The 72,089-nt window shown below is 45.0% G+C and overlaps 2 protein-coding genes and 1 non-coding gene across 4 annotated transcripts; 2 read left to right on the forward strand and 1 right to left on the reverse strand.

Moving 5' to 3' along the window:
• The first annotated feature begins 12,371 nt into the window (after positions 1 to 12,371).
• On the forward strand, positions 12,372 to 43,184 carry LOC137348867 (patched domain-containing protein 3-like). Of its 2 annotated transcripts, XM_068014111.1 has the most exons (6): positions 12,372 to 12,520; positions 19,675 to 19,723; positions 19,892 to 20,679; positions 27,151 to 27,272; positions 27,379 to 27,524; positions 33,978 to 43,184. In XM_068014111.1, the coding sequence occupies exons 3-6, from the start codon at positions 19,951 to 19,953 to the stop codon at positions 35,636 to 35,638; spliced, it is 2,658 nt and encodes an 885-aa protein (XP_067870212.1). In that variant the 5' UTR covers positions 12,372 to 12,520; positions 19,675 to 19,723; positions 19,892 to 19,950; the 3' UTR covers positions 35,639 to 43,184. The 2 variants fall into 2 exon arrangements, with proteins under 2 accessions (XP_067870212.1, XP_067870204.1); XM_068014103.1 differs by lacking the exon at positions 19,675 to 19,723.
• Positions 43,185 to 48,415: 5,231 nt separating this feature from the next.
• LOC137351984 (U6 spliceosomal RNA) lies at positions 48,416 to 48,522 on the forward strand. The gene has a single exon (XR_010969613.1). It is a non-coding gene; the product is annotated as a U6 spliceosomal RNA (small nuclear RNA).
• A 12,738-nt stretch (positions 48,523 to 61,260) lies between these two features.
• Positions 61,261 to 64,881, reverse strand: LOC137380960 (putative nuclease HARBI1). The gene is made up of 4 exons (XM_068053380.1): positions 64,867 to 64,881; positions 64,269 to 64,402; positions 62,545 to 62,637; positions 61,261 to 62,008 (listed from the first exon to the last, which is right to left on the reverse strand). Exons 1-4 carry the CDS (start codon positions 64,879 to 64,881, stop codon positions 61,261 to 61,263), a joined length of 990 nt encoding a protein of 329 aa, XP_067909481.1.
• Between the last annotated feature and the right edge of the window lie 7,208 nt (positions 64,882 to 72,089).

Raw genomic sequence — 72,089 nt, forward strand, 5'->3', positions numbered from 1 at the left:
GGGCAATAAATACTGGCCTGGCCAGCATTGCCCACATCCCATGAATGAATAAAAAAAAAAGTTAGCGTTTCAAGTTTAGAAATATCACTCAATGATAAATGGCATGAAGTAGTTTAACTAGTTCAGCTATAAATTTAATAAAATACTTATATCTCCTTGGTACTCATTCAAACTTCTGCCCTCGTTTGGAGAAAATAAAAGAAACTTTAAAACTTACCAACCAATCTAATTAATTACCTAATTAATGCCTGTGGACTTCAGCTTTCAGGTCTTGCTGGGTCCTACTCCCTCTTTCAGACCACTCCTTGCTCTGTAAAAGACTAGAACAGAACCTTAAAATAAAAGCAAAATACTGCGGATGCTGGAAATCTGAAACAAAAACAAGAAATGCTGGATTCACTCAGCAGGTCTGGCAGCATCTGTGGAAAGAGAAGCAGAGTTAACGTTTCGGGTCAGTGACCCTTCTTCAGAACCTTGTTCCTCACTGTGCTGAATTCCCACACTCATCAAATTCCCGACTTAAGCTCCCTGTCGAAGCAGGACGCCATTGAACTGGACTTTGTGCTACTTACTTCATGTGTTAGCAAAAGGAAATTCTCTTGCTCTGTTGCGGTCACGATCAATACATCATTCTGATTACACAAGCAATATGGCACTCCTTGCAAAATCTTCTCCATTGTACCTTGGAACATTATTGGAGAAGTCTTCAAACCATAGGGCAGCTTCATGTAGGAGTATAACCCCATTTGTATGTCTATTGTGAGAAATTGCTGACTCTGTCGATCCACATTGAGCTGTGCTTAAACATAGACCAAATCCAACTAGGTGAATGGCTTGGATCCCGCAAATTCTGCAGACAAATCTTTAAGGTTGTTGGTGGATACTGCTCAACATAGAACCATAGAAAGATTACAGCACAGAAGAAGGCCTTTCAGCCCGTCGCATCCGTGCCGGCAGAAAGAAAACTAGCCGCCCAATCTAATCCCACCTTCCAGCACCTGGCCCATAGCCTTGCAGGTTACAGCACTTCAGGTGCATGTCTAAGTACCTTTTAAAAGAATTGAGGGTTTCTGCCTCCACCACCATTCCTGGCAGTGAATTCCAGACACCGACCACCCTCTGGGTGAAAAAGTTTTCCCCCATGTCCCCTCTAATCCTTCTATCAATCATCTTAAAACTGTGTCCCCTAAGAATTGGCCTATCTGCTAGGGGAAACAGGTCCTTTCTGTCTGCTCTATCGAGGCCCCTCATAATTTTGTATACCTCAATTAAGTCACCCCTCAGCCTCTTCTGTTCTAAGGAAAACAACCCTAGCCTATCCAATCCTTCCCCATAGCTGTAATTTTCAAGCCCTGGCAACATTCTTGTAAATCTCCTCTGTACACTCTCCAGAGCAATTGTGTTCTTCCTAAAATGTGGTGACCAGAACTGTACACAATGCTCCAACTGTGGCCTAACCAGCATTTTATATAGTTCCAGCATTACATCCCTGCTTTTGTATTCTATACCTCGGCCAATAAAGGAAAGCATTCCATATGCCTCCTTCACCACTCTATGTACCTGTCCTGCCACCTTCAGGGACCTGTGGACATACACTCCAAGGTCTCTCACTTCTTCTACCCCTCTCAGTATCCTCCTGTTTATTGTGTATTCCCTCGCATTATTTGCCTTCCCCAAATGCATTCCCTCACATTTCTGTGGATTGAATTCCATTTGCCACGTTTCTGACCACTCCACCAAACCATTGTGCCATGCAGGCCCCCACCTGCCAAGAATGAGGCATATTAATTTTGTAATATGAACATTGATTTTAAACTTGTTGGGAAGAAGAGAAGGCTTGTTACAAGGGATGCCAGCCACTTTGCTGAAAAACATTTGCATACTAACAGACAGTGCATGTGCAGACAAAAGGACCATTCCCTGGCACATTCAAGCCACAATGGATTTAGAGCACCAGACATTGAAAGTGTAAGGAAGAGTATTCCAGAGACTGCTATGGTGATGCAATCCATAAAAGCCATGACTGGTTAAATCTTCTGGTCACATGACTAACTGGCTGGCCCAGGGTTTTTTGAACCAGTCACAGAGTTTATAAACTGAGAAAGACTGTTTGCTCCTGGAGTGAGAAGACCTCTCCTGTCTGCCCCCATCTCTTTCTCACAAGTCTCTGGACCAAATGAGGACACATGAACTTCAAGAGAGAAAAGTCTCCTACATCGAACAAGTTTTAAGAAGAATATCGGGCCCCAACAAAAAGCAAGACCTACCAACAATCAAGGACTATACGGTGAGCTCGAAGAACAGTAACTAAAACCATCTTTGGAAATCGCCTCAAACTTTTCCACTTTATTTCTTCTGCTCTTTTCTGTCTGTATCTGCATGTGTGTATCACATATTCATGCTCGCGTGGGCGCGTCGCGTATCCGTAAGCGTTAACCGAATTAGAGTTTAAATTTAATAAAGTTCAACCATTTTTCTTTAAACCTAAGAAAACCTGTTTGGCTAGTTCCTTTGTCTTATAATTAGAAGTTAGTGAACAATGATTCACTAAGGGGGAGCTAAAAACCGGTGTGTTTAATATTAAACCCTGTTACGGTAAGACCAGCTGAAGGCTGAGAGGGAACCCTAGACCTTTTTCTCACCGCTTCGTAACAATTGATAACATTCTGGAGTCTACAGCTATCCTCTTCACTATCAACTACACAGCCAATTTTTGTGTCATCGGCAAAATTCCCAATCACGCCCCCACATTTAAGTCCAATTCATTAACATATACCACAAACAGCAAAGGACCCAACACTGAGCTCTGTGGAACGCCACTGGAAACTGTTTTCCATTTGCAAAAACATCCGTCGACCATTACCCTTTGTTTCCTGTCACTGAGCCAATTCTGGATCTAACCTGCCACATTCCCCTGTATCCCATAGGCTTTCAATTTACTGACCAGTCTGCCATGAGGGACCTTGTCAAATGCCTTACTAAAATCCATGTAGACCACATCCACTGCACTACCCTCATCAATCCTTCTTGTTACTTCCTCAAAAAGCTCCATTAAGTTAGTAAGACATGACCTTCCCCTAGCAAATCCATGCTGACTATCCCTAATTAATCCATGCCTTTCTAAGTGGCAGTTTATCCTGTCCCTCAGAATTGATTCTAACAGTTTCCCCACCACCGAGGTCAGACTGACCGGTCTATAATTATTTGGCCTATCCCTCGCACTCTTTTTAAACAGTGGTACAATGTTCGCAGACCTCCAACCGTCTAGTGCCTTGCCTGTATCTAGTGAGGATTTGATAATGACCCTCAGTGCATCTGCTATTTCCTCTCTGGCTTCCTTTAACAACCTGGGATGCAATCCATCTGGCCCTGGTGATTTATCCACTTTCAAGGATGTCAGACCCTCTAGTACTTCCTCTCTCATTATGCTTATCGTATCCAATATTCCACACTCCTCCTCTTTAACTACAATGTCTGCATCAACCCTCTCCTTTGTGAAGACAGAGACAAAAAGCTCATGAAGAACCCTGCCCACATTTTCTGCATCCACGCATAAGTTCCCTTGTACATCTCCGTCAGGCCCTGCCCTTTCCTTAGTTATCCTTTTGCTCTTAATGTACTGATAAAACATCTTTGGGTTTTCCTTGATTTTACCTGTCAATAATTTTTCATGTCCTCTCTTTGCTTTTCTAATTTCCTTTTTTACTTCACCCCTGCACTTCCAATACTCCTCCAGGCTTTCTAAATTATTAAGATTTTTGTGATCGTCATAAGCTTCTTTTCTGCTTTAACTTATCCTGTAAGCTTCTAGATAACCAGGGGCTCTGGAGTTCGCAGTACCACCCTTTTTCTTTGTGGGGACATGTCTACACTGTGCCTATAGTATCTCGCTTCTGAATGCCTCCCACTAGTTTGCCACTGATTTTCCTTCAAGTAGCTGTATTTAGTCCACTTTTGCCAGGTCACCTCTCAGTTTCGTAAAATTATCCTTCCCCCAATTTAAAACTTTTACTCCCGTTTTATCTTTGTCCTTTTCCATGATTATGCTAAAACTAACTGTATTATGGTCACTATCTCCAAAATGTTCACCCGCTGTTACTTCATCCACTTGTCCATGTTCATTACCAAAGACTAAATCTAGAATTGTGCCCCCTCTTGTTGTTAGCTGAAAAGGTTCTTGAGCACAGTTCAAGAATTTTGTCCCCTTTGTGTCCTTCACACTGTATCACAGTTGATAACGGGGTAATTGAAATCCCCAACTATTATTGCCGTAGAGTTTGTGCACTCATACATTTGCCTATATATTTGTTCTTCTACCTCCCTCTCACTATTTGGGGGTCTATGCTACACTCCCAATAGTGTGGCTGCCCCTTTTTTATTTCTGAGCTCCACCAATATGGCCTCGTTCGATGATTCATTTAGCATATCATCCCTCCTCAAAGCTGTTATTGATTCCTTAACTAATAATGCTACACCCCCTCCTTTTTTTATCTCCCTCTCTATCCCGCCTGAAAACTCTATATCCAGGGATGTTGAGCTGCCATTTTTGCCCCTCCTTCAGCCAAGTTTCCATTACAGCAACGATATCGTGTTGCCATTTTTCTATCTGTGCCCTCAGCTCATTGGCTTTATTTACTATACTCCTTGCATTTAAATAAATACCCTTTAACACTGCCAAATTCATGTGCTGCACACTTTTTAACCTTTGCTTCTTCTGTCTTTCAGAGTCACTCGCTAATTTTCTGCCCCCAATTTCCTGCGCTGAAATTGTCCTATCTGAGACTGTGGTCAGTTTCCCATCCCCCTGCCAAACTAGTTTAAACCATCCCCTACAGCACTAGCAAACCTTCCTGCAAGGATATTTGTCCCAGTCTTGTTCAGGTGCAGACTTGCTGGCTTATACAGGTCCCACCTTCCATGGAACCGGTCCCACTGCCCCAGAAATCTGAAGCCCTCTCTCCTGCACCATCTCTCCAGCCACACATTAATCTGGTGTATTTTCCTATTTCTATACTCACTAGCACATGGCCTTGGGAGTAATCCATAGATTACTATCTTTGAGATCCTGCTTGCTAATCTCGTTGCTAACTTCCTAAACTCAGTCTGCAGGACGTCATCCCTCTTTCTTCGTATATCGTTGGTACCAATGTGGACCATGACCTTTGGCTGTGCACCCTCACCCTCCAGAATGCTCTGTAGCCGCTCGGTGATATTCATGACCCTTGCAGCAGGGAGACAACATACCATCCTGGAATCAAGTCTGTGAATGCAGAAAGGCCCATCTGTTCCCCTAAATATAGAATCCCCTATCATTATTGCTCTCTTGTCCTTTCTCCTCCCTCCCTGCGCAGCTGAGCCACCCATGCTACTTTGGTCATGACTCCCGCTGCACTCTCCAGAGAAACCCTCTCTCCCATCGGTACTCAGAACTGAATATCGATTAGAAAGTGGGGTGCCCTCTGGGGACTCCTGCGCTACCTGCCTTTACCTCCTTGTCTGTCTGGCAGCCACCCAGCCCCTCTCTGCCTGTGCTCTCTTAATCTCCGGGGTGACTACCACCTGAAACGTGCTGTCCATGAGTTCTCTGCCTTGTGGATGCACCACAGTGACTCCAGCTGCCGCTCGAGTTCCGAATGTGTTTGTCAAGGACACATGGTGTGTCCACGACTTCCCACAGGCCACAGGAGGCACATTCCGCTTGACTGAGCTGCCCTGCCATTACATAGCTTTACAAACTAATTATTGCTAGCGTAATAAATAGAATCCTCTTCTTCTTCTTCTTTGGCCTCCTTGTCTCGAGAGACAATGGGGTAAGCGCCTGGAGGTGGTCAGTGGTTTGTGAAGCAGCGCCTGGAGTGGCTATAAAGGCCAATTCCAGAGTGACAGACTCTTCCACAGACGCTGCAGATAAAATTGGTTGTCGGGACTGTTACACAGTTGGCTCTCGCCTTGCGCTTCTGTCTTTATTCCTGCCAACTGCTAACTCTCTTCGACTCGCCACACTTTAGCCCCGCCTTTATGGCTGTCCGTCAGCTCTGGTGACTGACTCCCACGACTTGTGATCAATGTCACAGAACCTCATGTCGCGTTTGCAGCCGTCTTTAAAGCGGAGACATGGATGGCCGGTGGGTCTGATACCAGTGAGGAGCTCGCTGTACAATGTGTCCTTGGGGATCCTGCCATCTTCCATGCGGCTCACAAGGCCAAGCCATCTCAAGCGCGGCTGGCTCAGTAGGGTGTATATGCTGGGGACGTTGGCCGTCTCGAGGACTTCTGTGTTGGAGATATGGTCCTGCCACCTGATGCCATGGATACTCCGGAGGCAGCGAAGATGGAATGAATTGAGACGTCACTCTTGGCTGACATACGTTGTCCAGGCCTCGCTGCCGTAGAGCAAGGTACTGAGGACACAGGGTTGATACACTCGGACTTTTGTGTTCCGTGTCAGTGCGCCATTTTCCCACACTCTCTTGGCCAGTCTGGACATAGCAGTGGAAGCCTTTCCCACGCGCTTGTTGATTTCTGCATCGAAAGACAGGTTACTGGTGATAGTTGAGCCTAGATAGGTGAAGTCTTGAACCACTTCCAGTGCGTGGTCGCCGATATTGATGGATGGAGCATTTCTGACGTCCTGTCCCATGATGTTCATTTTCTTGAGGCTGATGGTTAGGCCAAATTCGTTGCAGGCAGCCGCAATCCTGTCGCTGAGTCTCTGCAGACACTCTTCAGTGTGGGATTTTAATGCAGCATCGTCAGCAAAGAGGAGTTCCCTGATGAGGACTTTCCGTACTTTGGTCTTCGCTCTTAGACGGGCAAGGTTGAACAACCTGCCATCTGATCTTGTGTGGAGGAAAATTCCTTCTTCTGAAGACTTGAACGCATATGAGAGCAGCTGTGAGAAGAAGATCCCAAACAGTGTAGGTGCGAGAACACAGCCCTGTTTCACGCCTCTCAGGATAGGAAAGGGGTCTGATGAGGCACCGCTATGTTGAATTGTGCCTTTCATATTGTCATGGAATGAGGTGATGATACTTAGTGGCTTTGGTGGACATCCAATCTTTGCTAGTAGTCTGAAGAGACCACGTCTGCTGAAGAGGTCAAAGGCTTTGGTGAGATCAATGAAGGCAACGTAGAGGGGCATCTGTTGTTCTCGGCATTTCTCCTGTAGCTGGCGAAGGGACAACAGCATGTGGATCTCTCTGCCTGAAAGCCACACTGTGCCTCAGGGTAGACACGCTCAGCCAGTTTCTGGAGCCTGTTTAAAGCGACTCGAGCGAAGACTTTCCCCACTATGCTGAGCAGTGAGATTCCACGGTAGTTGTTGCAGTCACCGCGGTCACCCTTGTTCTTCTAGAGGGTGATGATATTGCCATCGCACATGTCCTGTGGTACTGCTCCCTCATCCCTGCACAGGCAAAGCGGTTTGTAGAGTGCTGAAAGTATAGCAGGTTTGGCACTGTTGATTATTTCACGGGTAATGCCATCCTTCCCAGGGGCTTTTCCACTGGCTGGAGAATCAATGGCATCACTGAGTTCCGATTTTGTTGGCTGTTAGCCCAGCTCATCCATGACAGGCAGGGACTGGGCTGCATGGAGGGTGGTCTCAGTGACAACATTTTCCCTGGAGTACAGTTCTAGGTCGTGCTCCACCCAGCAATTCATTTGCTTGTGTTGGTCAGTGATCGTGTCCCCTGATTTAGACTTGAGGGGGGCGATCTTCCTGATGGTTGGCTCAAAAACTCTCTTAATGCCGTCATACATTCCTCTGATGTTTCCAGTGTCAGAGGCCAGCTGAATATGACTGCATTGGTGTTGCCAATAGTCATTGGCGCAGCGCCTGGCTGTTCTTTGTGCAGCGCTTCTGGATGCTTTAAGTGCTACGGATGTTAACTCGCTGGGGGCTTTCTTGTAGTTCAACAGTGCAATGCAGTTAGCGGCTATGACAGGTTTCAGCTCTTCAAAGTGAGATTGAAATCAATCCGCGTTCTGCTTCACGCGTTTGCCATAGGTGGTCATTGCTAGTCATAGATGGCGCCTCTGATGTGGGCCCACTTAGTCTCTGCAGCCCCTGTAGGAGTGTTTTGAAGGGCTTTTTCAAGTGAATTTAGAAACTTATGTAACAGCTGTGGATAAGAAATTCTGCTCGTGTTGATGCGTGGGCGGCCCTTCTGCTTGGAGTGATGCAGCTTCTCTGGTTTGAGTCTAACCTTGCTGCACACCAGGGAGTGGTCTGTGTCACAGTCCGCACTGTGGAAGCTGCGTGTGATTTGAACACTGTTTAAAGAGGTCCTTGTGACAATGAGGTCTAGCTAGTGCCAACAACGTGATCTTGGGTGCCTCCAAGAAACCTGGTGACAGGGTTTAGTATGAAAGAACGAGTTGGTGATGCAGAGGTTATGATAGGTACACAATTCCAGCAGTCTCTGTCCATTCTCAGTCATCCTTCCAATGCCATAGCACCCAAGGCAGGAGGGCCATGAGTCATGGTCGGCCCCAACCCTGGCATTAAAGTCCCCCAGCAGGAACAGATGTTCGGTATTGGGGATGCTACTATTGATATTATTATTTTTTTTTTATAGAGATACAGCACTGAAACAGGCCCTTCGGCCCACTGAGACTGTGCCGACCATCAACCACCCATTATACTAATCCTACACTAATTTCATATTCCTACCAAATCTCCACCTGTTCCTATATTTCCCTACCACCTACCTATACTAGGGGCAATTTATAATGGCCAATTAACCTATCAACCAGCAAGTCTTTTGGCATGTGGGAGGAAACCGGAGCACCCGGAGGAAACCCACGCAGACACAGGGAGAACTTGCAAACTCCACACAGGCAGTACCCGGAATTGAACCCGGGTCCCTGGAGCTGTCAGGCTGTAGTGCTAACCACTGCGCCACTGTGCCGCCCAGTTCCTCGTAGAACTGGTCTTTAACTTCAGGTGGGGAGCAGAGTGTTGGAGCATAAATGCTGAGTAGGTGTACTGGACCAGAGGGGGTGAGCAGTTGGATGGACAGTATGCGTTCCGAACCATTTGAAGGTGGCTCTATCATGCTGAGCAAGGATGCTGTCTTGGTTCTTCAGGATCCCTACCCTGCCAGAAGAAGGTGTTGTCTTGCTCTCTTAGATATCCGCTCGCAGGGAGGCTGCCTCCTGAAGTGCTGCAATGTCCACATTGAGTCTACTGAGTTCGTTGTTAATGATGGCAGTCTTCCAAGAATCGTTGATTTGTGTAAGGTCTTCCGACAGGCCAAGACACATAGTTCTGACGTTCCAGCTTGCAAAACGAAGGGCTGGTACCTTCTTTCCTTTTTTTGTTGTGCTGTTTGGTGCAGTGTTACAGTCCACTTTTCGGGCAGTGTCCCTGAGCTCCCAGCACCCATTGAAGCAGGTGGATTGTGGCGGGACTGCGCCTCAAATAAGTAGCATAACTTACCACTTATTTGCCAATCAGCTTCTTCCCCTGTACCATGGAGGCTGAAAAGGCAGAAGAGAAGTCAGTGAAATCCTTCACACACAACTCATAGCTTGACTCTGTCCAAACAGCACTATTTTAATGAGTAATTATAATAAATTACACTAATTAAAAAACTTTAGTAGTACTAACCTTCTCACTTACAAGGTAGCTATTTGAGGGTTTTTTTAAAAAAACTTTTTCTCTCTCTGATTTTTGTAAGGTATTTACAGACAATAACAGCTGTTACTTACCAACCAATCAGCTTCCAGATTTCCCGTGACGTCACAGTTATTTTTTTCACTTTTCAAACCCAGCGCGCGCCAACACAGAGACAGAGAGTTTGCTGACTGTCGCTCCGCTCCTCAGGTAAGTAAGGGCCTCGAGCCCCACTCTTTATTTATCCAGGTCCCGCTCCGGATCCGCCTCCTTCCAGGTCCACCACCAACAGCTGCTGCTTCACTGCTCTGCCTGGTTGATTGTGACTTTGTAGTCCCACATAGTCTTACGGTTACAGTACTACAATTGGGGTTTCCCAATCACTGTGATCAGTTTTCACTCGCACACCATTCCTCTTTAACTTCTTTAGTTCATCTTCAATCTGTCTTTTGAGAGCATAAGGAACCAGCCTATATGCTGATTTTGCATCAGGCCTAATTCAGGTGTGCACTTTCACACCAATTATATCTTAATAGTTTTCCTCAAAAATGTTGCTATAGCTATTGAATAGCTGATCAAACTTCCTGGTTGTGTCAACTTGGAAAACATGCTTCCAATCTAACTTGAGCTTACGAAGCCAGTTTTTGTCCATTATGTTGGTTTGTTGACATTTCTTGCTACAACAATGGGTAACTTGTGGGACTTGCCCCTATATTGGACATTGCACTGCATTTGCCCACATGCTTCTAACACCTCACCAGAGTAGGTTTTCAACTGAACTGTGCTCTCAGTTAGAGGTAAGTTGCTGAATTTATTCATATGCGTGTCTACTCATAATGGAGCAATCTGCAGCTGTATCAATGCACATGTTGATGCACTGTTGATTTACCAACACCTTTGTACAAAAGTCTCTGTCATTTGAGTGATGACTAGTGGCAGAAATGCTGTACAGCCCTAGCTTTTCTCTGCTTAGGCACTCTGGATTCACTTCAAGATTGTGAACTCCACCCTTGTGACTTTGCTGCTTTCCATTATTACTAGAAATTAGTTCTTTCCTGCTTTGGTCTTCACTTGATAAGCAGTTGCAATATGGCATATCTTTTGGCAATTAAAACATTTGGCATTTCTGTACTGACATGCCTGTGCCTTGTGTTGCCATTAGTGATAACAAGTCACTAAACTAAAATTAAGAGCACTTTTCTGATCAGGTCTCCCCACTTTAGACTTGGCAAAATCTTTCTGACAGTGGACAGAAGCTGTACTTGCATAGGATAAAATTTCCCAGCATTCTTTGATGCCATCTCTATCGTAGGAAGCAATCTTACATGCTAGCTAAAATGTCAGATTTTGTGTGTTTAGTAACTTTGACTGCATTCTTTCATCCACCAAACCACACACAAATCGGTTTCGTAATGCACGGTCTAAGAATGTAGCAAATTTGCAATGTAATGAGAAATTCTTCAGTGCCACAATGTACTCTTCAGCTGTTTCGGTACTTCTCTCTGGTTTCTGGTTCCAAATTTGTTGCTTTCCACTATCTAGTGCCTTTGGATTAAAATAATCCTTCTGCTTGGTGTTAATTATTTTGAATGGCACATCTTTTGCCTTGTTGGGGGAAAAATGGTTTGTCGGTGTGCCATACATTTCCGGGCCAGTCTCTGTTCACAAAATTCCTTTCTTGTGCTCAAGAATTGCCTGATTCTGAGTCTGGACCTTTTCACTGTCACCTTCAAGTTCTAATATTATTAACTCTGAAGAACATGTCTTTCAATGTATGAACTGAATGGTTCTCGAGCTCTGTCATACATTCCTAGCTTTCCGATATATCCCGTGGGTGCTGCCATTTTGTCCCATTTTCAAATGTGGCAGTGACCCAGTGACTTTACTATGGCTGTCCTTAACAGTGATACAGAAGCTAAGTCAGCCTAATCAGTAAAAACTCACCAAAGCGTAGTTGGTCATTCAATCAGATGGACACTAGGACCCTGCAGAATCCATTCAACTGAGTGCAGCCACACGTTTTCAGAAACAATGAAGCTCAACACAACTGAGTCGAAAATCTTCATCATCCCAGCAGGTAGGTCACTAGGAGCTAGTATATTTTGTTCATCACAGTCTGTATTACTGTTTACTGCAAATATTTTTGCACTTTAATCTTATTTTGTCACCAAAATCTGTTATATATTGAGAGGAACTTGTAAAGAAAGACTGACACCAAGATGGCCAGATCACACACTGTGCGTGCTCATAACATAGGAATACATTACATACCCCTCCACATCACATGCCTTCCTGACTTGAAACTATATTGTTGTTCCTTCACTGTCGCTAAGTCAAAATCCTGGAACTCTCTCCCTAACAGCACTGTGGGTGTACCCACACAACAAGGACTGCAGCGATTCAAGAAGGTGGTTCACCACCATCTTCTCAAGGACAATTACGGATGGGTAGCAAGGCTTACATCCCATGAACGAATTTTTAAAAAAGGCCAGAGGGAAAATGGCCATGGGACCAATGTTCTCTCTAACTCCTAATTTTTTCAGCATCACATCCTGAAGTGTGGGCGATTTCCATGCTAATCAAAACTTTATAAAATTGTGACCCATTGAAGGAACATCAGATTTTCAAACATGTTGATTCAATTGCATGACTAAACACTACAGAGAAGCAAAGCGGATTCATCTCTTGTACTAATGCTTATGAGTTCCGCCCTTTCCTGGAGTTTACTTCCCTTGTGGCCAGTCACATGTCACTGATGCTACATTTTACCTCAGCAAAACCAGAAACAGCTTGTGCCTCTTAAGAGGAGGAAAGGTGTTCCAGATTACAGCATGAAAAAGACTTAGCGTAAATTGATCTTAATCATATATATCTACAATTGGAAAGATCAGTATTTATCAGGTAGGTTCTTTTGATCCTTTACCAACATGCTTAGTCACTGTAATGCTGACACAACACTTGTTAATCTGTACACTCCCCCTATATGACTGTAGAATATCTGTAGCAAACTGCAGCCATAACAATTAGACCATTTTTGTCATTAAATTTGTTGAGTTTTGAGTTTTCTTGTATGTTTGTAATTTGTTATGGTAATTTAATTGAGAATACAATTTCTATGTCAGTTGCAAGTTGCAACTGTTCTGCTTTTTGCCTCAGCTGCTGTGGTGTAGTTAAATTGACAAGCACTAGACGCACAAAGTGGAAACCACAACCTCAATCAGACATCACGAGTAAATCTGCCACAAACTGTACAGAATTCTAATTTTAAAAAAAGATTACCGAATAATATGTATCAAATCTATCGTATAATTATCCTGATAGTTGCACATTATGTGCATGAGGATAGGTTTATTTCTTTATAGTTTTGTCAGTGCTTTCCTCTTCTCCCCACCCCCACCCCCGCCTGCCCCTTAGATGATTTTGTCACTTTTTGGGTGAATATGGAAACAAACATAGATTTTGTAAATGGTTGAACATTTCTAACCCACCCAGAAGGGTTAAAATTGAATTAAATTTCTGGCAGTATTTTAATGCCTGAAAATGATCAAGACCCGGTTTTCGTTTCTGGGATATATATATTTATCCTGATATATCCATGATTGCGTAACATTTCCCAACTAATTGCATTTACACAATTTTAATATGTTATTTTTCATTTAAGAAACATATAAAATTATTGCAAAAGTATGCCTATGCACCACATAACAGAAGCAGGAATTATATCAGCGCCTCCAACTTCTTCTCCACACCTATCTCTGAACCTGGACAATAGTTCATTGATGTTCCATGTTGATTCAACCCTACTAATGTAAACTTTATCCCACTTTGTAATTCCTCCTATTGCTTCCTCTCTATTCTCCATTTATTACTCGTAATTATCTATCCTAATCTTGATATTTAACCATGCCTCTGTAACTTGAGTTTGCCTGTGTCCATTTGTATGCATGTTTTGGCCCCTGCTCCGGATCCAAGTCCATCAGTTCCATTTTCCTTTTTGTCGTCTTTTCCCTTTACTGTTCCTAGGCCCCTTTCTTCTGTCACCATGCCCTCTTTCATTTCTCTCCTCTTGAGTACTCTGCTCCCCCAAATCCCTACCCCAACCCTGCGCCACTCCTTGACTTTCCTACTCTCCTGCCGCCATCCCAGACTTGAATCACTCTTAGATAAGTGCACAACTTCCCTCTATGCCTCTCTTGGGGGCACTTGCCACTGCCTCCTTATGAGCAGCAGCCCAAACTTCCACAATCTATTCTCTCATTGACTTTCCCACCAAGCACACCTGCTGGGCTAATCTTACCAACCCCCTTCCCAGCCCATTCACTGCTCCCAACTCTGACCCTGTGGACTCTGTCCGTGGATTAGCTATCACCACTCTTCCCTGCATCTCACCCCAGAATGTCTACTTGCTTGTGAACTTTGTTGCCATCCATGAGCTTGTTGTGGATGATTGCATAGGCATCATGGTCTTGATGGAAGCTTGGCTGTATTGAAATAAAAGCAAAATACTGCGGATGCTGGAAATCTGAAATAAAAACAAAAAATGCTGGAGATACTAAGCAGGTATGGCAGCATCTGTGGAAAGAGAAGCAGAGTTAACGTTTCGGGTCAGTGACCCTTCTTCGGAACTGACAAATATTAGAAATGTCAAAGGTTATAAGCAAATGAGACGGGGGTGGGGCAAGAGATAACAAAGGAGAAGGTGTAGATTGGACAAGGCAACATAGCTGACCAAAAGGTCATGGAGCAAAGGCAAACAATATGTTAATGGTGTGTTGAAAGACAAAGCATTAGTACAGATAGGGTGTTAATGGACTGAAGATTGAACAGCAGCAAGTACAAACATGAAAAAAAACAGTGGGTAAGCAAACTGAACAAACTAAGATTAAATGAAATAAACATACAAAAAAAAGTTGTAAAAAATGTAAAAAAGCAAAAATAACTGAAAATAAAAGTAAAATGGGGGGCCCGTCATGCTCTGAAATTATTGAACTCAATATTCAGTCCGGCAGGCTGTAGTGTGCCTAATCGGTAAATGAGATACTGTTCCTCGAGCTTGCGTTGATGTTCACTGGAACACTGCAGCAAGCCCAGGATAGAGATGTGAGCATGAGAGCAGGGGGGAGTGTTGAAATGGCAAGCAACCGGAAGCTCAGGGTCCTGCTTGCGGACTGAGTGGAGGTGTTCCGCAAAGCAATCACCCAGTCTGCGTTTGGTCTCCCCAATGTAGAGGAGACCACATTGTGAGCAGCGAATACAGTATACTACATTGAAAGAAGTACAAGTAAATCGCTGCTTCACCTGAGAGGAGTGTTTGGGGCCTGGGATAGTGAGGAGGTAAATGGGCATGTATTACACCTCCTGCGATTGCATGGGAAGGTGCCATGGGAAGGGGACCAGGTGGTGGGGGTAATGGAGGAGTGGACCAGGGTGTCGCGGAGGGAACGATCCCTTCGGAATGCTGATAGGGGAAGGGAGGGGAAGATGCGTTTGGTAGTGGCATCATGCTGGAGGTGGCGGAAATGGCGGAGGATGATCCTTTGGATATGGAGGCTGATGGGGTGGAAAGTGAGGACAAGGGGAATCCTGTCACGGTTCTGGGAGGGAGGGGAAGGGGTGAGGGTAGAGGTGCAGAATATGGGCCGGACATGGTTGAGGGCTCTGTCAACAACAGTGGGGGGGAATCCTCGGTTGAAGAAAAAGGAGGTCATAACAGAAGCACCATCATGGAAGGTAGCATCATCAGAGCAGATGCGTCGGAGACGGAGAAACTGGGAGAATGGAATGGAGTCCTTACAGGAGGTAGGGTGTGAAGAAGTGTCGTCAAGGTAGCTGTGGGAGTCGGTGGGCTTATAATGGATATTAGTAGACAACCTATCCCCAGAGATGGAGACAGAGAAGTCGAGTAAGGGAAGGGAAGTGTCAGAGATGGACCATGTAAAGGTGAGAGAAGGGTGGAAATTGGAAGCAAAGTTGATAAAGTTTTCCAGTTCGGGGCAGGAGCAGGAAACAGCACCGATACAGTCATCAATGTACCGGAAAAAGAGTTGGGGGAGGGGGCCTGAGTAGGACTGGAACAAAGAATGCTCGACATATCCCACAAAAAGACAGGCATAACTAGGACCCATGCGAGTACCCATAGCAACACCTTTTACTTGAAGGAAGTGAGTGGAGTTGAAGGAGAAGTTGTTCAATGTGAGAACAAGTTCAGCCAGGCGGAGGAGGGTGGTGGTGGATGGGGACTGGTTGGGCCTCTGTTCAAGGAAGAAGCAGAGAGCCCTCAAACCATCCTGGTGGGGGATGGAGGTATAAAGCGATTGGATGTCCATAGTGAAGAGGATGCGGTTGGCACCAGGAAACTGGAAATTGTCAAAATGACGTAGGGTGTCAGAACAGTCACGGATGTAGGTGGGAAGAGACTGGACCAGCGGAGAAATGATAGAGTCAAGATAGGAAGAAATAAGTTCAGTGGGGCAGGAGCAGGCTGACACAATGGGTCTGCCAAACGGGACAGTCTACTAACTTGTCTACTAGGTTGTCCACTAATATCCATTATAAGCCCACCGACTCCCATAGCTACCTTGACTACACTTCTTCACACCCTACCTCCTGTAAGGACTCCATTCCATTCTCCCAGTTTCTCCGTCTCCGACGCATCTGCTCTGATGATACTGCCTTCCATGACAGTGCTTCTGATATGACCTCCTTTTTCCTCAACCGAGGATTTCCCCCCACTTGTTGACAGGGCCCTCAACCGTGTCTGACCCATTTCCTGCACCTCTACCCTCACCCCTTCCCCTCCCTCCCAGAACCGTGACAGGGTTCCCCTTGTCCTCACTTTCCACCCCATCAGCCTCCATATCCAAAGGATCATCCTCCGCCATTTCCCCCACATCCAGCGTGATGCCACTACCAAACGCATCTTCCCCTCCCTTCCCCTATCAGCATTCCGAAGGGATTGTTCCTTCCGCAACACCCTGGTCCACTCCTCCATTACCCCCACCACCTCGTCCCCGTCCCATGGCACTTCCCCTGCAATCGCAGGAGGTGTAATACCTGCCCATTTACCTCCTCTCTCCTCACTATCCCAGGCCCCAAACACTCCTTTCAGGTGAACCAGCTATTTACTTGTACTTCTTTTCATGTAGTATACTGTATTTGCTGCTCACAATGTGGTCTCCTCTACATTGGGAAGAACAAACGCAGACTGGGTGACCGCCTTGCGGAACACCTCCGCTCAGTCCGCAAGCAGGACCCTGAGCTTCCGGTTGCTTGCCATTTCAATGCTCCCCCCTGCTCTCATGCTCACATCTCTATCCTGGGCTTGCTGCAGTGTTCCAGTGAACATCAACGAAAGCTCGAGCAACAGTATCTCATTTACCGATTAGGCACACTACAGCCTGCCGGACTGAATATTGAGTTCAATAATTTCAGAGCATGACGGGCCCCCCATTTTACTTTTATTTTCAGTTATTTTTTCTTTTTTACATTTTTTACAACTTTTTTTGTATGTTTATTCATTTCATCTTAGTTTGTTCAGTTTGCTTACCCACTATTTTTTTTTCATGTTTGTACTTGCTGCTGTTCAATCTTCAGTCCATTAACACCCTATCTGTACTAATGCTTTGTCTTTCAACACACCATTAACATATTGTTTGCCTTTGCTCCATGACCTTTTGGTCAGCTATGTTGCCTTGTCCAATCTACACCTTCTCCTTTGTTATCTCTTGCCCCACCCCCGTCTCATTTGCTTATAACCTTTGACATTTCTAATATTTGTCAGTTCCGAAGAAGGGTCACTGACCCGAAACGTTAACTCTGCTTCTCTTTCCACAGATGCTGCCAGACCTGCTGAGTATCTCCAGCATTTCTTGTTTTTATTACCTCTGTAATGAAGCCTTGCTGCCAGGCTATGCCTATAGAATGGAATCATAGAAAGGTTACAGCACAGAGGGAGGTTATTCAGTCTGTCACGTCTGTGCCAGCTCTTTGCAAGAGCCACTCACCTAGTCCCATTCCCCTGCCTTTTCCCCATAGCCTTGAAAATTTTTTATCTTCAGATAATAGTCCAATTCTCTTTTGAAAGCCACGATTGAATCAGAAACTCAGGCAGTGAATTCCAGATCCTAACCACTCGATGTGTATAAAAGATTTTCCTCGTGTTAAAGAACAAAGAACAAAGAAAATTACAGCACAGGAACAGGCCCTTCGGCCCTCCAAGCCTACGCCGATCCAAATCCTCTATCTAAACATGTCGCCTATTTTCTAAGGGTCTGTATCTCTTTACTTCCTGCCCATTCATGTATCTGTCTAGATACATCTTAAAAGACGCTATCGTGCCCGCGTCTACCACCTCCGCTGGTAATGCGTTCCATGCACCCACCACCCTCTGCGTAAAGAACTTTCCACGCATATCCCCCCTAAACTTTTCCCCTTTCACTTTGAACTCATGTCCCCTTGTAATTGAATCCCCCACTCTGGGAAAAAGCTTCTTGCTATCCACCCTGTCTATACCTCTCATGATTTTGTACACATGATTTTGCCATTCCTTCTTTTGCCAATTACCTTTCTTGATCCTTTCACCAACGGAAACAGTTTCTCTCTATCTACTCTGTCCAGACCCTTCAAGATTTTGAGCACCTCTATCAAATCTCCGCTTAATCTTCTCTTCTCCAAGGAGAACACCCTCAGCTTCTCCACCCTATCTACGCAACTGAAGTTCCTCATCCCTGGAATCATTCTCATGAATAATTTCTGCACCCTCTCTATCACATCTTCAGATCCTTCCTAAAGTGTGGTGCCTAGAACTGGATACAATTTCACAATTTTCCCTGTTTAGATCACTGTGTTGGTGGTGTGGCCCCATCTCCAAATCACACCTTGGTCTGTCCGCCTATTCCTCTGGCACCGTCTCCTCGTCTGAGCATCTCACCTTGCTCCACCCCTGTCGCCTCTCCTTCAAAATGCTCATTCTCTACCACCTACCCAAGTAACTTTCCATGTTTCTTACTGATGTTATCTTCACTCCTTTCCTCATTCAGTCTCTGCACCAAATGTCTTCTCATTCACTGTGATTTTAACCTCAACTCAACTCATCATATCCTCTTTCCTCTGATTTCACAACCATCTTATTCCCATTAATCTCTCCCTAAATATAAACTCCCCTACCCATAGTCACAGCCATCTTTTATTATTAATTAATTCTTGGAATGTGGGCACCACTGGCATTTATTACCCACCCCTAATTGCTCTCGAGAAGGTAGTGGTGAGCCACCTTCTTGGACAGCTACAGTCCTTGTTGTGTAGAAACATCCACAGTGCTGTTCGGTAGGCAGTTCAGGTGGTGAGTTACTTGCAGCAGAATTCCCAGCCTCTGACCTGCTGTTGTAGCCACAGTGCTTCTTCTGGCTGCTGTCTTTAGAACTAGTGGTCATAATCTCAGGATAGGGGTTGGTCATTTAGGATTAAGATGAGGAGAAATTTCTTCACTCAGGGGGTTGTGAATCTTTAAATTCTCTACAGCAGAGGGTCATGAATGTTCAGTCGTTGATTACCGTATTTGCTGGACCATACGGTGCACTTTTCTTCTGGAAAACGTCGCCTAAAATTGCCATGCGCCTTATGGTCCAAAGTCATACTCAAATATTTCCTATTAAAATCTTGGTGCATCTTGTTTTCCAGTTTATCTCATGGTGGGCAAATACGGTATATTCAGGACTGAAATCACCAGATTCCTGGGATGTAAGGAATATGGGGATCGAAAGGGAAAGTGGAATTGATGTAGTTCAGCCATGATCTTATTGAATGGGCAGGCTTGATGCCTACTCCTGCACCTATTTCTTATGTAATAATGATCTTATTTTCAACCTATCCATCTCTCAACCTCTCTCTCCTGTAAGATGCTCCTTAGATCCTACCTCTTTGACCAAGTTTTGGTCACCTATCCTAATGTGGCTCAGTGTTGATTGACTCCCTGTGAAGCCCCTTAGGAAGATTTACTATGTTAACAGTGCTACACAAGTTGTTGTTGATATACTTAGATGCCCAAATTTTATCAGTTCCCAGCTCCTGTTATTGAATGGAACCCAGTCATGGATAACCAGAATGGTGGGTAATCTCTCAGCTTAATATTTCTAATTAGAATCAGTTAATCTGTATTTAACAGGTTTTATGCATTGCTTGACATAACACATCATAGAAACATATAGAATCATAGAATGGGTTACATGTAATGAAAATCAGTTTCTATAATTTATTTCTGTCTTTATCTTTCAGAACATTGAGTTTGCGGAGTTGAAAATCTTGGGATCACAGCTTCAGTTCTAATTTTTATTATGGCTTGGTGTCAGACAGACTGTATTGAAAAACCTCTCTGTGCAGCATTCAGGAAATTTGGATCTTGTGTCGGTCAAAACCCCTGGTGGTTCTTGTTGGTTCCTCTGTTTGTTTCCGGAGGATTAGGGGCAGGATTTTGTTTCTTTGCTCAAAATGAAAGCAATAACATTGAGGAACAGTTCACACCTATTAATGGACCAGCAAAGTCTGAGAGAGAGTTCATTAAGGAACATTTTCCAACCAATGATTCTCAATTCTTCTCCACACAGAGGCTTTACACAGAGGGGACATTTGCTTCTTTCATTGCTGTTTCAAAAGTTGGCAACATCCTTACAAAAGCAGCATTTGAAGAGATTCTATCACTTGATAAAAAAGTCAAAGACTTTCAATTTTATGACAATGGCACTGCCTACAATTATTCTAATCTTTGTGCAAAAATAAGAGGTACTTGCTTCTCAAATGCACTCTTAGATTTGGTAAATTATGATCCCTACCTGGTTGAAAGCACAAATATTTCTTACCCAATAGCAAACCATGCTTTTATTGCTACTACAGTGGGTGGTGTTGAATTAGATGAAATTGGAACTGTTATCAAAAAGGCAAAAGCTTTTAGGCTGCGTTACCAGTTAAGAGAAGATGATGAAAAAAACAAGAGACTCAGTTTACTGTGGATTGAGAAATTTCTTAGTGAATTTCCAATGGACCTTACACATTCAACACATATTGAGGTAAGTGATATAAAAACAAGAAATGCTGGAACCACTCAGCAGGTCTGGCAGCATCTGTGAAAAGAGAAGCAGAGTTAACGTTTTGGGTCACTGACCCGAAACGTTAACTCTGCTTCTCTTTTCACAGATGCTGCCAGACCTGCTGAGTGGTTCCAGCATTTCTTGTTTTTATTTCAGATTTCCAGCATCCGCAGTATTTTGCTTTTATATTATTGAGGTAAGTGATTGCGTTTAAGAGTAATGTACCTTTAAGATCTTATTGTGCTAATGAGCTAAATGCAAGGATGTACTCGTGACTACATGCCAGTCTCACTCTGTAACTGTAACACCAAGAGGCAAGACTTGCAAATAGATAGCTCTATACTGTATATATTAGTTAGCTGTTAATAAACCTGTTGAGATCTTCAATCAACCTGAACTCCACATATCTCATATATGTTGCATCAGACAACATTAAAAAAAAAGCTTCTCATTGGCAGCTGTAATGAGAAGACAAAATCCAAGTTTGAAGACCACAGGAAAAGCTTTAAAAATACCTACAGCTAGAAGAGAGAAAGTTAAAAGAAACACTAGTCCAAAGAGTAAGGATTTTAAAAAAGCACTATAAACAATTTTTGAGGTCTCCCTCTCTTTCTCCAGAAGAATTCAGCTTTATACTGGGATGAGAAAAGTTCTATTTAGTTTCCTGTCATATTTTTAAAATTACTTTCCATCTTTGTAAGTCTAAATTTGAAATATTTGGAAAAATGCCAGTGACAAGCCTGAAAATTTTCTAAACTTATACAATTCTTTTGAAAATACTACACTGCAAAAATTGCAACTTTCTCACATTACAATGAGAAATGGTATAAGGTTGTGTGAAAACAATAAACAAAAGTCCTAAAAATGTCCAAGGTTTATACTGTTGCCTCACGAGCTTGAAATAGTTCTTATATTTTATCAAGTTTTTAAAAAATGTTTTTGGAAATCAGATATGCCTTTGTCTAAGTGTGTGCAACATTGTTTTGATTGTATAAAATGTTTGCATCAAGCAAAACTTCTAAAACATGTTTACAGGTCAATGAGTCAGGTTCGATCAGATCGCAGTTAACTTTTTAATAAGTTTTCAGCAAGGCAGATTAGCCATCATTTGCTGAATCAGGATTGTCATATTAGATTGTAAGAAACCTGTGACATTGCCATTGATGTATCTAGTATGGATCTATGTATCTAGTATAATTTCTCCAACTTCTTCTGTGGTCCTCACACCAAAATCTGGAGCTCTCACCTTCAAATGTTTTTTGATGCTATGTTGTGAAGCTTTCAAGATTGGGATCAATCGATCTTGGTTAGATAAGGGTACAAAGGAATGTGAGGCAAAGGTGGATAAATGGGGTTGAGATACAGATTAGCCATGATCTAATTGAATGGCAGAATAGGCTTGAGGACCTGAATGACCTATTCCTGTTCCTATGTGCCGAGAGCCTAATAGGTCAAATTTATAAGAGATCTGTCCTTATTCCAGTTGTTTCTGCAAATTCAATTTACTTTTTTTAAATTCATTCATGGGATGTGGGCATCACTGGCTATGCCAGCATTTACTGCCCATCTGTAACTGCCCTTGAAAAAGTGGTGGTGAGCTTCCTTCTTGAACCGCTGCAGTCCATGTGAGGTAGGTACACCCACAGTGCTGTAAGGAAGGGAGTTCCAGGATTTTGACCCAGCGACAGTGAAGGAGAGGCGATATAGTTCCAAGTCAGGATGGTGTGTGGCTTGGATGGGAACTTGCAGGTGGTGATATTCTCATGCATCTGCTGCCCTTGTCCTACTAAGTGGTAGTGGTGGAAGGTGCTGTTGAAGGAGCCTTGGTGTGTTGCCGCAGTGCTACTTGTAGATGGTATACACTGCTGCCACTGTGCATTGGTGGTAGTAGGGAGTGAATGTTTGTAGATGGGGTGCCAATCAAGTAGGCTGCTTTGTCCTGGATGGTGTCGAGCTTTTTGAGTGTTGTTGGAGCTGCACCCAACCAGGCAAGTGGAGAGTATTCCATCACACTCCTAACTTGTGCCTTGTAGATGGTGGACAGTCTTTGGGAGTCAGGAGGTGAGTTACCCGCCTCAGGATTCCTAGCCTGTGACCTGCAATTGTAGCCGTAGTATTTATATGGCTTCTACAGTTCAGTTGCTGGTCAATGGTATGTCTCTGAGGAACATCTCAAAACACTTCACACACAGTGGGTTGGATTTTACCAAGCCCACAACATCAGGCTCCATGGTGGGGGTGGCCAGAAGATGGTTGTGGCTGGCCTGCAACAGAGCTCGACGCTGGGAGGGCCCAGCCTGATGTTCCCAGCGGTGGTGTGGCTCCATTTAAATCAATGATGTAAATAAATTTAAATGAACATACCCTCAATTTTCCGAGCCTGTCGCGATCTTCAGTGCAGCAGCCGGTCCCCTGTCTGGGGAAAGCTGGCGTGACACTAGTGGGGAGGGGGGATGAATTAAGATTTCCAGTGCGGAGTTAGGTGGGGACAGGGTCAAATAAACATAATGAATGTAGGGGATGGTGGAAATGGGCGTACTTTAAACTTTGTGCAGTCTGGTTCGGGGGTGGGGCGTGGGTGGGTGTGGAAGGTAAGATTTAAAAGGTAAGTGTTTTGGGGGGGAAAGGGCAAATAGTGAATGTAATTGTTATTGGGGGGTGGGAAAAGGGCATTAGAATTTTATTTGATAAATTTTGGTGGGAGTATATCTTTAACATTTTAAATTTAAGTCTGCTGCACACAGGCAGCTGACGCCATTGCTGGCATCATGCAGCCCACCCCCTCCATGTGATTGGGGGGCGCGGGCCACCCCGGCTATTTAAATGAGCAGCTGCGTGGGAGATTGTGGTGGTTCTTCGGCGCAGGCCACCATTTTCTGAGTTTGCTGCCGAGCGCGACAGCGGGCTCTTAAATCCAGCCCGGTACTTTTGAGTTGCAGTCACTGTTATGTAGGCAAACAGCAGCCAAATTGCACACAAATAATCACACAATGTAATCCACCATGCAAATAAACTTTTCCCAACCTCATTCCTCTTTAACTTGTTGGCTCTTCATTACTGATTCTCCAACCAAAGGAAATAGTCTTTCCCTATTCTCTCTATCGAAACCAACATAATTTTGACAAAATCTCTATTAGATCTCCCTTTTCTCCATTCTAGTAGAACCCAGTATCTCCCCTCATGATTATAGCTTCCCATCTCTGGCTTATCCTGGTGAGTCTACATTACATGCTGTCCATGGCTTTAATGTCCTTTCAAAGGGTTCCCAAAACTGTGCATAGTAATCTTAACTCTGACATAATCAATGTTTTGAACAAATTATTCTTTACACCCGTGCCCTGTTTATAAAACACAAATGCTGATGACCTTTTTTATGGTTTTAACTACCTGCTGTTTCACTTTCTAGGAATGATATATTCTATCTGAGGTCTCTCTGTTCATCCACACTCTTCAGTGTCTTTCCATTGAGTGTATTCTTCCATTTCTTGTTTTTCTTCCTAAAATGTATTGTTGCAACTGAGATGGGAGGAGTGGACTCTTTATTCTAGTTCCACTCCCCACAGGTCACAACATACATTTAAATTTTTTTCCAACTTATCAATACAGTCAGTCATAGACTCTGTTTTTATATCCCAGAATAAAACACACTAACCAGGTTTCTTTAATAAACAAAAAAATTATCAGTAACGTAGCACAGCATAAATACACAGATTGAAATATAACAGTTCCGTTTTTTCCTTAGTCCCTCACACACGCACACACACACGCATGCACTAGTTAACCGAAAAATAAACAGATTTACTCTTTAGAGCTCTAGTACAAAAAAACAAAAAAAAAGAGTGTTAGCCAACTTGTTAATACTTGAATAAAAAAAAGATATGAAAAGCTGTCAGAAGTCCTTTTTGGTTTGGTGTCCAAAATATGTATAGACAGCTGTCACTGGGATCTTCCTAGATCAGTTCTTGTCAGGCGACGTTGAAGATCAGCTTGGGCAGGCTTCCAGGGAAAATGCAGTAACAGGCATTTCAGGCGTTTCTTACACTTGCTTCTCAGCTTCTCAAAGTGATGGAAAACTGGCAGACTTTTTAAAAAAATGCATGGACAGTTTTTCAGTTTTAAAACACAAACCTTCAAAATTTAACAAAAAAGGAAGCACTCATAACAGTATTATCTCACACCAGTATTAAATTGCATCTTCCATCCATCTGCCTATTTTCCTAACCTGTCCATGCCTTGCTGAAGTCTTTTGTAGTAACTTTACTGTTTGCCCCTACTTCAGTGTCATCTTAGCCATGCTCTCTGTCTCTATGCGTGGATCCCCTTTTTGATCCCTAATCGGTCTCACCCCTCCTCTTACAATCTTTTTTATCATTTATATGCCTATAGAAGACTTCAGGATTCCTTTTTATGTTGGCTGCCAGTCTCTTATGCTCTCTCTTTGCCTCTCTTATTTCCTTTTTCACTTCCCTCTAAACTTTCCATATTCAGCCTGATTCTCACTTGTATTACCACCCTTTTTCTGCTTCATCTTACTCTCTATCTCTTTCATCATCTAGAGAACTGTGGCTTTGGTTGCCCTACCTATCCCCGTCATGGGAATGTACTTCGACTGTACCTGAACCATCTCCTCTTTAAAGGCAGCCCATTGTTCCATTACAGTTTTGTCTGCCAATCTTTGATTCCAATGTACCTGGGACAGATGTGTTCTCACCCCACTGAAATTGCCCCCCCCCAATTAAGTACTTCGACTCTAGATTGCTCCTGTCCTTTTCCATAGCTAACCTAAACCTTATGATACTATTATCACTGTCCCCTCAATGTTCCTTTATTGACACTTGATCCAACTCATTTTTTGGAAGCAGATCCAACAATACCTCCTACCTCAATGAACTGGAAACATACTGATCAAGAAAATTCGAAACACACTTCAGAAACTCTTCCTCCTCTCTGCCCTTTACACTATTACTATCCTAGTCTTTAGTAAAATAATTAAAGTCCCTCATTATTAAAATTTTTTTTTTAGAGTTACAGCACTGAAACATGCCCTTCAGCCCACTGAGTCTGTGCCGACCATCAACCACCCATTTTATACTAATCCTACATTAATCCCATATTCCCTACCACATCCCCACCTACCTACACTAGGAGCAATTTACAATGGCCAATTTACCTATCAACCTGCAAGTCTTTGGCTGTGGGAGGAAACCGGAGCACCCGACGGAAACCCACGTGGTCACACCACATTCTGTAGTGTTTGCATTTCTTTGTAATTTTCCTGCAAATTTATTCCTGTTTATCTTTCCTACTGGTTGGTGGCCTATAGAATACATCCAGTAGTGTAATGGTACCCCTATTGTTTCTTAACTCTAGTCAAATAAGTTCTGTCCTTGACCTCTCTGGAGCATCCTCGCTCTCCAGCACTAAAATCAATACTGCACCCCTCCTCCTTTCTTTCCTTCCTTATCTTTCCTCAACACCTTGTATCCAGGAATATTTAGTACCCAGTCCTGCCATTTTTTGAGCCAGGTCTCCATTAGCGCCACAGCATCATATTCCCTTATGGCTATCTGTGCCGACAGCTCACCAACCTTATTTAACGTGCTCCATGCATTTAAATGCATGCACTGTTATCTTAATTTAGACCTTATTGCATTCTCGCTCAGTCTGATTCCACCTAATAACTCATTATTTTTTACTCTCGTGCTATCTGTCTCTCCCAGTCCAGTACCTTGTTTCTTCTTCCTATACAACATCCTGATTCCCATCAGCCCTGCCGAGTTAGTTTAAACCCTCTCCAACAGCACTAAAAAACTGACCTGTGTGGGCATTGGCCCAGGCTCTGTTGAGGTACAACCTGTCTGGCCTGTATAGGTCCCATCTCTCTTGGAAACAGTCCCAAAATCCCAGGAATCTAAAGCCCTCCCTCCTGCACCGTCTCTCCAGTCATGCATTTTTCTACTCTCTCCTCCTATTTCTATACTCACTAGCAGTGGCAGTAATCTGCTTGCTAGTCTCCTTCCTAGCTCCCTAAAATCTGCTAGATAAATACATAAGGGAGAAAGGAATAGAAGGCTATGTACAAAGGCTTGGATGAAGTAGGATGTGAGAAGGTTCATGTGGAGCATTAACACCAGCTCAGACCAGTTGGGACAAATGGCCTGTTTCTGTCCTGTAAATTCTATGGAAAACATATAAATTGGTTATAAAAAAGCTTTACAGAAATGATGAAAAATTAATTGACTGGTAATCTCAATGCATGTCATCTGTAAAATATAAAAATGCTTATCATATATATCAAGCATAATGATGGATTTCAATCATTGAATATAACGAGTGGTCTCCTGTTCAGTAACTGGGATAAGGGGTCCTCTCATTTGCTATTGTACATTCAGAAGCATTTATTTACTTGATAATAGTATGTAAATAACTTTTATTTTCACTGAATTGCAGGTTTCATATTTTACTTCTGTCTCAAGGCAAGAAGAATTTGAAAAAAATTCCAAAAGAATTATTCCTCTTTTTTCGATCACATATTTGCTTTCAATATCCTTTTCCATCTTGTCTTGTATGAGGTAAAGTCAATTTCTATGGAACTTGCAGCACACTTTTATTCCATAAATATTTCACACAAAATGTAAAAGCTTGTTATTTTACAGAAGGTATGTCTTTTATTTTCAGGTTTGATTGTGTGAGGACTAAGATCTGGGTCGCTGCTCTGGGAGTTGTATCAGCTGGATTAGCTGTACTTACTGGTTTTGGATTGCTACTGTATTGTGGGATGTCATTTGCCATCAATACTGCCAATGCACCCTTTCTGATTCTAGGTCAGTATCTCTTCGACAATTTATGGAGTATCATTGTCCATCAGGTAGGCTTGTGTTTAGATGTTATTCTGGCATATTCTAGAGACAGTAAATTTTGGCTGTAAATTGGTAGTGCTTTGCAACCTGGCAGCATTTTGGCCATTGTAGGTGCCTGTGACTGAAACCTACCCTAAACAAGAGTCACTGCAGCAGCATAAATACTGTGTTATGACTTAGCATCCATATACTTACTTGAATGTGGCTAATAATAATGTAATGTTATATACAAACGTCAGTAAAGCATTGCATTGAATTTGTTAATGAGCATATCGTCTATAATTTATATATGCCCAAGCTTAGTCACTAATTTTTCTCTTTTGCAAATAGCCAACCGATAGCAGCAAAACCATCAACTCTATCACATGGGTGATATAGATAATAAAAGCAAGTTTGAGTTTGCATTTTCATTTGTCCTCTACTTTTCCCACAAGACAGTGGCGGTAACAGGAACTACGGGCTGGATATGAAGCGCCGCTGCCGGGAGTGGAGGTGGGCGAAAAAAATGATGGCCCACACATGTGGGCCGCAATCTACCGAGCATGGGCGAATTTAAATGCCCCGATCGACCCGCCACCCCTAATCATATGGAAGGGCGTCAGCTACCTGTGCGCAGGCGTGGCGCCATTTTTAAAGAGCAGCCAGCCCTGCTGGCTAATTTAAATTTTTTAAGTGAACCCGCCCCCACTGTTACCACAAAATTCTATTGCCCCTTTCCCCCCAAAACACTTACCTTTGAGATATAACTTTCTCCTCCACCCCAAACTGAACAAAGTTCACAGGTCACCCCTTCCCACCATCCCTATATTCATAATGCAAACTTGACCCAATCGCCTCCACACCAAAAATCTTATTGTTCGCCCATTACCCACCACTGCGGCACCTGCTTTCTCCAGACGGGAAAGTGAAGGTATGGGACTGCCGGCCGCCACTCTGAAGATCGTGGCCCGACCGTAAGATAATTAATTAAGATATGTTAATCCGGGTCCCATTGCCCAGCGTCGGGCGGGGGCGGGGGCGGGGGCGGGAACACGAAGCCTCGCTCAGCCCTCCCAAGCGTTGGCCTCCATGGCGGCCGCTGCTGGAACAATCACCCAAAGTTGCGAGCCCTGTAAAATCCCAGCCTACCACTCTTATCATGTTATCAATTAAACTTTTCCAGACAACTCTATTAATGAAGTGCTATATATCCCCCACAAACATTTCCAATGTCCACCATTGTGAGAATGGGAAGGATCATCTCCAGAAGATATACAGACCCTTTGAGCTCTCTGAACATTCCACATTTTATTGTTATTGCCGACCTCTTATTACTAAATCCCCCTTCTAAACAAGTACTCCAGATGTGCGAGTCAATATGCCAACATGTTAGTCTGAAATAGCCACATTAACTATTTGCTTTATTTGTACAAAAGGAATTTTTAAAATTTTAGGCACTCAATTCCAGAATGAGGCTGTTTATAGAACTGACTGGTGCATATTAAACCACCTTTATGAAAGGTTGTGATAATGGGCTGAATTTTATTTGCAGGTCTTAAGTCCTGACATCAAGACTGGAAGCAGGTGCAGCATTTATTGGGGCAATGAGTGGCTGGCCAAACGCAATAAAGTGGCAGCTGGCCAATTAAGATTCAGGGGGTGCGGGGGCCATCCAGTGAGAGGGCGGAGGCAGCAACGAAGGCAGTGAAGATGGCATCAGGTGGCACAGCGATAGCTCAAGATGCCACATTTAAAGGGATGACAGCCCTGCACTCAGTACTGCCTGGTGTTCTAGCACCCTTGCCTGACTGCTGTCTGCTGTAACAGAGCCCCTGCCTGACTGCTGCCTGCTGTAACAGAGCCCCTGCCTGACTGCTGCCTGCTGTGCTACAGCCCCTGCTTTTGGTACTGCCAAGGATCTGATCAGAAGCCTGTAGGCAGAATGGCAGAAAGAAGACCCTGGGTGGCCCCATGGTTCAGCAATGCCTCCCTCCATACTCTCCTCCAGGCTGTAGTAGAAAGGCAGGAAGTCCCCTTCTCCAAGGATGGGAGGAGGAGACTGGCCTGCCTGACCAAACAAACCTGGACGAAGAAAGTGAAGGAGGTCAGCAGCCATGGGGTCACCTGCAGGACCTGGATCCAGTGCCAGAAAAAGATCAATGACCTGATCCGGTTTGCCAAGGTGAGTGCTCCATACACTTCCAACTCTTTGGGCCTTGCTTGTGTCAGAGTGAGAATTTGCCTTTGGTGGAGAGGGAGTGACCACCCAACCATGGCAATGGGGTTAGGGAGTTGTAAATGCCACCTGAGGTATGGCCGCATCTCAGTCAGAGGTGCCTGTCTGTCAACGCATTCCCCTGCATAGTTTCTTGAGGGTGCCCACATGCAGGAGGCATATGTATGCCCCCATCATGGCTTGCTGGACTATCATTAGAGGTCTGGGGATTTTTCCCACTGGGAGACTAACTTTGTTCATCATTGTATCTGCAGGAGAAGACAGCCCACAATAGGAAGAAGCATGCTAAGACTGGCATCGGCGTGCCTTATCTCCATGACCTCAACCCGATGGAGGAGGAGACCTTGAAACTGGCAGGGCAATAAGATGACTACACCATAGCTAATGGTGAGACAGGGTACCCACCCAAAAGAGTGGATGAGCATCTCCTGGGGCACAAGGGGTTACTGGCACCAAAGAGCCATGCTGCACATGTGATCAGCATTGCATCAATGGAGAAGCAGAGTGGGGTGGCTAGAATGTCAAATCCGAATCCTTCAATGTCTATGATTTCCCACATAGGTCAAGAGGAACAATAGGAGAGAGGAGCTGAAGAGGCTGGGGACAGTCAGCCATCCCTGAGGAGGAGGACGGAGCCTCAGAGGGCCCACCATCACATCATTCTCCTGCATCCTCCACCAGCGCAGATACACTCACGTCTGTGGGTAGTCGCATGTATTTAGATTTGGGCACACAACCTTGTCAGCACAGCACAGACGTGCTAGGGCAGCTGACGGAGGCTGTGACAGCCAAGGCCATCGGCAGTCAGAGGACTGTGGTAGATGAGGCCCATGCTGAGCCCCAGACTGATGACACACCTCTGGTGTTTGCAGCAACATGGGAAATGCTGCAGCTCCAGTGAGAGGTCAGGCAACATCTGGCAGAAATGCCAGAGGCTATGTTAGCACGTGCAGACAATGGAGGAATCCAGCCAGGCTTTGGGTGCTGCGCTGTCTCTGCTGATTGCATGTCTGGCTTCCTCCATTGAGAGATTGGCGACTGTCATAGAGAGCCACATCCAGCAGACCAATCAGTGGCTGCCGGAGATGTGTGCAGACCTGCACACCATTGCTTTGTCCATGAGCTCCATGCAGCAGTGGCAAGGCAAGAAGGGAACAAGGCATCTGGAGTCTCCACCAGTTCCACGTTCCTCTCAGATCAGCAGAGAGGTACAAGTGTACCTTATAAAAGGGGAGGAGTGGCTGCCTTCCGTATTTGGGGGTCCCTTTCAGTAGCTCCAAAGCCCCTCTACCAGTAATGCCAGTGCCTCCCTGCCGACAGTGATGGTCCCTGCACCTTTGCAGGAGGCCCTCCAGGTCTCAGGCAGCCAAAGACCGGCTGCCCAGGTCATCCCAAGCCAGGGAACTGCAAGGTCAGCAGCCTGCCTCCACCTCAGCTGACAGCACAGGGGGAGCGCCATGTAGGAGCACCTGGAAAAGATTTAAAAAGAGCACATAGATGCACTAAGAGGATTACCAGTGAAGATGCAGTCAAAATGCATAGTCGTGCATTGATTTTGACGCAGAATAAAATAATGTTCACTCACAATGTCTCCTTCCTCTTATTGATGCCCTTTGAGAATTCATTTGAACCCTTCCTCCCAAGGGGCTGGAAGCGAGGGACCAAGCCCCGAGCACCCAATGCTTCAGCCTTGCCACTGTGCAAAGTGCACCTGGGTGCTGCTGTTCAGAAGGAAGGAAACAACAACAGGGCTGCTTAAAGATAAGACTATTATTGCGGTTCCGTGAGGCAGTAATGCTCAAAGAAACATGAATGTATAAAGGCGTCTCATATCTCTCTTGCACCTATCTCATGCTGCCTTTCCTGGGCAGCATCCTCCTCCACATCCTCATCATTACTCCAATATATCCTCACTGGTCAATGCCTCCAGCCTTTGTAGCTCCAGGTTGTGCAGTGGACAACAGGCCACCACGATAAGCAAGACCCTGGAGGGCTCCACTGGATTGATCTGGGCACCTGAATCTCATCTTGAATAGACCAATGGCCTGCTCGTTGGTTGCTTAGGTTGAGCCATGGCAAGTATTGTAACTTTCTTCTGCATCTGTTCCTGGATTCCTCACAGGTATCAGTAGCCATGTCCTCAATGTGTAGTCCTTGTCTCCAAGGATCTGTCCCTGAAGGCGCACGGTGACACAGAAAAGGGACTGCCTTAGTATGTAGGCATCATGGCTACTTCCCAGGAATCGTGCACATACTTGCAAATCCATTTGCAGTGGTTACAGACCAGTTGCACATTGAGGAAATGGAAGCCCTTCCAGTTAGTGAAAGCAGCAGGCTGTTCAGTGGGAGCCTTGATGGACACATGCACACAGTCGATGACCCCCAGCACCTGGGGGAATCCAGCGATGGGCCTGAATCCTATATCCCTCTCAGCTTGACTGTTAGGATCGGTGTGGAAGTGCACCCTGGCCCTCCTGAACATGGCATTGATGCAGCAGTGCGCCTCAGACTGGGAAATTCCACACGTCTCCAGTGGATCCCTGGAATAATCTGGTGGCATAGAAGCTTAGTACAATGGTGACTTTCAGCACCATTGGCATTGGCTGCCCACCAAGTCCCATGGGCCTTAGCTCATTCTGCATCATGGAATATAGGTCATGAACAGCCTCCCGGAGAGGCGCAGTATTTGGAGACACTGCTGCTCGGTAGTTGACCCTCAGCCAGTAGAACCTCTCTGGAGGGTAGCTACTTCTGTGAGCTAGAGCCAGCTGGTGTGCTCCTCTGCATCCTTCTCTAGCCTTCTTTTCCTGAGGCTGGCCCTCCTGTGTGCCCCCAGACGGCAGTGGTGCCCCTGCCGGTTCATGCTTCTCCTACCCTGTCCAATGCTGCTACTCCTCCATGGGGGCTTCGAAGTCAGGGTGAATGAGGCCCATGAGAGGTTGCCTCTCCCTGAGCGCAAGGCCTTCATGCCAAACAGACCCTCCCCCCTCCCCTTACTTGTGAGCTTCGATGAGATGACATTGCTCCGATGGCACCCTGGTATTGGCATCCCCGCAGTGCTGGCACCTTGGCTCCCACTCCTTACAGTGTTTCCCGATGTCCCCCTTCTCCACCCTTCCTGCCAAGCAATGCTGCCTCACCTGATGGCTTCCCACTGAATCACACCTCAAGAAGATCCATGGAGTGACACAGAAGTACACCTACAAGGAGAGGAGGGCAAAGCTTTATGTCTGTGAAGAATGTGGGTTCACAGCCATGAATCAAGAGGACCTTTACTAAGCTCCCTCCTCCTCGTCATTTCCTTTCACCAGGCGAGGCTCTGAAGCCCCGTGGTTCCTGTGCGCCATCAGAAAAATTCAAAACAGTGAATAAAATTGCAGTGTATTGGGTAAGTACCTTAAGTGGCTTCTGGCCTCGCGAATGTGCAAAGTCCTCCATGTCGGCCGCCGACAATAAAATCCAGAAGGGGCATCTTAATGCAGTCTTCCTGTCCACTGTCTTCCGTCCCTATTTTATGCCTTGCCTCCGTTCACGTCTCCAATGGCCCCTCAAAATTCAGCCCAATGGAAGTAGGGAATAACATTTCCCCTGGTTGGTGAGTTGGCATCAAGATGATGTAAATTTATGATCATTATCAAAAGAACAAAGGGTGACATGAAAGGCAAGAACATGGATCCATTTCTCTCACTACTCTATGAAAGGAACAAATCTCTCTCCTTTAAAAATTTGCTTAAAAAAGGATCAATTTCTGCATGCTTTAAGTTGATTGAGACAGTTCCTCATTTCAGTAGATTAAAATAATTTCCTTCAATTAACTTTATTCCTAAAAGAATTCAGCAGGAATACCCATGAAAATTATTTACTAATGGATTATCTATTCACAGGTATTAACAACAGGAAAATGTATGATGTAGCACTTTTAATGAACAAAAAAAATTGTACGCTTAATTGTGTAGAAATAGATTCAGTCCTCAGCTTGGATCACTGTTCTCTTGTAGTTAGCAAACTTTGCACCTACACTCAATAACAGTGTTCTATACAACTGTCCGACAAATTGTTGTATATTTGGCTACTTATTGTGAACCTAAAAAGAAAGTCACAGTCGTACTTTAAACAAATATTCTTTAATTGCATTACTGAAAATATTAAAAGCATAACAACTTAATGACTGATTTATCATACAATACACTTCTGATCTGCAGGTATTGGTGTAGACGATATGTTTATTATGCTGTCCAGCTGGCAAAAGACTAAAGTGCATGATAAAGTTGAAGATCGCCTGGCAGAGACATACGCTGAAGCAGCTGTTTCCATTACAATCACCACCTTGACTGATGTTTTAGCCTTTTATATTGGTATCATGACACCGTTTCCATCTGTGCAGTCATTTTGTGTTTACACAGGCACAACTGTTCTGTTCTGCTTTATTTACAACATTACATTTTTTGGAGCTGTTCTCACATTGAATGGGAGAAGAGAAGCCAGTAACAGGCATTGGCTGACATTCAGAAAGGTTGAAGAAGATCATAAACCAGGAGAATCTAAACTCTATGGATTATGTTGTGTAGGTGGGGCTTATGATCAGGAATCAGGTGTAGAATCAGAGCATCCAGTTTATTTTTTCTTTAAGAAATATTATGGTCCATTCCTTACAAATCGATGGACCAAGGCAATTGTGGTGGTCCTGTATGTAGGATATTTGGCTGTAAGTATTTATGGCTGTCTACACATCAAAGAAGGAATCAATCTCAGAAATCTGGCCTTTGATGATTCATATGTGATTAAATTCTATGATGATGAAAGTGATTTTTTCTCAAAGTATGGACCACGAGTCATGGTTTCTGTCACTGAATCTGTGGAATATTGGAATTCCACCATTCAGGATGAAATTGAAACCTGTATGGGCAGATTGGAAAACAACTCATTTGTAGATGGTGAGCTGTCAGAGTCATGGCTTCGTGCACACATTAAGCATTCTAAAAAGATGTCAATAGATATAAGGGAGAAAAATACATTCATAGAAACTTTGTCTATATTGCTTAAGTTTGTTCCTTCATTTCAACAAGATATTGAGCTTTCAGAAGATAATATGAGCATTAGAGCTTCACGGTTTTTCATTCAAATTGTGAATATCAGTGATTCATTTGATAAAAAAAACATGCTGATTAAATTAAGAAACTTGGCAAAGGAATGTAGAATTCCTTTGCTTGTGTATCATCCTGCATTCATCTACTTTGATCAATATCTTGTGATAATGACTAACACAATCCAGAATATAATTGTGGCAACTGTTGCTATGTTGATCATTTCTTTACTCCTAATACCTAATCCACTTTGTTCTTTATGGGTAACATTTGCTATTGCATCAATTTTAGTGGGTGTGGCTGGTTTTATGGTTTTCTGGGATGTCAACTTAGATTCTATATCTATGATTAGTCTGGTCATTTGCATTGGTTTTTCTGTGGATTTTACAGCTCATATTTCATATGCATTTGTTTCAAATGATAAAACAAGTGCCAATGGACGTGCTATTGATGTGTTGTACACTCTAGGCTATCCCATTATCCAGGGGGCCCTTTCAACTGTACTGGGTGTAGTTGTGCTGGCTGCTGCAGAAAGTTACATATTCAGAACATTTTTTAAGATCATGTTTCTTGTCATATTTTTTGGTGCAGCTCATGGTATTATATTTATGCCAGTGTTTCTGACTTTTTATCATGCTTGTGGCAAACAAAATAGAGATCCCTCAAATGGACTTGATAGTAAAGAGAGGAGCCAGAGCAGAAAAGCCCACAGCTATCAGTATGTTCATCATAGGAAAGACAATGGAGTTGCATCCTGTGAACTGATAGAAAGGTCGTAGCAGTTGCCTGTTCCATGAGATCAAGATCTGCAGCAACTTTATCAATGCGCTCTTTTCTTAACTATGATCCTAGGGCCTAAAGAAAGAATGAACTTAATTGGAAACACAGGACTTACTCTTTCCCCCCCAAATTTCCATAATATTGTCATAACTTGCATAAACAGACATATTGAATAAGAAAGTAAAAACTCTAACCAAAAGTCTGAACAAGCACTTTTATATCAAAAAGAATTAACTGTTGTCAATGGCCAACTTGTTCTTTATAAGCCACAAATAACCATCCTTCATAATCATTTTCCCTGCATTCTAACTGAGTTGTATCAAGTGTAATGGCATCACCTTTTGTTCATTTATATTTTCTTAGGACTTCAATGCTGTGGAACTCCTTAATTTCCTCAGTTTTCTTTCCCTCCTACAGCCTTGAAAAATCCCAGTTTGGTGATACTTAAACAATACTTCTTGATTAATCTCTTTTTTCCTACTCTTTCCAGTCTTAGCATGCCCTCTACTTTGACCCTCTCATGCCTTGGCCCTTCACTTTGGTTCCTCAGTTAAACGTTTTCTCTCCCAGCACTTTTTGTATAAAATATAGACATTTTTATAGTGAACATTATGCATAAGACACTCAAATCAAACAAAAGTTGTACAGAATAAGGCAAATATGAAGAATTATGAGAAAAAATTTCATGTGGCTGGAAGGTGGAGGTTGGGGAGGGTGGGTGAGAGGGTGCAGAAAATGGTGAGGGAGGGTAGGGGTTGGCATTTTGCCAGTGGTGATGAAGGTGGAGGGGTGCCCTCCAGCCCAGAGGTCAATTGTGCCAATTAAGTGCCTCTTCCCACTGCCGCTGGCATTTTACAAGTGGTGGGTGAGCCCTCCGCCACACGGGGAGACCACCTGATGAGCCCTGACGGCCTCCCTGTGGGTTTGTCAGGGGACCCTCCTAAAAGGGTACTTAGTAGCTCACGGAGGGGCTTCCCGGTGGCAATGCTCACTCCGCGGCAACACCACCCCTGTCCTCACCAACCACACCACCCACCCCCCCCCCCCCCGCCCACTTGCTGGGGCCTGCCTGACTGACCCTGGCGACACAGACCCCACTTACTTTGCTGCAAGACTGTGTCAATTGATGAGTCTGGCAGCTGAGTGCAGTCCTAACAATGGCCACTGCTCATGGTGGCGCTGCTGGCACTGAACAGCTGCTGGCCCTTTGATTGGCCAACAGGTCTTGGAGGCGGGCAGTTTATTAGCTGTTAGATTGGCAGATAATCTGCCAGGGGCTCCTCCAAACGGCCGACACGGGGTTGCCCCTGGCTTTCCTGCCCATTGCGAGGCCATTGTCATCCTGATAAAATAATGTGTAGTGAGCATCAAACTTATGATATAGATGTTCAAATAATTTTGCAGGTGTACTTTGGAGATGTTTTTATTTTTCTCAGGTGGGACATTGTCAAGGCCAGATTTATTCTCCATCCCTACTCACCCTGAGATTCAATGGGGAACCTCCTGTGTAGTCATTGTAAACTGATTGATCGAATACTTCAGCAGAAATTAAGAGCCAACCACTTATTAAGGTAAGAGTTATGGACCAGATTAGGGTGACAGGTTCCTTCCCTGAGGAACCTTAGTGTACCAGTTGAATTTTTACAGCAAAAATAATGTTACCCCCAGATTTACTGAATTCAATTTCATAACTTACAATGGTGGGCAATTTATCTTTTGACTTCTAGGGTACAAGGCCAGGGCAATAACTACACTATCTAAATGTAAATGCAATAGGTACCATTATGTCAGATAACAAATTCTGTTAAAAAATATATCATAAATTTGAGATGTTCTTTCCTTTGAGGTTCAAATGATTTTTACGGTGCTTTGGCAATCAGAGTGTTAACAAACTTCACAACATGGCAGACAAAATTTGTAGTAGCTTAAACCTACTGGCTTCATGACAGTCTTGTTGTTTTGACACCACATTTCACTCCATTTCCTGTTCATACACTCTGCACCTACTACTCTCACCACCATTGCAGCCCACACACATCACATTTTCCATACAACATTTGAATTATTCTACCATAACCAACCATTCTGTCACAAGAGATTCTAGCTATTGCGTGCATGTCCCCTTTGCCTATATCTATACAGCTTTAGCTATTGCACACAGTCATGTTGTAATCTTGCTTAAATCCATCCATCTGTCTGTATAAGATTCATGGTATTGAAAGAGCAGGAAGTCTTGGTCAAGGTCACTTCTTCAACCAACACCACCAAAACTGATAATCTGACCGTTCTTTCATTTACCTTTTGTAGGATCTTGCTGGGTAGAAATTGTTTGCTGTACACCCAGCACTGCCTCACCACCACCTCTCTCGACTCATCCACTGTTGCTAAATTATCAGACTGCTTATGTGACATCCAGTACTGGATGAGCAGAGATTTCCTCCAATTAAATATTTGGAAGACTGAAGCCATTGTTTTCAGTCCCCGCTCCAAACTCAGTTCCTTATCTACCAACTCCATCCTTCCTCTGGTAACATTATGAAACTAAACCAGTCTCTTCGCAACCTTGGTGTCATACTTGATCCAGGGATGAGCTTCTGACCACATATTTGCGCTATCACCAAGGCTGTCCAATTCCACCTCCCTTACATCGCCCTACTTTGCACCTGTCTCAGCTCATCTGCAGCTGAAACCCTCATTCATGCCATTGTTACCTCTAGACTTGACTATTTCAACACACTCTCAGCTGGTGTTCCACATTCCAAACTTTGAAACTTGAGGTCATCCAAAACACTGCAGCCTGTGTCTTAACTCGCACTAAGTCCCATTCGCCATGTGCTTGCTGACCTACAGTGGCTCCCTGTCAAACAATGTCTTGATTTTAAAATTTTCATCCTTGTTTTCTAATCCCTCCATGGTCTCACACATCCCTATCTCTGTAATCTTTTCCAGCCTCTCAACCCTCCGGGATACCTGCGTTCATCCTATTCTGGCCTCTTGAGCGTCCCTGATTTTAATTGCTCCATCATTGGTGACTGTGCCCTCAGTTGCCTAGGCCCAAATCTCTGGAATTCCCTCCTGACACCTTTCTGACTCTCTCATTTAAGACACTCCTTAAAACCAACCTCTTTGACCAAGCTTTTGGTCATCTGACCTAATATTTCCTTGTGTGGTTTGGTGTCATCTTTTGTATTATAATGCTCCTGTGAAGCAACTTGTTACTTTAAAGGCTCTATATAAATGTGACTTTTTGTTGTTGTATTTTCCCATCTGATATCAATTAGACTTCAAAAGGAAGGGGAGAAGTAATGTTAAAAAGACAAGCCTTAAGGCTTTGTGCCTTAACGCGCGGAGCTTTCGCAATAAAGTAGATGAATTAATCGCGCATATAGATGTAAACAGGTTTGACTTCATCGGGATTACGGAGACATGGCTGCAAGGTGACCAGGGATGGGAAATGAACATCCAAGGATATTCAGTATTTAGGAAGGACAGACAAAAAGCAAAAGGCGGTGGAGTTGCATTGCTGGTTAAAGAGGAAATTAACGCAATAGTGAGGAAAGATATTAGCTCTGATGATGTGGAATCTGTATGGGTAGAGCTGAGAAACACTAAGGGGCAAAAAACGTAAGTGGGGATTGTATATAAACCCCCAAACTGTAGTGGTGATGTTGGGAATGGCATTAAACAGGAAATTAGAGACACATGCGATAAAGGAACATCTGTAATTATGGGTGACTTAAATCTGCATATAGATTGGGCAAATCAAATTAGTCACAATAACACAGAGGAGGAATTCTTGGAGTGTATACGGGATGGTTTTCTGGACCATATGTTGAGGAACCAACTAGAGAACAGGCCATCCTAGACTGGGTATTGTGTAATGAGAGAGGAATAATTGACAATCTAGTGGTGCGAGACCCCTTGGGGATGAGCGACCATAATATGATAGAATTCTTCATCAAGATGGAGAGTGACGTGGCTGATTCTGAGACTAGGGTCCTGAATCTTAGTAAAGGAAACTACGAAGGTATGAGGCGCGAGTTGGCTATGACGGATTGGGAAACATTACTTAAAGGGATGACGGTGGATAGGCAATGGCAAACATTTAAAGAGGGCATGGATGAACTGCATCAATTGTTTATCTCTGTCTGGCGCAAAAGTAAAACGGGAAAGGTAGCCAAACTATAGCTTACAAGGGAAATTAGAGATAGCATTAGATCCAAGGAACAGGCATATAAATTTCCAGAAGAAACAACAGACCTGAGGATTGGGAGCAGTTTAGAATTCAGCAAAGGAGGACCAAGGGATCGATTAAGAAGGAGAAAATAGAGTACGAGAGCAAGCTTGCGGGCAACATAAAAACTGACTGTAAAAGTTTCTATAGGTATGTGAAGAGAAAAAGATTGGTGAAGACAAATGTAGGTCCCTTAAAGTCAGAAACAGAGGAATTTATTATGGGGAACAAAGAAATGGCTGACCAACTAAATGCATACTTTGGTTCTGTCTTCACAAAGGAGGACACAAATATCATACCAGAAATGTTGGGGAACACAGGGCTTAGTGAGAGAGAGGAACTGAATGAAATCAGTATTAGTAGAGAAATGGTGTTGGGGAAATTGATGGGATTGAAGGCCAATAAATCCCTAGGGCCTGATGGTATGCATCCCAGAGTACTTAAGGAAGTGGCCCTAGAAATAGTGGATGCATTGGTGGTCATCTTCCAAGATTCTATAGACTCTGGAACAGTCCCTACAGATTGGAGGGTAGCTAATGTAACCCCACTATTTAATTCCCTGTTTTCTCTCTATCTCCCTTTTTATAGACCAGTCAGCCTGACGTCGGTAGTGAGGAAAATTCTAGAGTCCATTATCAAAGATTTTATAGTACAGCACTTAGTGAACAGTGGTAGAATCGGGCAGAGGCAGCATGTATTTATGAAAGGGAAATCATGCTTTACAAATCTACTAGAATTCCTCGAGGATGTAACTAGTAAGAGTTGATGAGGGGGAGCCAGTGGATGTGGTTTATTTGGACTTTCAGAAAGCTTTCGACAAAGTCCCGCATGAGATTAGCGTGTAAAATTAAAGCGCATGGGATTGGGGGTAGTGTATTGGGATGGATAGAAAATTGGTTGGCAGACAAGAAACAAAGAGTAGGGATAAATGGGTCTTTTTCCGAATGGCAGGTAGTGACTAGTGGGATACCGCAGGGATCGGTGCTGGGACCCCAGCTATTCACAATATATATTAATGATTTAGATGAGGAAACAAAATGTAATATCTCCAAATTTGCAGATAACACAAAACTTGGTGGGAGGGTGAGTTGTGAGAAGGATGCAGAGAGGCTTCAGGGTGATTTGGACAAGTTGAGTGAGTGGGCTAATGCATGGCAGATGCAGTATAATGTGAATAAATGTGAGGTTATCCACTTTGGTAGAAAAAACAGGAAGGCAGATTATTATCTGAACGGCTATAAACTGAGAGAGGGGAATATACAGCGAGACCTGGGTGTTCTCGTACACTAGTCGCCGAGGGTAAGCATGCAGGTCCAATAGGCGGTAAAAAAGGCGAATGGTATGTTGGCCTTCATAGCGAGAGGATTGGAGTACAGGAGCAGGGATGTCTTGCTGCAATTATACAGGGCCTTGGTGAGGCTACACCTAGAATATTTTGTGCAGTTTTGGTCTCCTTATCTGAGGAATGATGTTCTTGCTATAGAGGGAGTTCAGCGAAGGTTTACCAGACTGATTCCTGGGATGGCGGGACTGACGTATGAGGAGAGATTGAGTCGGTTAGGATTATATTCGCTAGAGTTTGGAAGAGTGAGGGGGAATCTCATTGAAACCTATAAAATTCTAATAGGACTTGACCAGGTAGATGCAGGAAGGATGTTCCCGATGGTGGGGGAGTCCAGTACCTGAGGTCATAGTCTAAGGATATGGGGTAAACCTTTCAGGGCTAAGATGAGGAGAAATTTCTTCACCCAGAGAGCGGTGAGCCTGTGGAATTCGCTACCACAGAAAGCAGTTGAGGCCAAAACATGATATGTTTTCAAGAAAGAGTTAGATATAGCTCTTGGCTCTCAAGGGATCAAAGGGTATGGGGCGAAAGCGGGAACAGGTTACTGAGTTGGATGATCAGCCATGATCATAATGAATAGCGGAGCAGACTCGAAGGGCCGAATGGCCGACTCCTGCTCTTATTTTCTGTTTCTAAAAGTAATCCATTGACTGTAAAGCAAGTCCAGACACCCTGCAGCTGTGAGAAGGCATAATTTTAATGCTGCATCTTTCTATACTCTTATTGCAATAGAAGTAATTGATTCACGTTTGCTTGCTTAACTGTACATGTAGTGGTGTTTGCTGAAACATATTTAATTGAGTGGATTATTAAGTTTGCTTCCTGAATGATGTATCAGATTAATCTGTAGCATGTCATGTGGCTTGGCCTGCATCGAATGATAACATGCTTTTCTTGTGTAACAATTAAAATTGTCTTGGTTTTCATATAACTGTGTCCATAATGGGTGTCAGGGCCTAAACAGATGAACTATGAATTCTGTTGCAACAGGTAATATATGCAATTGTCACTAGAATTGATTGCATTGTAATACTACTGTCATTGCCAAATACAATCTGTAAACATCTTATTCAAATAAAGAGCATGGCTTCACTGCAATCATACAAAAATAATTTGTACTTGGACGCTCAGCATCTACTACTCTCATCACAACATCCTGGGGGTTACCAATGACCAGAAACTTAACCTGACCAGCCATATAAATACTGTGGCTACAAAGCAGGTTAGAGGCTGGGAATTCTGCAAGGAGGAACTCACCTCCTGACTCCCCAAAGACTGTCCACCATCTACAAGGCACAAGTCAGGAGTGTGATGGAATACTCTCCACTTGCCTGGATGAGTGCAGCTCCAACACCACTCAAGAAGCTCGACACCATTTAGGACAAAGCTGCCCACTTGATTGGCACCCAATCCACCACTTTAAACATTCACTCCCTCCATCACCGGCACATGGCAGCTGCAGTGTGTACCATCTCCAATATGTACTGCAGCAACTCGCCAAGGGCTCTTTGACAGCAGCTTCTAAACCTGTGACATCTATTGCCTAGAAGAACAAGGGCAACAGGTGCATGGGAACACCATCACCTCCGAGTTATCTTTCAAGTCACTCACCATCCTGATTTTGGAGATATATCGCTGTTCCTTCATCATCGCTGGGTCAAAATCCTGGAACTCCCTACCCAACAGCACTGTCAGTATACTACACTGTATAGACTACAGCAGTTTAAGAAGATGGCTCACCACCACTTTTTCAAGAGTAATTGGGGATGGGCAGGAAATGCTGATCTTCCCTGTGACACCCACAGCCTGTGAATGAATAAATAATAAAAAATCTCCTTCTTGATCCCGAATCAGCCTCACCCTTTCTTTGGCTACCTTTCATTTTTCATATGTTTTTAAAGGAATTGTGGGTTCCTTTTTATGTTGGCCACTCATCTATTCTCATACACTCTCTTTGCCCTCCTTATTTCCTTTTGCAATTCTCCACTGTACTTTATGTATGCAGCTTAGCTCTCTACTGAATTATGAAACTGACATTTTAATTTTAATCTTTATTTCTTTATTCATCCAGGGAGCTCCAGCTTTGGATGTCCTTCCCTTCCCCCTGTGAGAATCTTTCAAAATTATCTCCTCTTTGATGGCCTCCCATTGCTCATTTAATGTTTTATCTGCCAATCATTGATTTCATTCCGCCTGGGCAAAATCCCTTTTCAACTCATTGAAATCAGCTCTTCTCCAATTGAGTATTATCACAATTGATTTTTCCTTGTCTTGTTTCATAAGCACTCTAAACCTAATGATATTGTGATCACTGTTCCCCAAGAGCTCTCCCATCGAAATTTAGGGCCAGATTATCAAACCCTGCTGAGAGTGAGAATGGCTTTGAGTGTGATTTGTATAGCACGTTCCTGGAGGGCAGCACTGGGTCCCGCCGTCTCCGGAACACAAAGTTATTTTCAAAGTGCCACCAGCAGGGAGGAACTGGGTCAGGTGCTTGCCTTCAATTAAGTGCCTGTAGAGCTCATTAAAGAGCTCATTAACAGGCTTGGCAGTAGCAGGGAGCAATTTTTAAAGGTTGGGAATGGGGAAAATGCCATGGGAGGAAACACGACAGGGTTATGAAGATATGAGCGGTGTGGAGGACCATATGGGAAGGACTGAATAAATTAATTCAGAGGCATTCAGATATGTCTCAGTGTGGATATTGCTGCAGCTGGAAGAGTTTAATGTCACAGTGGAGAGCGGCAGGAAACCGGATCGGGGAAAATGGGGTGCCACCAGGGAACGCCCATGCCCACACAGGCCCTCCAAAATCTCTGGTGGCTAATTTGTATAGGCAACGGCAAGCTCAGTAATGGTTACCGCTTGCCTTTAAAGATCGTACTCAGTTCCCCGTTCCCACCTCCATAACACCTCTGGTGCATCTAATTGGACATGCTCTCAGGCTAACTACTTATCTTGCATTTAAAAATAGCACTGCGTCAGCAACGCATGGGATCAGGACCTGGAAATGCTCTGCTCATTAGGGTCCTGACCCAAAAACAAACATCTGGCCCATAGTCTCCTCTATCCCCTTCTCAGTATTTAGTGGCCTGTAGTATACACCCAACAGCTTAACTGCCCCTCTGTGGTTCCTTAATTCTAACCAAATAGAGTCTGTCTTTGAACTCTCAAGTACATCATCCCTTTCTAGTGCTTTAACAGTGGAATTAATTTAAGCCCCCAAAAAAGGATGCATTAGGGTTGGTTCAGACTTTAAAATTTTAAAAATCTTAAAACCAACCCAAACCCATCTGCACCTTTCCAGGTTTAACAGAGGGTAACCAACCCACTTCCAGGAGGCAAGTTGGCAATTTAAATACTTTGATGAGGCTTGCAGCCTTTGATTGAACTGGTTGCACCCGGCAGGAAGATCTCCGATAGCCTCGTGCTACTCACGGATACGATCGCCTACGTTAGGGACAGGAGGGTGGACATCTGCCTCATCAGCCTGGACCAGGAGAAGGCTTTTGACAGGATATCACACACCTACATGATGGACGTGCTCTCCAAAATGGGGTTTGGGGAGGGAATCTGCAATTGGATCAAACTGCTCTACACAAACATCAGTAGCGCAGTCTCAATCAATGGGTGGGAATTGGAAAATTTCCGGATCCAATCTGGAGTCAGACAGGGCTGTCCTCTCTCTCTGGTCTTGTTTGTTTGCTGTATTGAACCCTTTGCTGAGTCTATTAGGAAGGATGCGAGCATAGGAGGGGTGACAATCCCAGGCAGTGGAGGCACTTAGGTTAAAACCTCCCTGTACATGGATGACGTCGCCGTCTTCTGCTCGGATCCGCTGTCCGTGTGCAGACTGATGAGCATCTGCGACCAGTTCGAACTGGCCTCAGGAGCCAAAGTTAACCACGGCAAGAGCGAGGCCATGTTCTTTGGGCGGCACAGTGGCGCAGTGGTTAGCACCGCAGCCTCACAGCTCCAGTGACCCGGTTCAATTCCGGGTACTGCCTGTGTGGAGTTTGCAAGTTCTCCCTGTGTCCGCGTGGGTTTCCTCCGGGTGCTCCGGTTTCCTCCCACATGCCAAAGACTTGCAGGTTGATAGGTGAATTGGCCATTATAAATTACCCCTAGGATAGGTAGGTGGTAGGGAAATATAGGGACTGGTGGGGATGTGGTAGGAATATGGAATTAGTATAGGATTAGTATAAATGGGTGGTTGATGGTCGGCACAGACTCGGTGGGCCGAAGGGCCTGTTTCAGTGCTGTATCTCTAAAAAACAAAATTGGGCTGACCGATCCTTTGTCCCCTTCACCGTCAGGCCAGACTACCTGAAGATGCTGGGGATATGGTTTGGAAGGGCCAGGGCGTGCACCAAAACCTGGGAGGAGCGAGTAGCCAAGGTCGAACACAAGCTGAGCATGTGGGGGCAGCGATCTCTCTCCATTGTGGGTAAGAACCTGGTCATCAGGTGCGAGGCGCTCACATTGTTGCTGTACATGGCGCAGGTCTGGCCCATACCCCACTCCTGTGCTGTGGCGGTCACCCGTGCCATTTTCTGCTTCATCTGGGGATCTAAAATGGACTGGGTCCGGAGGGACACGATGTTCAAACCTCTGGATAAGGGCGGGAAAAATGTACCCAACGTGTGCGGCTGCATCAAGCTGTGTGTAGACCTCCAGTACGCAAACTCCAAGTGTCACTACGTGCTGAGGTTCTATCTGTCCCCGGTGTGGTGAAGGATGAGCCTGGTCACATTGCCGCGGAATGCTCCATGCAGTTGGACCGTGCCATACCACCTATACTTCGTGGAGCGGTTTCTGCGGGAAAACGCCTTTGACCACCAATCCATCAGGCAGTAGTCTGCACAGAATGTCCTCAAGGCCTCTGGGAAAAGGAGACGGTGGATCCTGTCGGATGGTTCCCCGAGCAGACCGCCAAAGTCTTTTGGCGGAATGCCTCATCACCAGAACTTTCAAACAAGCACCAAGATGTAGCTTGGCTGGTGGTGAGAAGAGCCCTCCCCGTCAGATCCTTCCTGCACGCCCGAAGTCTCGCCCCCTCTGCACAATGCCCCCACGGTGGCTGTGGTGGGGAGAGACGGTTGCCCACCTACTCCTGGAATGTGTCTTTGCAAAGCAGGTGTGGAAAGAGATGGTTTTTGTCGAGGTTCATCCCAAGCAGCTCTGTAACACAGGAGTCTGTGCTCTACGGGCTGTTCCCAGGGACGTACACCGAGACAAACATCAACTGCTGCTGGAGGACTATCAATTCGGTGAAAGATGCCCTTTGGTCTGCCCGAAACTTGCTGGTCTTTCAGCGCAAAGAGTTGTTCACGACCGAATTTTGCAGACTGGCACATTCCAAGGTCCAGGACTACATGCTGAAGGACGCACTAAAGCTTGGGGCATCCGCAACAAAGGCTCAATGGGGAAAGACCACTGTGTAAGGTCCCCCCAACAAGCTGAACTGAGGGGCTGGATCCATGGGAAACCCCTCGAACTGTATTCGGAAATTTTTCGTTTGCTGTAAAATGTAAAAATGATTCTGGCACGACAATGAAATGGAAGGGTTGTGAGGCAACTCATGATTGTACAGAAGGAAACGGACCGCCTTCGCACTGTTTGTATTTTTTGACTTTGTGCTGCTTGAAACAGTTTGGTCATGTAATTTTTACAGATTTTTATGAATAAAGTATATTTTGGAAAAAAAAAAATTTGAACTTGTTTTGCAGGTTTAACCCTGGTCAGTCAGGTTTCTCCGGCCTCAGGAAACCTGTTAGTGGAAGGCGGGGACAGCTTCATGGAGAAACGAAGTGCTTTTACAGACTACTAGTGGGGAAGGAGGAGTAAGAGTTTATCCCCCTGATTTCCCCCGCCCACTACCACTCAAATTTCTCTGGGGTCGGGGATCAGACCTACCTAATCCTGTAGCCTGCTCTGGAGTCCTCCCTGCCTGGCTGGGAGCCCAGCTTGTCAATCTTGTTGAGGAACCTGTCAAGGGGATAAGAGACACTCTTGTGGAATTAAAACTCCATAGCATGCAGAGAAACCAGGGTTTCCTGTGCAAAACTCCACTTCCCACCTCTCCAGCAACCCTCTTCATTAATATTTGTCCCAGTATTTCTGATCAACACTACCAACACTCACCTCACTTTTTCTTTCTTCTATATCTTTCCTGAATACATTGTAGCCAGTAATATTAAGTGCCCATTCCTCCCTTTGTCTGAACATTGCCAGTATATCATAAACCCTCGCGGTTACTTGCGTCTGCAGCTCACCAATCTGATTTACCACGTTCTGTGCATTTACATGCATTCCAAAGCCATAAGATCACAACAAATAGGAATAGGAGTAGGCCATTTGGCCCCTCAAACCTGCTTCACCATTCAATAAGACCATGGCTGATCTGATTGTGGCCTTAACTCCACTTTCTTACCTGCCACCCCCCCCCCCCCCCCCCCACCCCATAACCCTTGACTCCCTTGTCTATCAAAAATTTGTCTAACTCAGACTCGAACATATTCAATGACCCAGCCTCCACTGCTCCCTGGGGAAGAGAATTCCAAAGTCTAGCTGAGGGAAAAGAAATCCTCCTCATCTCCGTCTTAAATGGGAGATGCAATATTTTGAAACTTCCCACAAGGGGAAACATCCTCTCAGCATCGACCATGTCAAGTGCCCTCAGAATTCTATATGTTTCAATAAGATCACCTCTCATTCTTCTAAACTCCAATGAGTATAGGCCTAACCTGCTCAACCTTTCTTCATAAGACAACCCCTTCATCTCAGGAATTAGCTGAGTGAACTTTCTTTGAACTGCTTCCAAAGCAATTATACTATTCCTTAAGTAGGGGAACCAAAACTATACACAGTACTCCAGATGCGGTCACACCAATACTCTGTTTGGCTGGAGCAAGACTTCCATACTTTTATACTCCATTCTCTTTGCAATGAAGGCCAACATTCCATTTGCCTTCCAATCACTTGCTGTACCTGTGTGCTAGCTTTTTGTAATTCATGTACAAGGACACCCAGATCCCTCTGTGCCACAGAACTTTGCAGTCTCTCTCCATTTAAATAATATTCTGCTTTCTATTTTTCATGCCAAAGTGGACAAGCTCACATTCTCCCATATTGTATTCCATTTGCCAAATTTTTGCCCACTCACTTAACCTATCAATATCCCTTTGCAGGCTCTTTGCGCTCGCTTCGGCAGCACATATACTAAAATTGGAACGATACAGAGAAGTTTAGCATGGCCCCTACGCAAGAATGACATGCAAATTCATGAAGTGTTCCATATTTTTTGTTATGTTGAACTTGTATAAGACACTAGTTCACCCTCAGCTGGAGTATTGCGTCCAGTTCTGGGCACCGCGCTTTAGGAAACACATGAGGACATTGGATAGAGTACAGAAAAGATTCACAAGAATGATTCCAGGGATTAGGAACTAGGTTATGAAGATAGATTGGAGAAGTGAGGACTGTTTTCCTTGGAGAAGAGAAGGCTGAGAGGCAATTTGATAGAGGTATTCAAAATCATGAGGGGTCTGGACAGAGTAGATAGATAGAAACTGTTCACACTCGTGAAAGGAGCGAGAATGAAAGGGCACAGATTTTAAGTATTTGGTAAGAGAAGTAAAAGCGATATGAGGAAAAGCTTTTTCACGCAACAAATGGTCAAGGTCTGGAATGTGCTGCCTGAGGACGTGGTGAAGGCAGGTTCAATTGAAGCATTCAAAAGGGAGTTAGACAGTTATAAGAAAGAATGTGCAGGGTTATAGGGAGAAGGCAGGGGAATGGAACTGAGGGAATAGCTCATTCAGAGAGCCATTGTAGACACGATAGGCCGAATGGCCTCCTTCTGCACTGTAATGATTCTGTGATTCTATCTTTGTTTCATCAGTAAATTTAGTTACTATACACTTGGTCCCTACATCCAAGACATTAATATAGATTGTAAATAACTTCTTTTTTTAAATTCATTCATGGGATTTGGGCGTCACTGGCCAGGCCAGCATTTATTGCCCATCCCGAATTGCCCTTGGTGGTGGTGAGCTGCCTTCTTGAACCGCTGCAGTCCATTTGGGGTAGGTACATCCACAGTGATGTTAGGAAGGGAGTACCAGGACTTTGACCCAGTGACAATGAAGGAACGGCAATATAGTTCCAAGTCAGGATGGTGTGTGACTTGGAGGGGAACTTGCAGGTGATGTTCCCATGCATTTGTTGCCCTTGTCTTTCTAGTTGGTAGAGGTCGTAGGTTTGGAAGGTGCTGTCTAAGGAGCCTTGGTGCATTGCTGCAGTGCATCTTGTAGATGGTACACACTGCTGGCACTGTGCGTCGGTGGTGGAGGGAGTGAATGTTTGTAGATGGGGTGCCAATCAAGCAGGCTGCTCTGTCCTGGATGGTGTTGAGCTTCTTGAGTGTTGTTGGAGCTGCACCCATCCAGGCAAGTGGAGAGTATTCCATCACACTCCTGACTTGTGCCTTGTAGATGGTGAACAGGCTTTGGGGAGTCAGGAGGTGAGTTACTCACCGCAGGATTCCTAGCCTCTGATCTGCTCTTGTAGCCACGGTATTTATATGGCGACTCCAGTTCAGTTTCTGGTCAATGGTAGCCCATAAGATGTTGATAGTGGGTTATTCAGCGATGGTAATGCCATTGAATGTCAAGGGGAGATGGTTAGATTCTCTCTTGTTGGAGATGGTCATTGCCTGGCACTTGTGTGGCACGAATGTTATTTGCCACTTATCAGCCCAAGCCTGGATATTGTCCAGGTCTTGCTGCATTTCTACACAGACTGCTTCAGTATCTGAGGAGTCACGAATGGTGCTGAACATTGTGCAATCATCAGCAAACATCCCCACTTCTGACCTTATGACTGAAGGAAGGTCATTGATGAAGCAGCTGAAGATGGTTGGGCCTCCAACAACCACAACCATCTTCCTTTGCGCAAGGTATGACTCCAGCCAGCGAAGGGTTTTCCCCCTGATTCCCATTGACCTCAGTTTTGCTAGGGCTCCTTGATGCCAACCTCGGTCAAATGCTGCCCTGATGTCAAGGGCAGTCACTCTCACCTCACCTCTTGAGTTCAGCTCTTGTGTCCATGTTTGAACCAAGCCTGTAATGAGGTCAGGAGCTGAGTGGCCCTGGCGGAACCCAAACTGAGCGTCACTGAGCAGGTTATTGCTAAGCAAGTGCCGCTTGATGGCACTGTTGATGACACCTTCCATCACTTTACTGATGATTGAGAGTAGGCTGATGGGGCGGTAATTGGCCGGGTTGGACTTGTCCTGCTTTTTATGTAAAGGACATACCTGGGCAATTTTCAACATTGCCGGGTAGATGCCAGTGTTGTAGCTGTACTGGAACAGCTTGGCTAGGGGCGCGGCAAGTTCTGGAGCACTATTGCTGCAATATTGTCAGGGCCCATAGCCTTTACAGTATCCAGTGCCTTCAGTCATTTCTTGATATCACGCGGAGTGAATCAATTTGGCTGAAGTCTGGCATCTGTGATGCTGGAGACTTCAGGAGGAGGCCGAGATGGATCATCAACTCGGCACTTCTGGCTGAAGATTGCTGCAAATGCTTCAGCCTTATCTTTCGCACTGATGTGCTGGGCTCCCCCATCATTGAGGATGGGGATATTTGTGGAACCACCTCCTCCAGTTAGTTGTTTAATTGTCCACCACCATTCACGGCTGGATGTGGCAGGACTGCAGAGCTTAGATCTGATCCGTTGGTTATGGATCGCTTAGCTCTGTCTATCGCATGCTGCTTATGCAGTTTGGCACGCAGATAGTCCTGTGTTGTAGCTTCACCAGGTTGACACCTCATTTTGAGTTATGCGTGGTGTTGCTCCTGGCATGCCTTCTTGCACTCTTCATTGAACCAAGGCTGGTCTCCTGGCTTGATGGTAATGGTAGAGTGAGGGATATGCCGGGCCATGAGGTTACAGATTGTGGTTGAGTACAATTCTGCTGCTGCTGATGGCCCACAGCGCCTCATGGATGCCCAGTTTTGCATTGCTAGATCTGTTCGAAATCTATTCCATTTAGCACAGTGGTAGTGCCACAGAACACGATGGACAATATCCTCAATGTGAAGGCGGGACTTCGTCTCCACAAGGACTGTGCAGTGGTCACTCCTACCAATACTGTCATGGACAGATGCATCTGCGGCAGGCAGATTGGTGATGATGAGGCCAAGTATATTTTCCCCTCTTGTTGGTTCCCTCACCACCTGCCGCATACCCAGTCTAGCAGATATGTCCTTCAGAACCCGACCAGCTCGTTCATTAGTGGTGCTACCGAACCACTCTTGATGATGGACATCGAAGTCCCCCGCCCAGATTGCATTCTGTGCCCTCGCAACCCTCAGTGCTTCCTCCAAGTGCTGTTCAACATGGAGGAGTACTGACTCATCAGCTGAGGGAGGGCGGTAGGTGGTAATCAGCAGGAGGTTTCCTTGTCCATGTTTGATCTGATGCCATGAGACTTCATGGGATCCAGCGTCGATGTTGAGGACTCCCAGGGCAACTCCCTCCCTACTGTATACCACTGTGCCACCACCTCTGGTGGATCTGTCCTGCTGGCGGGACAGGACATACCCGGGGATAGTGATGGCAGTGGCTGGGACATTGTCTGTCTGATTCCGTGAGTATGACTATGTCAGGCTGTTGCTTGACTAGTCTGTGGGACAGCTCTCCCAACTTTTGCACAAGCCCCCAGATGTTAGGAAGGAGCACATTGCAGGGTCGACAGGGCTGGGTTTGCCGTTGTTGTTTCTGGTGCCTAGGTCGATGCCAGATGGTCCGTCCAGTTTCAAAGAACAAAGAACAAAGAAAATTACAGCACAGGAACAGGCCCTTCAGCCCTCCAAGCCTGCGCCGATCCAGATCCTCTATCTAAACATGTCGCCTATTTTCTAAGGGTCTGTATCTCTTTGCTTCCTGCCCATTCATGTATCTGTCTAGATACATCTTAAAAGACGCTATCGTGCCCGCATCTACCACCTCCGCTGGCAACGCGTTCCAGGCACCCACCACCCTCTGCGTAAAGAACTTTCCACGCATATCCCCCCTAAACTTTTCCCCTCTCACTTTGAACTCGTGACCCCTAGTAATTGAATCCCCCACTCTGGGAAAAAGCTTCTTGCTATCCACCCTGTCTATACCTCTCATGATTTTGTACACCTCAATCAGGTCCCCCCTCAACCTCCGTCTTTCTAATGAAAATAATCCTAATCTGCTCAACCTCTCTTCATAGCTAGCGCCCTCCATACCAGGCAACATCCTGGTGAACCTCCTCTGCACCCTCTCCAAAGCATCTACATCCTTTTGGTAATGTGGCGACCAGAACTGCACGCAGTATTCCAAATGTGGCCGAACCAAAGTCTTATACAACTGTAACATGACCTGCCAACCCTTGTACTCAATACCCCGTCCGATGAAGGAAAGCATGCCGTATGCCTTCTTGACCACTCTATTGACCTGCGTTGCCACCTTCAGGGAACAATGGACCTGAACACCCAAATCTCTCTGTACATCAATTTTCCCCAGGACTTTTCCATTACTGTATAATTCACTCTTGAATTGGATCTTCCAAAATGCATCACCTCGCATTTGCCCTGATTGAACTCCATCTGCCATTTCTCTGCCCAACTCTCCAATCTATCTATATTCTGCTGTATTCTCTGACAGTCCCCTTCACTATCTGCTACTCCACCAATCTTAGTGTCGTCTGCAAACTTGCTAATCAGACCACCTATACTTTCCTCCAAATCATTTATGTATATCACAAACAACAGTGGTCCCAGCACGGATCCCTGTGGAACACCACTGGTCACACGTCTCCATTTTGAGAAACTCCCTTCCACTGCTACTCTCTGTCTCCTGTTGCCCAGCCAGTTCTTTATCCATCTAGCTAGTATACCCTGGACCCCATGCGACTTCACTTTCTCCATCAGCCTACCATGGGGAACCTTATCAAACGCCTTACTGAAGTCCATGTATATGACATCTACAGCCCTTCCCTCATCAATCAACTTTGTCACTTCCTCAAAGAATTCTATTAAGTTGGTAAGACGTGACCTTCCCTGCACAAAGCCATGTTGCCTATCACTGATAAGCCCATTTTCTTCCAAATGGGAATAGATCCTATCCCTCAGTATCTTCTCCAGCAGCTTTCCTACCACTGACGTCAGGCTCACCGGTCTATAATTACCTAGATTTTCCCTGCTACCCTTCTTAAACAAGGGGACAACATTAGCAATTCTCCAGTCCTCCGGGACCTCACCCGTGTTTAAGGATGCTGCAAAGATATCTGTTAAGGCCCCAGCTATTTCCTCTCTCGCTTCCCTCAGTAACCTGGGATAGATCCCATCCGGACCTGGGGACTTGTCCACCTTAATGCCTTTTAGAATACCCAACACTTCCTCCCTCCTTATGCCGACTTGACCTAGAGTAATCAAACATCTGTCCCTAACCTCAACATCCGTCATGTCCCTCTCCTCGGTGAATACCGATGCAAAGTACTCGTTTAGAATCTCACCCATTTTCTCTGACTCCACGCATAACTTTCCTCCTTTGTCCTTGAGTGGGCCAATCCTTTCTCTAGTTACCCTCTTGCTCCTTAAATATGAATAAAAGGCTTTGGGATTTTCCTTAACCCTGTTTGCTAAAGATATTTCATGACCCCTTTTAGCCCTCTTAATTCCTCGTTTCAGATTGGTCCTACATTCCCGATATTCTTTCAAAGCTTCGTCTTTCTTCAGCCTCCTAGACCTTATGTATGCTTCCTTTTTCCTCTTAGCTAGTCTCACAATTTCACCTGTCATCCATGGTTCCCTAATCTTGCCATTTCTATCCCTCATTTTCACAGGAACATGTCTCTCCTGCACGCTAATCAACCTCTCTTTAAAAGCCTCCCACATATCACATGTGGATTTACCTTCAAACAGCTGCTCCCAATCTACATTCCCCAGCTCCTGCCGAATTTTGCTATAGTTGGCCTTCCCCCAATTTACCACTCTTCCTTTGGGACCACTCTCGTCTTTGTCCATGAGTATTCTAAAACTTACGGAATTGTGATCACTATTCCCAAAGTAGTCCCCTACTGAAACTTCAACCACCTGGCCGGGCTCATTCCCCAACACCAGATCCAGTATGGCCCCTTCCCGAGTTGGACTATTTACATACTGCTCTAGAAAACCCTCCTGGATGCTCCTTACAAATTCTGCTCCATCTAGACCTCTAACACTAAGTGAATCCCAGTCAATGTTGGGAAAATTAAAATCTCCTATCACCACCACCCTGTTGCTCCTACATCTTTCCATAATCTGTTTACATATTTGTACCTCTATCTCACGCTCGCTGTTGGGAGGCCTTTAGTACAGCCCCAACATTGTTACCGCACCCTTCCTATTTCTGAGTTCTGCCCATATTGCCTCACTGCTCGAGTCCTCCATAGTGCCCTCCTTCAGCACAGCTGTGATATCCTCTTTGACCAGTAATGCAACTCCTCCACCCCTTTTACCTCCCTCTCTATCCCGCCTGAAGCATCAATATCCTGGGATATTTAGTTGCCAATCATGCCCTTCCCTCAACCAAGTCTCAGTAATAGCAATAACATCATACTCCCAGGTACTAATCCAAGCCCTAAGTTCATCTGCCTTACCTACTACACTTCTTGCATTAAAACAAATGCACCTCAGACCACCAGTCCCTTTGCGTTCATCATCTGCTCCCTGTCTACTCTTTCCCTTAGTCACGCTGACTTCATTATCGCTTTAGTTACTACCTCCTTACTGTCCACTGACCTCATTTGGTTCCCATCCCCCTGCCACATTAGTTTAAACCCTCCCCAACAGCGTTAGCAAAAGCACCCCCAAGGACATTGGTTCCAGTCCAGCCCAGGTGTAGACCGTCCAATTTGTAATAGTCCCACCTCCCCCAGAACAGGTCCCAATGTCCCAAAAATCAGAACCCCTCCCTCCTGCACCATCTCTCATTCAGCACTGAGCCCTGTGGCACTCAACTAGGCACAGATTGCCAATCTGAAAATGATCAATTTATCCTGACTCTCTGCTTCCTGTCAGCTAACCAATCCTCTATCTATGCTAATATGTTACCTCAACAGCATGAGCTCTTATCATGTGTAGTAATATGTGGCACCTTATCGAATGCCTTTTGGAAATCCAAGTACACCACATTTACTGGTTCTACATTATCCACCCTGCTAGTTACTTCCTCAAAGAGCTCTAATAAAATAATCAAACACTACTTCCCTTTCACATCACCATGTTGATTTTCTAAATGTCCTGCTATTACCTCCTTAATAATGGATTCAAGCATTTTCCCTATGGCAGATGTTAGGCTAACTGGCCTATAGTTTCCTGCTTTCTGTCTCCCTTTCTTCTTGAATAGAGGTGATACATTTGCAGTTTTCCAATCCACTGGGACCTTTCCAGAATCCAGGGAATTTTGGAAGATTACAACCAATGCATCCACTTTATCTACAGCCACTTCTTTTAAGACCCTAGGATGCAGGCTACCAGGTCCAGGGGACTTGTCAGTTTTTACTTTTTCCATACCTTATCCCTAGCGATTGTGATTGTTCTAAGTTCCTCCCTCCCTTTTCCTTCTTAATTTTCGACTGCTCTTGGGATGCTTTTTGTGCCATCTACAGTGAAGACTGTTACAAAATACCTGTTCAACACTTCCGCCATTTTCTTGTTTCCCATTTTTAATTCCCCAGTCTCACCCTCTAAGGGACCAATACTCACTTTAGCTACACTTTTCTTTTTTATGTACTTGTAGAACCTCTTACTTCCTGCTTTTATATTTCTAGCTAGCTTTCTCTCATACTCTAATTCCCCCCCCTTTTTTAGTCATTTTTGCTGGTTTCTAAAATTTTTCCTATCTTCTGACCTACCACTCTTCTTCACAGTATTGCATATGTTTTCTTTCAATTTGATACTATCCTTAACTTCCTTAGTTAGCCACAGATGTGCTTCCTTCTCATAAAGTCTTTTTTTCTCAATGGAATATATCTTTGTTGGGTGTTATGAAATATCTCCTTAGATGTCTGCCACAGCTCCTCTATCATCCTACAATCGTCCTGTAATCAATTTTCCCAATCCACTTTAGCCAACTCCATCTTAATACCCTTGTAATTGCCTTTATTTAAGCTTAAGACACTGCTCTTAGACCCACGTTTTTCGTCCTCAGACTGAATGTGAAATTCTATCATGTTCTGATCACTGTTGCCTAGAGGCTCCTTTACTGTGAGGTCATTAAATAATCCTGTCTCATTACATACCAGGTCTAAAATAGCCTGCTCCCTGGTTGGCTCTAGAACATACTGCTCTGAGAAATTGTCCATCTTAGTCTGCCTTGCATTTCTCCCTTATCTGATCCCTCCTATTCAAATGCTGTTGTCTCTTCCAGTTGTCTGTACACTTTGTATCTCCTCTCTAATGTTTCATCCTGGTGAACCCTGCTCCTGCTAAATTAGTTTAAACCATCCCTACAGCACTAGTTAACTGGTAATGTTACTCGTGTAGTATTCCAGAAGTCTTAACTAGTAATCCAGAGTATTTGACTCCGACGTTTACAGGGAAACAGGGAGGGTGCGAGTGGGTTTGGAATTGCTGGGGAACGTGGAGGTCCTGTCAACGTTTCAGCTGTCAGCCAGTCAGATTGAGAGGCTGGCTAGTTGTCAGGCAGGAAGGCCTGTGCTGGTATTCTACAGTCAGAGATCAGACAGGAGAGAAGGGAGATTACATAAGGACATAAGAAAACATAAGATCATAAGATAATGATAAAAATAAAAGTTATATAAGATTGTGGATAGAAGATCGGAGGGGATAGATCCTGGATGAATGTCGGGAGGGAGATTATGGATGAAATATTAGGGGCCAAGATTATGGATGGAAAATCAGTTGGGATTGGTGGTCATAGATGGAAGATCAGGAGACAGTGTGGATGGAAGGTCAGCGAAGGCAGAGATCATGAACGGAAGGTCAAGGGAGGGATCGTGGATGGAAAGACGGGGAGGGACATTGTGGTTGCATGGTTATGAGACATCATGGATGGAATAATAGAATCATAGAATGGTTACAGCACAGAAGGAGGCCATTTGGCCTGTTGTATCCATGCCGGCAATTCACCTAGTCCTACTCCCCACCTTTTCCTTGTCGCCCGGAAAATTTATCTCTTCGGATAATTCAGATGTTTAATTCCCTCTTGAAATTTAAAATGGAATCTGCCTCCATCACACTCACAGGGAGCGCGTTCTGATCCTTACCACTCACTGTGTAAAAAAGTTTTCTCATGTCACAGCTGCTTCTTTTGCCAATCACATTAAATCAGTGCTCTCTGGTTTTTGATTCTTCCACCAATGGGAACAGTTTCTCTCTATCTACTCTGTCCAGACCCCTCATGATTTTGAACACCTCTATTAAATCTCCTCTTCATCTTCTCTTCTGTAAGGAAAACAGCCCAGCTTCTCCAATCTATCCATGCAACGGAAGTTCATCATCCCTGGGACCATTCTCGTGAATCTTTTCTGCACTCTCTCGAATGCCTTAATGTCCTTCCTAAACTGTGGTGCCCAGAACTGGACACAACACTCCAGTTGAGGCTGAACCAGTGTTTTATGTAGGTTTATCGTAACACCCTTGCTCTTGTACTCTATGTCCTTACTTATAAAGCCCACGAACCTGTATAATTTATGAACCACTTTCTCAACCTGCCCTGCAATCCTCACATATACCCCCAAGTCCCTCTGCTCTTTAGCCTTGTACTCTTTATTTTATATTGTGCAACAACCAGGTGGGAAAGGTGTCTAGGGGTCCTTCTCAACCTTCACCTGGTCTTACTGTAACAGGGTTTTATTTTAAACATACCGGCCGGAATTTTACCTTAATCGTTGGCTCCGGTACGGGTGGAACTCAAACAGATGCGGCCTCCGTTCCCGTGCTGCGTCTCCTGTCCACCGGCATCACGCGCGGGGACAGCCAATTAGCGGCCCCGCTGCATAACTGAGACCTGAGTCGGCTGATGCGGGCAGGAAGATATACATCATTGGGGGCAGTGCCACGTCCAGGAATGTCTGACGTAACCCCTTGAAAAAGGTTTAGTTCAACGAAATTGACCAGGTAGTCATTCATTATTTGTAAATCTGCTGTATTAGTTGTGTTGCACTGAGAGGCTGCACTTTTGTTAGGGCAGAAGGACTTGGAGATTTTAAGACAGGTGGAGGAAGTCATGGAGGGGAGAAGCACTCGCTCAGCCCCCCGCTTTTCGAATGCATCACTACAGGTCCTCCTTCAGGCAGTTGAGGAGAGGAGTGAGATCCTGTTCAACCCAGATGGTAGAAGGCGACCGTTGACAGTGACAAAGAGGGCCTGGCTGGAGGTTGCGGAGGAGGTCAGCAGCCGTGGCGTTGTTAGGCGCACATGGATACAGTGCTGCAAGCGCCTCAATGACCTGCTTCGCTCTGCCTGGGTAAGGGGCATTCCTCATTCATCTAATCGTTATTTTGTCAAGGGAGGGTGTATTTGTATTCATGATGTAATGTAGAATCCCTGCATGATCATTGCCTGGCTGCCTCCTTGCATTGCGATGCAAGATGGGCATATGTGAGATGAACGTTGAGGAGGGATTGCTGAGGGCATGCTCAGCAATGGCACAGCAGTTAAATGCCACAACAACCCATTTGGGTGATTGCGTGAAATGCCCACAAAAATGCTTGAGCTAATTTTTTTTCTTTAATTAGGAAAAGAGGGCACACGACGCCTGAGAGAGGTCCCAGACAGGTGGTGGCGTGGCCTGTCCTGCATTCCTCAGTCGAATGGAGGAAGATGCATTGATGATAGCAGGGGAGGAAGGCAGATGGCGAGGCCAGTGGACATGGCCATGATCGTGAGTGATCCAGAAAGTGGTGTATTAGTGCTTTTCGGGGGGAGGGGGCAGGGTGGGGGAGTGTTGGTGGGCCAATGTTGTGGACTAATGAACTTAATTTTGCCTTCAAATGTCACATCACACTGATGTGACCATAATGGACTCAAGTACATGTTCTCAACTCTGGCTTTCTGATCAAACTGATCAATATGATTTTCCCAGCAGGTGACCAACAGCATGGAACAGGAAGTGTCTCCGTTGTACTACCATCCACCTCTGAGGTTGAGGAGGGCGCCTCAGAGGGCGCACTGTCACATCCTCGCGATGCACCAAGCACCAGCGCAGATACAGACACCTCGGTTGGGATTTGTGTGTCTGTGGAATCGATTTCACATCCAGGTGTCAGCACAGCTCAGGTGCCAGGCCAGCCACCTGAGGCAGAATCGGCCGATGCCTCACACAGTCGGAGGAGTGTGGGAGGCCAGGCCAGTGCAGAGCAGAAAGCTGATGACATGCTTTTGATAACATCCATTCGGTGGGAGATGTTGCAGGTGCAGCATGCGGCCCTTGGAAATCTGGCAGAGTTGCCTGAGACACTGCGCACAATTAATCAGACTCTGGCTACATCCATCCAGAGTATAGTTCTGCTAACTCTCAGGCAATTGAACATCTGGCTTCCACAGTTGACAGTAGAGGGGCCAGTTCTGGATGCACTTCGTGATGTCAGATCAAGTGTGGCCTCCCTGGACCAGAGCACCAGAGAGCAGAATCTGATGCGCTGGCGCCAGGTCGAGGCCGCTGATCCCTCTGATGTCACCATTGAGGATCGTCCGAGCCTCACGAGGACACAGGAGCAGCAGATCGCATATAGGAGCTCCTCTCATGGTGTCTCTGATGCATCCTCCAGCTCCTTGCTCCCTCTGCCAGGGACAGGTGATCTGCGAAATCCCAGGGTGTTACAGGGTGCTCATGAGATTTCTCAGGAGAACTCTGAGATGCTGGGGCCCTCACAGCTGCAAGCAAGCAGAGGACGTCCGCCAAAGTCATCACAAGCAGGGCAGCAAACAGTTCAGCCACCTCCCTCTGGTCTGTCTGGTGGCGAGGGATCATGCACCCGAAAGAGCACTCGGAAAAGAATTAAGAAATCACTTTAACATCACTACTGGTTCACAGGGTGAATTGAAAGGTTTTTTTATTTGAATGTGTTACAAAATATTGTAATAAATTGGGTTATCTGAGATTTTGTCATGGCTTTTCTCAAGTCAAGTCCAACATCGTTGCTCAACAAAAGTAGTTCAACATGTGAGGTCTCACACTTGGGTTGCGTTCCTCATGATGTGAAGGATTGCATCGTCGCATTCTCTCTCCCCATGAAGGTGAGTGAATTTGCCCTTTCAGAGCCTCACAATTAGTCTTGTCATACAGTAATCCCAATTGTGCGAAAATTTACACACTCTAAATGGAAACGTCTGCCTATTAAAGACTCCCTGGTCTCTCGAGCAGTTAGAGCCAAATTACATTAAGTTTCCTCTCCATGATGATCAAGTGAGTGATATTCAGCTTCATCATCAGAAACATCATCGTCATCTGATGACACATCGCGCTGACATTGATCCTCTTCCAGTGCCTCTCCATTTTCAATCACCAGGTTATGCAAGGCAGAGCAGACGACAATTATTCTTGAAACCCTTGAAGATGCGTACTGTAGTGCTGCACCTGAGCGGTCAAGACACCTAAGCCTCATCTTAAGCAGGCCTACAGTTTGTTCTGGTGGCCGTACGGCTCTCATTGTATCGTTTTATTTATTTATTTTTTATTTAGAGATACAGCACTGAAACAGGCCCTTCGGCCCACCGAGTCTGTGCCGACCAACAACCACCCATTTATACTAATCCTACATTAATCCCATATTCTCTACCACATCCCCACAATTCTCCTACCACCTAGCTACACGAGGGGCAATTTACAATGGCCAATTTACCTATCAACCTGCAAGTCTTTGGAGGTGGGAGGAAACCGGAGCACCCGACGGAAACCCACGCAGACACAGGGAGAACTTGCAAACTCCGCACAGGCAGTACCCAGAATCGAAACCGGGTCCCTGGAGCTGTGAGGCTGCAGTGCTAACCACTGTGTCACTGTGCCGCCCCTTCTTCCGCATGACTCCATGGATTCCTCACTGGTGTCATGAGCCACGTCTTCAGAGGATAACCCCTGTCGCCAAGTATCCATCCCTCCATTCCATCTGGAGGGCTGAAAAGTGCAGGTACCTGGGAGTTTCTTAGAATGAAGGCATCATGACAACTCCCAGGGTAACGTGCACACACCTGCATGATTCTCTTACGATGATCACAGACGAGCTGAACGTTCATTGAATGGTATCTCTTGTGGTTTATGAATGCCCCCGACTGACCTGCTGGGGCTCTATGGGCCACATGAGTACAGTAGATCACGCTCTGTACCATTGGAAACCCAGATACAGTGCTGAAGCCTCTGGCTCTCTCAGCCTGACTAGTGTTGTCCGTCTTGGACGTGATTAAATGGTTAGCACGTTGGAACAATGCATCAGTCACAACCTTGATGCAGTGGTGCGCTGCTGATTGTGAGACTCCGCACAAGTCTGCTACTGAGGCTTGGAATGAGCCAGATGCATAGAAGTTAAGAGCTATTGTAACCTTTAGAGCGACCGGCATTGGATGGCCTCCGATACAGTATGAGGAAACATCCACTGCCAACATCTCACAAAGAAATGTGACAGTCTCCCCTGACAGCCGCAGACTTCTTCTGCACTGGCGCTCTGACAGCTGCAGATAGCTCAGACGCGGCCGTAAGGCCCTTCCTGCTGGGTAGGCTCCCGGGCGACTCTGCCACCTGCTCTCCCTCCTACATCACGATGGTGCACTGGGTCAGCTTGTTGCAAGTTCCCCTGCACATTTGTCCTTCTGTCCCTCATAGGGGCAAGGTCCTCCTCATCTGATGATCCACCTCCAGATTGAACAATTCCCATTGCTGTACTGCTCACCAGATTCTCTGACCACAGGTATTAGCTTCCAGCAGTTAGGACTGGCTCACGAGATCCTCTTCCTTTCACCACATAAATCAAAGTTGATGGGTCCCCATCAGCAGTGCAGAACACTCAGATGAATCCTTTAGCACTAGTTGCAAGTCACACACCTTGTCAGGATATACAAATAACATTAGAATTATTTCAGAGTAAAACTAAAAATTGTACTTCCAACTCCCTCCTGAATCAATGCCTGTCGCCCTTATGAACCTGCCAGCTGGCCGACACGCCCCACGAGCCGATTTACGGACGTTAAATCAGACCTCAGACGTAAAATTGTAGTCAATTACTTTCTAAACGACCTCAATTACCTTTTAATTACTTGTAGTCGGGCAGCGAGCGCAGACTCGCTCACGCCCGACTTCCGACGTTGGTAAAATTACGTCTGCGCGTAATGACGCCGGGGACAAGGCCCACGTCATCGCGCTTCATTTTACCATCTGGACGCCTCCAAAGAGACACATTTAATGCCGGTAAAATTCCGGCCACCGTGTTTTAGCTCCCCCTTAGTGAATCCTTGTTCACCACTTTCCAATTATGAGGCAAAGAAATGAGCACAAACAGGTTTTCTCAGGTTTAAAGAAGAAAGATTGAAATTTATTAAAACTTAAACTAAAAACTCTAATTCGGAAACACGCCGCGCCCCACGCTAGCATGATATGCACATGCAAATAGAGACAGAAAAGAGCAGAAGAAAATTAGTGGAAAGGTTTGAGGCAATCTCTGAAGAGTTTGTTATGGTTCTTCGAGCTCTCTGTAGAGTCCGTTTGTAGGTTGATCTTGCTTTTCGTTGGGGCCCAGTATTCTTCTTAAACCTTGTTCACTGTAGGAGACTTTTCCCTCTTGGGGTTCATGTGTCTTCAGTGGTTTTCAGTTCCGTGAGAATGAGGTGGGGGCAGACAGGAGAGGCTGTGGCAAGCCAGCCACAAGGTCTTTTCAGTCCAGGAGCAAACAGCTTTCTGAGTTCAAATTCTCTGTGGCAAATTCAAAAAAACCTGCAACAGCCAGTTAGTCATGTGACCAACTGGCCTAATCAGGAATGTCTTGTCCTAGCAGACCTTGGAATGTCTCCTCTACACACAATACCTGCTGATCAAAGGTGAATTGTGTGTTAAATTGGAGCAGAGAATAGCCCCTTTGTCCTTTCAAGTACCGTCTATCACTATGCAAAAATGTCTTTCCTCCAGTCTAGCAGCCCTTGTAACAGGCCTTCTCTTCTTGCCAGCAACAATTTGAAATTTAATGTTCATGTGGCAAAATTAATGTGCCCCATTCTTGGCAAGTGGGGGCCTGCGTGACAATTGCCTTTCCTCATTCTTCCTACCAAAATGAATTACTTCACATTCTCTGCATTAAATTTCATCTGCCACTTGTCCACCCATTCCACCAGCTTGTCTATGTCCTCTTGAAGTTTATTTAACCTCTGCACAGTTCACAAAAACTTCCAAGTTTTGTGTCATCTGCAAATTTTGAAATTGTGCCCTATACACCCAAGTCTAGGTCATTAATATACATCAAGAAAAGCTGGGGTCGTAACACTGCCCCCTGTGGAACCCCACAGTATACCCTCCTACAGTCTGAAAAACAACCATTCACCACTATTATGTTTCCTGTGTCTCAGCCAATTTCGTATCCATGCTGCTACTGACCCTTTTATTCCACGGGCTCTAACTTTGCTGACAAACCTGTTCTAGGGCACTTTATCAAATGACTTCTGGAACACCACACCACACCACATTGCCCTCATCTACCCTCTCTGTTACCTCATCAAAAACTCAAGCAAATTAAACACGATTTGCCCTTAAAAATCCATGCTGACTTTCCTTAATTAATCCACATTTGTCTAAGTGACTGTTAATTTTGTCCCAAATTATTGTTTCTAAAAGCTTTCCCACCAACAAAGTTAGATTGACGGGCTTGTAGTTGCTGGGCTCACCCTTACACCCTTTATTGAACCAGAGTGTAACATTTGCAATTCTCCAGTCTTCTGGCACCACCCCTGTATCTAAGGAGGATTTGGAGATTATGTCCAGTGCCTTTGCAATTTCCACCCCGAATTCCCTCAGTATCCTTGGATGCATCTCATCTGGTCCTGGTGACATATCAACTTTAAGTACAGCCAGCCTATCTAATGCCTCCTCTTTATGAACTTTTAGCCTATCTAGTGTCTCAACGGTCTCCTCTTTCACGATGACTTGGGCAGCATCTTCTTCCTGGGTAAAGACAGATGCAAAGTGTTCATTTAGTACCTCCACCATGCCTCCTGCCTCCATGTGTATATTCCCTTTTAGGTCCTAAATTGGTCCCACTCCTCCTTTTAACATACTTTTACTAATTATACGCCTATAGAAGACTTTTGGATTCCCTTTTATGTTAGATACCAGTCTCTTCTCATACTCTCTCTTTGCTTCTCTTATTGTTTTTTTCACTTCCTGTCAGAATCTTCTATATTCAGCCTGGTTCCCAATTGTATTATCCACCTGATATCGGTCATATGCACCCTTTTTCTGCTCCATCTTACTGTCTATCCGTTTCGTCATCCAGCGAGCTCTGGATTTGTTTGCCCTACCTTTCTCCCACATGGGAATGTACCTTGACTGTACCTGAACTATCTCCTCTTTAAAGGCAGCACATTGTCCATTACAGTTTTGCCTGCCAATCTTTGATTCCAGTTTACCTGGGCCAGATCCATTCTCATTTCATTGAGGGTAGCCCTCTCCCACTTAATTATTTTTACCCTGGATTGCTTCCTGTCCTTCTCAGAAGGCCGGGGGCGGTGCAGAGATCGTGGATGGAATGTCAGTGGTAGATTGCAGAAATGATGAGGAAAGATGAAGTCCAATTTCCAGGAGGGAAGCAGATTTGCTTGAGGGAATGGGGAAGACCTCTTGCTCTTCCTGGCCCACAAACAGTGGGAAAGGCACTAACCTGCTGGATCCGGCCCTTCTTACCTCCCTTCCACAGCCGGGTTTCCCAAGCCCTGAGAAACTCACGCTGCAGATGTTAAATTTAAAGGTAAACAAAACTCAATGCAAAAAGACCTCATTAGCATTTCATAAGGATTTTAATTGCTGTGATAAGTACCTGTTCACCTGAACTAATTAAGGTCCTGTCAGCGATGAGTAGGTTACTTGCAGGCATCCAAATGTGCCTCCGTTAAACCTGGAAGTGGGCATGTTGGAGCCAGGTTGCAAGCCTCTTTGCACACTTTAATCCACAGGCATGATGGCAGCAGTCTGAGCTTGCATGGCAACAAGCTGACCTTGCATGACTTCAGTCTGAGCTTCCATTGCAGCACTCAAACTTCTGGTGGAAGCTGCTTGTGCTGCAATCGAAATTATGACAAGACTGCATCATGGTTGGATCTACAGGGTGCTGATGGGGTTGGCCACCACTTTCATGTTGGAAAAGTTGAGCTCCAAGCACTGCACAAAACTCTGTGTCATGTTGGTGCTGGTCTCCTCTTTGTTCCATAACATTGACTACAGGTTTTCTGGCAGATTTCCCAATGCATCAAGCGTTTTGTTGTGAATACCCATCAGTGTTCTTCTACAGGCTGCCTCATAAAAGTGTTCATCTGAATCGTCTACAGCAGAATCTGTGTGCTGGCACCTGTGCTATCTTTGCCCCCTGCCCAGGCTGCAGGCTACACATGCCCGGTGTCTCACCGTATGCAGATCCCACTCTCCATGCTATACCCTAAGTTGTGTGCAGAGTCATTATCTGATCTATTGGCTGCGTGTCTGTTCCTCCACTGCCAGTCCAGGTTATGCCTCTTGGGTGTCTGAAAGGAGAAAGGCACAAGGATAATATGTGGTGTGGGAAGGAGGGCAAATAAGAGGTGCATACTTGCACCAAGGGCACCTTGTAAATCAAAAGAGAGTGTTAGATGAAGCGAAGGTGAGATGTGAAAAGGAGGATTAGGTACAAGTATACTGTCATCATCGATGATATCAGCCCGCCGTTGGCCACGACTTCAGCACTAGGTGTCCCAATAATGACCAGCACCATCTCCTCCATGTGAGTTAGGACATGCAGGTGTACTTGTCCCCCTCCAATTTGCTCCTGCTGTTTCCAGTTGTGCGCCACCTTGTCCTCAAAGAACGAAGGAAGTGCATCAGTGAGTGTTTTGCAATCTGTTTGGCTGATGTGGCTGTCTGTCATGGTTGAATAGCTAGCAGTGTGTGCAAACTGAGATGTGGGTGTGAGGCTTGCAGCAGTGCTAAGTGTGTGAGATTGCAGTGGAGCATATGAATATCAGGTATGAGTCCTGACTGATCGATATTGTTCGTAGGTGAGTGACGAGGTTGTAGTGAATTGAGCAGTGCCTGAGACTAGTGGTGCAATTGATAGGATATAGCATTTGCAGATGTAGTCACCTGGCATGACCTCCATGGCTATCTACTCTCACTGCCTGTGTCTGGAGGGCTCCTGACCCCCTGCGAATATAGATCATCTTTCCTCCTCCACCAAGGCCTCCCGCGCAGCATCTGAAAACCTTGGAGCCTGCTTTCTCCCATGTTATGTCATTATTCCATGTTTCCAAGATGAGAATCATGTCACTGCCAGCACTTGCTTCAACTACAATGCACCTCCCTTTAAGAGGTGTAGGCTCACTGTAAGTAGTACCATCCACTCACGCTATTGGTCCCCTGCTCAAGTGTCCAGCCAACCAACAGCATGCTTAGTGCTAGCTGGACTCTGAAATCATTTAAAACAACAGATAGTACTAGTTCCCTGCATTTCAATGCAAAGCTGCGGGTTAATCATGTATCACGATCCTCGTGCCCATTTTCGGGACCTATTAAATTTAGCCCTCTTAATTTCTCTAAGTGAAATTTGTAGAACATCCCTCCCTTCTTGGAGCCTTCACTCAAAACTTCATCATGACAGGGCTGAGAATTGTGTGAGAAATTGCAGATCTGGCACTGTAGCCCTTCAACGTGCATTGGATTTCCCCATCTTCTAACTCCCTTGTATTTAACAGACTACCGTAGTTCCAAATATAGATTCAGTTTTGTTACAGAGAAAATGTTTTTGCTATTAAGTTAATCATTTATGGAACAGTGTACTGTTCATACTGTATAAAAACAATAGATGACCCCATAAAACAGCTGGTAAATTTATTACTTGCCATTCATTAATTTGTTCCTTAGATTATTTATAGTACAGGTTACATCATAAAAGGTTAGCAAATTTGTAATACAAATATTTGCTACTATTTTTTTCTTTTAACCTCTAACATTTTTAGATTACTTTTTTATTTGATTTGATCTATGCCACCCCACCACCCCATTCATCATCCTCAGTGCCAACAACTTGGCAGACTGATTAATAATAACCGCATTGTGAAGTTTAAATTGGATAGCCCCCAAAAAACAGGAGCAGAGATCGTGATCAACTCATGCCTGTTGATTGAAATGGATACTGGATGCCAGCTTCTTGCTGCCTGCACATTACCATGATTTCTGCACGCAGCCAGAGCTCAGAAATCATTGGCTGTTCATTGGCTGCATGCATCAGCAGGGGACCCAATATTATGAGTGCCTAGCGCTACTTAAAGCTAGCCTGCACCTCTTAAAGGGGAGGCGCACTGTGACTGCTGGAGGTGCTGAGACCATTGGTGCTATGCAGCAATGAACTATGACTGCACTGGAGGTCTTGGTCGAAGAGGTAGAATGGGGGAGATCTTCTGTATTCTATCCTCAGCGGGGGTGGGGGGGTGGTGGGGGCAGGAGGTCATCTGAGCACTTTCTCGAAAGGCAGTGGGAGGAGGTCAATGTGCAAGTAAAACTACAAGAAGATGGATGCAGCGCATGAAGAAGTTTAATGATCTGACATGAGTGGTCAAGGTCAGTAAATACTATCAACTGCACCTCTAGCCTCACAATCTCTATCGAACAGGACTTTATTTTTTATTTGTTCTTGAGATATGAGCATCCCTGGCAAGGCCAGCATTTATTGCCCACCCTTAATTGCCCTTGAGCATGTGGTAAGCCACCTACACCTGAGTGACTTACTAAACCATTTCAGAGAGTAGTTAAGAGTCAACCACATTGCTGTGGGTCTGGAGTCACATGTAGGCTAGAGCAGGTAAGGAGAGCATAGGGAATCAGATGGGTTTTTGCAACAATCTGGTAGGTTCGTGATCATTATTAACAAGACTAGTATTTTATTCAAAATTTATTAATTAATTGAATTTCACTTCCCCAGCTGCCATGGTGGGATTTGTACTCATGTCTCCAGAGCATTCATTCGGGCCTCTGGATTGCTGGACCAGTAACATTACCACTACGCTTCACCGTTGGAAGCCTCACAGCTTGCACACACTGGAAACTATTCAGCTATGTCAGCCACCTCACCCAAGCAGATTGCATGACATTCACTTGAACACTTCCCTCTTTCTTGCAGGACAAAGCAGTGCACACCCAGAGGCAGCAGAGACTAGCCGGATAAGGAAAGGCATGCCTGCATCTTCTAACCCTCATGGAGGAGGTGGTGCTGGCCATTAGGAGCGGGACTATTGCTGAGGCCATGGCCACCGGCAGGGCTGAAGCAATTGAAGATCCGGGGTATCCACATACCTAATCCTGCATCTCTCATCCAACTTCTCCCTCATCCCACAGTATCTTCTGACAAAGAAGCTGCTGGTGGTGTAAGCATGCACTTCTTACTTTTTCCTCTCCCCTCATAACAACCTTTTCTCCTTTCAGGTACCCAATAACTGGAACTTTCCCAGACAGTGGAGGAAGAGCAAGAAGACAAGGAAGGTGAAGACACAATGTCACTCGATTTCACAATTGCAGATACTGACACTGATCATTATTTAGAGGATAGCATAGAGGCAGGATATGCATGTGGTGAGCTACCCTGCAGAAGTGTGCTGCAGCAAGGGCTGGGTGAAAGGACAGCACAGGTGCCAGTTCGCTCGTTCTGCTGCAGAGGACACAGATGATTTAACCTCGGTGTTGGGAAAGCTATTGAAACGATAATCTAAGACAAAATTAGCAGTCACTTAGACAAGTGTGGATTAATTAAGTAAAGCCAGCACGGATTTGTTAAAGGCAATTTGTAATTACCTAACTTGATTGATGAGGTAACAGAGAGGGTTGATGAGAGTAATGTAGTTGATATGGTGGACATGGACTTTCAAATAGTGCTTGATAAAGTGCCACATTACAGGCTTGTCAGCCAAGCAGAAGCCCATGGAACAAAAGGGACAGTGTGGCAGCATGGACACGAAGTTGGCTGAGTGACAGGAAGCAAGAGAGGAGTGGTGTGTGGTTGTTTTTCAGACTGGAGGAAGGTATATAGTGGGGCTCCCCAGGGGTCAGTACTAGGACCACTGCTTTTCTTGATATATATTAATGACCTAGACTTGGGTGTTGCCTTTATAGCCACTCCAGGCGCTGCTCCACAAACCACTGACCACCTGCAGGCGCTTACCCATTGTCTCCCGAGACAAGGAGGCCAAAGAAGAAGAAGAGAAGAAGAAGACTTGGGTGTGCAGGGCACAATTTCAAAATTTGCAGATGACTCAAAACTTGGAAGTATTGTGAACTGTGAGGAGGATAGTGATAGACGTCAAAAGAACATAAACAGGCTGGTGGAATGGGCGGACTCATGGCGGATGAAATTTAATGCAAAAAACTGTGATGTGATACATTTTGGTAGGAAGAAAAAGGAGAGGCAATATAATCTTAAAAGGGGTGCAGGAACAGAGAGATCTGGGGGTATATGTGCACAAATCATTGAAGGTGGCAAGGCAGGTTGAGAAAGTGGTTAATAAGGCATACAGGATCCTGGCCTTTATAAATAGGGGCATTGAGTACAAAAGCAAGGAAGTTATGATGAACCTTTATAAACACTGGTTGGCCTCAACTGGATTATTGTGTCCAATTCTGGGTGCCGCAGTTTAGGAAGAATGTGAAGGCTTTAGAGAGGGTGCAGAAAAGATTTATGCGAATGGTTCCAGCAATGAGAGACCATCAGTTACAAGGGTAGATTGGAGAAGTTGAGGCTGGTGTCCTTAGAGAAGAGAAGATATGGAAGAGATTTGATCGAGGAGTTTAAAGTCATGAGCGGTCTGCACAGATTAGGTAGGGAAAAACTGTTTCCGTTGTCAGAAAGATCGAGAGCCACATGACATCGATTTAAAGTAATTGGCAAAAGAAGCAAAGGTGACATGAGGAAAAACTTTGTTACGCAGTGAGCGCTTAAGATCTGGAATGCACTGCTTGAGAGTGTGGTGGAGGCAAGTTCAGTTGTGGCTCTCAAAAGCGAGTTGGATAAGTACTTGAAAAGCAAAAAATATTTGGGATGTGGGGAAAGAACAAGGGAATGGGACTAGCAAAATTGCTCTTGCAGAGAACTGGCATAGACACAACAGGCTTATTAGCCTCCTGTGCTGTAACTATTCTATAATTCTACAATGACTTCTGTAGTGTAAGGGTTTGAAAGGGTTAATTTTGAGTGAGTGTAAAGAATACTGCCCACCATGGTGATGTAAGAGATCATATGGGAGAGACTCGACAACAGATACAGCATAGCTTTTCAAGGAGTCACACAGGCTAGCGTGGAGTGTATATAGTTGTTATGAAATAAACATTAATGTTTAAGTACTTCAGTCTAAGAAGCTATCTGGCTAGACTCAATGTGGTGGCAGCATACAGAACCAAACATAAAATGTTTATTGGGGTAGGATGGTGATCTGCAATGGATCCTACACCCAGAAGAAAAAAATTGAAGCACCTACCATCCTTCAGCCAGAAGAGAAAATTTAAAGCAACTAGCTGAAAAGAGAAAAAAACTACAGACTTTAAGAGTCTGAGAGAAGCTCCACAGGTCAGAAGCACGGCTGCCTCCAAATCAATTCCATTGATCGTGTTATAGTGCCATCGGTGAAGGAATCACAGTTAAAAAGCAGCCTTTGAAGAGCTTAAAGTAATTTTCTAAAGGCATCAGGCTGGAGAAGAAAAAACAAGGAAAAACCCAATCCTTCACTCGGGCTGAACATAAGGGTGAAGAGCGGGAAATCCCTGATAAGCACACAGACTGTTGAAATGCACGGTAAACCCCTGAACATAGCAGGAAGACTCCATTAACGGAGCCAAGCCTGAAGAAGAAAAACAAATAACCTGCAGCTCTCAAAGAAAGGGGAAAACCCTGGAACAGCGTATGAAACAGCAGTGGTGTAGGGGTATTGTCACTGGACTAGTAACCCAGAGACCCAGGGTATTGCTCTGGGGACATGGGTTCAAGTCCCACCACAGCGGCAGGAGGAGGTCAATGTGCGGTGAGTAACTCACCTCCTGACTCCCCAAATCCTGTCCACCATCTACAAGGCACAAGTCAGGAGTGTGATGGAATACTCTCCACCTACCTGGATGGATGCAGCTCCAACAACACTCAAGAAGCTCGATACCATCCAGGACACAGCAGCCCACTTGATTGGCACCCCATCTACAAACATTCACCACCGACGCACAGTGGCAGCAGTGTGTACCATCTACAAGATGCACTGCAGCAATGCACCAAGGCTGCTTAGACAGCTCCTTCCAAACCCGTGGCCTCTACCAACTAGAAGGACAAGGGCAGCAAATGCATGGCAACACCACCACCTGCAAGTTCCCCTCCAAGTCACACACCATCCTGACTTGGAACGATATCACCGTTCCTTCACTGTCGCTGGGTCAAAATTCTGGAACTCCCTTCCTAACAGTACTGTGGGTGTACCTACCCCACATGGACTGCAGTGGTTCAAGAAGGCAGATCACCACCACCTTGTCAAGGGCAATTAGGGATGGGCAATAAATGCTGGCCTGGCCAGCGACACCCACATCCCATGAATGAATAAAAAAAATATTTAAAAATATAACAGTAGGGAACACTTAAACAGCT

Source organism: Heterodontus francisci, chromosome 2 (genome assembly GCF_036365525.1).
Source record: "Heterodontus francisci isolate sHetFra1 chromosome 2, sHetFra1.hap1, whole genome shotgun sequence".
NCBI lineage: Eukaryota > Metazoa > Chordata > Chondrichthyes > Heterodontiformes > Heterodontidae > Heterodontus > Heterodontus francisci.

What these genes read in the sequence shown, in the direction of transcription:
- LOC137348867 (XM_068014111.1), top strand. Translation starts at nt 19,951, where the DNA reads ATGGCTTGGTGTCAGACAGACTGTATTGAAAAACCTCTCTGTGCAGCA. An exon ending in CACATTCAACACATATTGAG is followed by an intron (nt 20,680 to 27,150) that starts GTAAGTGATATA and finishes ACTGAATTGCAG; the next exon opens with GTTTCATATTTTACTTCTGT. An exon ending in TGCACCCTTTCTGATTCTAG is followed by an intron (nt 27,525 to 33,977) that starts GTCAGTATCTCT and finishes TCTGATCTGCAG; the next exon opens with GTATTGGTGTAGACGATATG.
- LOC137380960 (XM_068053380.1), bottom strand. An exon ending in TCACCAGGACCAGATGAGAT is followed by an intron (nt 62,638 to 64,268) that starts GCATCCAAGGAT and finishes GTCTCTTTGGAG; the next exon opens with GCGTCCAGATGGTAAAATGA. An exon ending in ACCAACGTCGGAAGTCGGGC is followed by an intron (nt 62,009 to 62,544) that starts GTGAGCGAGTCT and finishes ATCGTGATGTAG; the next exon opens with GAGGGAGAGCAGGTGGCAGA.